The sequence below is a fragment of the Pyrus communis genome, chromosome 14 (assembly GCF_041283825.1).
Source record: "Pyrus communis isolate YQ-2024b chromosome 14, ASM4128382v1, whole genome shotgun sequence".
NCBI classification, from domain to species: Eukaryota; Viridiplantae; Streptophyta; class Magnoliopsida; order Rosales; family Rosaceae; genus Pyrus; species Pyrus communis.
This window is the reverse complement of record NC_142578.1, coordinates 24,728,831-24,800,062: the sequence shown is the minus strand read 5'-3', so window position 1 is coordinate 24,800,062 and position 71,232 is coordinate 24,728,831. Positions and strand designations below refer to the sequence as shown.

Sequence of the window (71,232 nt, the reverse complement as noted above, 5' to 3'; positions counted from 1 at the left end):
TGCAGGATGTGAGTATTGATGGGAGCTCTTTCTTTTCATGTTTCATTACTGAGGAGGACAGTGTAAGTTAGTCTCTCTCAACCTTCGTGTGAACTTTAACTGGATACATTTGGTTGTGTATTTTACTGGATGTGGTTTCTTTTGCTTGCAAGTCCAAGCTTTATAAAATCAACGTTCACACCCGCACAAACGCGCGCACACCAGATTTTTCTTAAATCAACATGAAGTCTGATCAACGGCCAAAAATTAATAAGGGTGCGTGGGAGGTAAAAATTGGTGTGTGAATAACATTTTTCTATAGTTTTGTGTCATTTTAAGCTTAGTAAAATGAAGTTCTGAGTTTGTCACGTATAATTATCAATTGCAATTGCTTGCATGCTATGTTTGGTACGCGAAAATGAATTGAGGGAGATGATTTCCCATATCTTTTCCTAAGGGATGGGAAATGGAATTTTCTTCTTATATTTATTAGCGATGGGAAAGAAACAAGGAAATACCGCTTTCTGGGATATAATAGGTACTTTTAATTATCAATCAGGGTAGTTTCCAATGAGAGATGCAAAATGCCTTGAAATGCATATTTTACATTTTTGGTTGGCCGGAAACTCTCCAATGCAGAGATGTAAAATATCCATCTTGGCTAGAAAATGTAAATAAAACTTAAATTTACATTTTTTAGTGGGGGATCCCGCCAATAAAAGAGAGAAATAAATAGAATCTCTATTTTACATCTTTCTCATTGAAGTAGTACTCTCATTTACATCTTTTGAAAATGTAAATATGGTTTTTGCATCCCTCCATCGGAGATCCTCCAAAAAAATGATTTTCCAAGGTGGATGGAGGGCTGCACTCTAGTTCAGACACCGGAAGTACAAGATATGGATTATTTTTCTAGACTTCCCCTCCAATTTCCCATGGCCATTGGCCAAGGTGGATGGAGGGCATCACTCTAATTGAGAAACTCAGTGATGCATAAAAAGTGAGTATTTTAACTGAAATGTGAAATGCATGTCATTGTGTATTGCTTACATGCAAGACACGTTTCCACCAACTTATTGAACTAAGCTACTCACAGTGTGCCTAGTGCTTTATGATGGAAGCAAAAGTAAGTAATGGTGCCCTAGTCAGTCAGCGGCCTTTATAGTGGAATTTGAATGTATGTCACACGGCGTCCTGATTGTTCATGTCCTAGTGAGACGAAACAGTAACTATAACCCGAAATTGAAATGCCAATAGCACAACTACGTGCTATAAAGAAATCTAAAGTACTAGTCCTTTTTTTTGTAGGACCTTTTATTTCCTTACCTGGTTTCCCATCAACAAGGAGGGACCTATGGTTGTTCTTTCAGAAGCTGATATGGAAATAAAGGGTAGATAGAGACCCTTCAGTGGACAACTTGGCTAATAAGTTTCTGCATGATTTGCAATATTATCTGTCCAACTGGTTCTTCTTATAGAGTGTCCTTATACTTAGTAATTTGAATGTTTTACACTGTACTGAACCCAACAAGCAGAGAATTATTAGAAAAAAGGGCAACTCCAAGCCAACAAGGTTCCTTGCTTTGTGAGTATCGGGAGATAAATGTCTATTGTATGTAGTCTTACCCTTGCTTTGCAAAGAAGCTGTTTCCATGACTCGAATCTGTGACCTTTCGATCACAAAGGAGAAACCTTTCCATTACGCCAAGGCTTGCCCTCTAAGCAGAGAATTACTGAATGCAAAAGTAGTTTTGGCTTTCCTTTACCTAGAGTTATGTTACATACTTTGAGTGTAAGAATGATGCAACGAAGACTCACTCTGTGTCTGTTTGGGTACAAATTTCGGGTGTGAGACATGGGAGGATGTCTTGGGTGTTCCATATGACATATAGTTCCAGTTATCCATTTAGTTAAAAACTGGTACTATAATTTCTATCTCATATCTTGTTGTATAGTTTTGATTTTTTTATATGAAGGTTTAGGTGTTTCTACATAGGGCTCGAGCTTATGCAAATTGCTGAACCATCGAAGGTTTATAAACGAGGTATAGACTAATTTTCAGTGTTCTACAAGTTATATCAGTTTTTCACCAGTATAAAACAATCTAATGCTGAGAAGATTTTTGATACGAGACTCAAATGGTGTGTTATATGCAAAAGTAATCCATACGATTAACTTTTCAATTCATCGACTTTTTGAGTTTTTCTTCATACTCCGGATCTTTTATAAGTTCTAATTCCTCATTTTTTTTCTCCAGTCAAGAGAGTTTGAGTGCTTCTTTTCCGTGCAGGAAGCTAGGTTACTGTATCAAGGGAACATTTATTTGGGTGGCGATTTAAGCCTGTGGAGTTCTTGTTTTCTTTCGGTTTTTCTTTCACATGCCTAATAGGAGAAGAGTGTGAAACGATGGCGATTGGTAAAGAATAGTCCTAAGCAGCAGTAAATCAGCTCTGGAATGCTACCAAAACCACCACGATTGGTATATGAAATACAATAAAGGCAACTTAAGCTATTCTTCTAGGACACACACACACACATAAGCAATTTTATTGGAGCAAGCAAGTGGACTTATTCTATCATTCCATTATGGGAAGTTTCAAGAGGCTTTCTTAATGGGAGGACTAACACCACCACCACCACAATATGTAATAATTTGGAAGTTATTAATTAGCACTTAAAAAATGGACTCCTCGTTTTTTCATTCAGGAGGAGTGTATAATGACTATTTTGGCATGCCAATAACAGTAGATATGCTTTGTATTTCTTTTTTCTACCTTTTTTGTGATTTGGCAGGTGAGGCTGGAAGCTTAAGGGGCCAACTCTTAGAGTCATATATTTATTGCCACATCACGCTTTCGTCATATTACATGCTCGTTGGTATTTGGACCTAATATGTCAAACTGCTTACTCGCTTTTGATATTTGTTGTCACGCAACATTTCTTCCCCTCTTTACCACAAAGTTGTATGAAAATTCTTGGAAATTTGAATCTTTAGTTTAAGCAGGAAATCTCTAGCTAGGTCATGGTTAAATCATCTCTAATTAATTAACCTTTTGTTTTTTCACTTGCATGTTTTGTTTTCCTTTTTCCTTTTTTTTGGGGCTTGGTTGTGACTTCTTGTGTACGTGAGAGATATGCATGAGACTAAGCTTCTGAATGACTTGCAGATTCTATTATTAGAATTAACATACCAATTAGAGAATGGATTCATAACTTGTACGTGAGAAGGGAAAGAAAAGCTGTGTATTTCTAGTCTTTTTCATGGATCTTTGTTTACTTTATATGTATGTTACAGAAAACCGATCAAGCGGAGAGATACTTGTTTTCTTTTCTTCTTTCCCTTTTCGTTTTGGTAGAAGGGATCAGGATACAATGCTACATATATTAAGGATTATACTATTGCTAGTCTACTTCAGGTATGCTTTCGAGAGCAGGCTTCCACCCTTCACAGTTACCATCAACGTTGAAGCTGTTACTGTTACTCTTATCTATGCCTTTTTCTTCACTTTGAAGCCGAGAAACCATTTCATCAAGAACTGCAACTCCTCCCTTTGTCAACATCTCCTGCAATTCTTTCTTGCTTATAACCAACTTAATCCTTACAACTTTAGTTTCTTGTTCAGGTTCAGGCCGTTCGGCTTCAGGCTCCGAAAATCTCACCTTCTTCTGGGAAGCCTTTTTGGGCGGTGGCAAAGGGAGAGGTACGAGATAGTAGAGATGACCACCAAGCAGCTTGGAGTCTGGCTGGAGATGCTGGTAGTTTGGAGCCGTCTCAGATATTGCATGCCCCGAAAACTCCGACAGCACCTGGTAAACTTTCATGTCTGCGCTGTACTCTAGGATCTTCCCATCAGGTCTCATAATCTTTGTAACATTTTCTTGCATAACCAAGCAATTCCCCATGCTTGTGTTTTATCACAACTTGGAAAACAAAACTGTGGTTTGAAAAGTTGGGTGTCATGAGTGAGGGCTGGTGGGAATATAGATGGGGTGTATATAAAGGAGATGGATACAATCCTCCCCTTCATATTGCTCAATATTACAGATATGCCTTGTTTCTCCCTGGACCCCACCTTTTTTAATTTTTATTTGAGCATTAAGCTATGGACTTGTAGAGTTGAAGACTGATGAGTCAATATTATATTATCTATACTACCCTATTCTTAATATGTTTTGATAATTATTTTGGTAGAATCTTGATATTTTGCTTTATATTTTCAATATAGGACATTTAACTTCTTCTGAAGCAAAACATGATCAAATAGATGAATTTTAAAGTGATTCAAATTGGAGGACGTTCGTGAGTAGCTTAGCTTGATTCTATCAAAATATCAGATTTTTCCACCAAGCGGTTATTTTCTGGCTAAGAAATAAAGAAGCAGTGCGCGGTGCTAGAAAGTGACTTTTTGGGCTTAATTGTGATTTTTTGAGCCCAAGATGACGTTTGATGGATTCGTGGCCTTCTGGAGAAGTGTTCAGAATAGTCCAAGCTTTAAATCTAGCTATTTTGGACGAGTTTTGGAGTATATATGGGTCCAAAACATGGTTGTGCAGATTTTGGACTGATTATCATAGTCAATTTAAGATTATGTTTCCTAATTTATTTGGTTTCCTACTTTTATTTGGTTTCTTAGTTTTATTATAAGTCCTTTTCTAGGAAGGATTGGATTTTCTAGGTAGCACCTTCTTCTTCTTTATGCAATATTGGAAAGAGGAATTTGGCAAAAGCTTAGAGATTTTCAGATTTTATTCTACAAGGTGCTTTCATTCTTTTTTTTAGTTTAATAAAACTCTTTTGATTTTAATTATGAATATGCGTAACTAACTTTCTTTTGCTAGGGCGATGCCTTGAGCCTTAGCATGAATTTGTAGTTTTTATTTAATTGCTTATCATATTATGCATGCATACTTTGAATTATTAATCACTGTGTTTAAATTGTCTTTGTGTCTTAATGCTCGCGACCATTAGGATGTTTAGATAAGTAATTAGATGCAATTCGGTTGGAATACCACCGGAGGATTGAGTATTGCTTCTTGTGATTGATAGTTGTAATTTCACCTAGGGCGAATGCCACGTCTTAGGAGTTGCATGGTTTTTCAAAAGCTTTTCACAAAGTGTAATGAGTCATGCATGTTTATATTTGATTTGAATACCACAGACAGATTGCATATTTGATATACGTTCTAACTTGAATACCACGAGTAGAATATGCATTAGCAAAACTTAACCTTCAAAGTTGCATGGGTAATTCATAAGTAATTAGTAAATCTACATAGGATTGTTAAGGGGATGGCGGAATCCTAGTGCTTTTCCAAATTTATTTCTCAAAACCTTTTCTTTTTTATCTGATTTCTTCTTAATTGGTTACTACTTGTTTTTTTTCTAAATTACTTTTATTAAATTCGTTTTTATTACATTTATACTCAAAATCAACATTTTTCAATCTTTGTTTTCAAATAATTAACTAAGATTTTGATTTTGCATAAATTGTTTTAAATAATCTTTGTGGGAACGACCTTGCATGAGCATTTTTACTACACCTATCTTGTTCTCTTGCAAGTATTTTGTGTGATTTTAACCTCTTTGCACTTGTACTAAAAATCTTGTCAATGACCAAGTCCAAGTGGGTAAAGTAATCATAGATGTTGGATACACACTTGATTTGGGCGTGGATGAAACGGTTGGTGAGTAAGAAATGGGGTAAATATATAACATAACAAAACAAAACATCATGGGTGGCTTAGAATAGGATTAGTACTAAGCAAATCTGCAATGATGAAAGCAAAAATATGTTTATTCTCCTATCTCTTTACTGTTGTGTGAGTCGACTCACGGAGTCGTAAGACTACACGTCAAATCATTATATTGAGTCGATTATCAATGAACTTTATCATGCAAGAGAAACTCTCTTGCCATTGTAACCAAGACATAATCACAACAACATCATTCCCTTAATAAATACTTGTCATGTGCACGATGCTTGCCACATACTAACTCCGATTACGAGAGAATTTTTCGTACTGTTTATTTGCTGTTGAGTGAATCGACTCATCAAGTGATAAGACTCAGTCAAACCTGTGTTTAAGTGGGTTATCACCAGACCCTATCACACGGTAAAAGATCAGCTAAGATCCAGCGTAGGGCCACTATAACAAAAGGATCCAAGTGGTTGACTCCTTTTGTTGACTTGTTTTTTGTTTTTGCAGCATTTGATGTTATCTTAAAATGCTTCCAGCAGTTGCATTATAACATGCCTCATTTAGGTCGGTATGGCTGGAAGCCATGAAAGTTACAGAAACCGTTTTCCTGTTTCTTGTGTCTCACTCAGTGTGGATGCCAAATTAAAAGGCATCTTTTTATGTTGTACATAAATGGTGTAAACCAGAATACAGGAAAATGGCCACTTGTCCGTACACTGAATCCAGAAAAGCCAGACTTGAACGTCATTCAAAGGTTCATGTCCAACTCTAGCTTTGTGGTGGTAAATTATATGGTAGGATTATTGTGAGAAATTAGATTTTATACTTGAACTTAACGTATCCATACTGTGATTATGACCAATACTTTCTGATCATATTAAAATGACGAGGGAAATGATATCACGAACTATTTTTCTTTCCCTTGACACGCTTATTTAATTTTGTTCGTTTACATTTTATGTATTCAGCTTGATGGTCAGAAATAAAAAAAAAAGGTTCAAAATAAATTAAAAGTCTGTATTGTTGAAACGAGAATGAATGTGAGTAGAGAAATGAAAATACGCATATGAAGTGACACACAAAATAAGAACGGAATAAATTTTAATTTGTTTTCACTTACACGTTTTTGTTTTCATATAATCAATGATTACACGTTTTTGTTTTCATATAATCTCATTGATTTCTTACTCCTCCCCTCCCCACTTATTCGGTTACTTCCCTCATCCGTCTCAATCCCTCATTTTCTTCATCAATTTTCCCTCTATTTTTAGTATAAAAAATTATTTTTTAAACTAAAAATCGAAATAATGATCGCATATTAACTGTTTATTCAGTTTGATATTTACCACAATAAGACAATTTTAGATGAGACAGACTGCTCAAGAACCTTTTGTGCTGTGCTTATCATTTTTAACCTAAACGTCCATGTCAAGAGAAATACGCGTCAGTTAGGCATTGCTCTGCCGTTCACGGCTCACACTGGTCCATTTGAGGCGCACTGAGGATCCCAGTGAGGTTAAACCAGTTTGCAGCACTTTCTACTTGCCCTGCAACTTGACTGCTTGAGCCTAAACCCGAGAAAGTATTTGGTGTACTCGGAACAACGCTAGTTGATGTTACTGTTTTAATCAGACTTTAACGCGGCTAAGAGTCAGAATATATAAATCCACTTGTTTGCTTATATTATAATACGTCAAATTATATACTATGTGATAAGTGTTCTTAGTGTATGTACAAATTTCTCATAAAAAAATCAAATGGTAAAACAAAAAGAGAGAAAATTGGCTTCACACAATTGTAGAGGAACAGAAAATAGTTGTGGCCAATTCATCAAACTTCATGCTTATGATCACGAACTGTTTTGTGTAGGCATCCTCCACGATTTTGTGGAATCGAGTATCTCTCAAACGAAAAGGGTGGAATTGTGATTTAGAACAAGAATTTGGTCAATTGAAAAAGATATAAAGTTAATCGTTGATGAGCTATGAAAGGGGCTGCGATCCACTTGAGAGCTATAGGGCATGAACCATGGTGATAAAAATTAAAGAGTAAGCATCAGTTGTTTTTTTTCAGTAGTGGTGAATTGATGTTGTCAACACGCATGCTTGATATATGAATTTATGGTAATTCTCTTTTTTTATTAGTGGAGGTAGAAATTATCACCTTTTACTTTAGAAATACCAAGCAAGAAAAGTAAAAATTGACAATGATTTCTCTCTAACTTGATATTTAACTGAGGCAAATACCCCTACCTATTAATTTCTTTTTTTTTTTTAGTTTATCTTTTGTAAACATTTAGGAATACTATTTTTGGCTGAAGAAAGAAAGCATTAAAACGAAAAACCTCGCGAGCATCCAGATCTGTTACAATCAAATAAGAAAGTTGTCATGGCTTGAACAAAGAGTTCTTGATCCCAAATATACATAGTAGGAAGGGAAATACCTGGATTAGTTACTGCATCTACTACAAACTTCGCCTCTCGATTGACATGCCTCTCTATGTTATACACTAAAATGAAGAAGCCAAATATTTAGGAATTTTATTCTGGATAAAAATTGGGAAATATACAGAAAACACATGTAAATGTAGAAGTGTATTCCTTAATGCTTATGCCATTGAGTTATTCTGAAAACATTTTCTGACAATTCAAGAGTTAGTGCTTAATATTGTATTAGATCCAATAAGAATATGTTTTACGTTTAGTAATTATGTCTTACATTTTAATGATTTCACGGCTGACCTTGTCAAGTCATATTTTTTTTTTTTGGTTATAGTCAAGTCTTATATTGATAATGGCATTATGCATAAGAGATTTTTCAATGTGATCGGAACACGGAATGATACATCACATGTCACTATAGAAATTGTGGGATATGTGTGATAAAAAATTAGTAACTTACAAAATTAAACTTCCCAACACTTATATAATAACACGTGGTGTACTACTCGTGTTCCGGTCACAATAAAAAATCTCTCCATTATGCATGCCACTAAAGAAGTTAATAATATTAATTTGATCTTCTTGCATTTAAGATGATGTATTTAGTTTTTTGTTCTCTTTCCATGGTGGTGGTAGAAATAATGACAATGATGATGGTAGTGAAGATGATGTTGAATTAAATCAAAAAATTATGTGAATGGATCGAAATAACATTTTATAAGTTGTGACTCATTATGAAATGACGTTGTTATTGTTCAAATCAAATGGAAGGATGCAACTTTTGCCTTTTAATTGAAGAATGCAACTATTGACACTTAAAAAAGTCACAACCATTCTGAAGAGCCACTTTTGCATCTATATAAAGGCAACATCTCATTTGAGTTATTAGTCAGTTAAATTAATTGAGTCATTCATGCTCAAGTAAGTCTTTGAGAGAGTTCAACACAATCATGGGTCGTCGAAGCCCTATAATTTGGTGTGTTAATGTAGTAAGGAGGTGGTTATTGTATCTTGAGATTGAGAAATAAGCATCAATTAACTATGAACACTGTAGTAGGAAATATATTGTCTTTAGGAGAGAGATACAAGTTCTTGACCCAGAGCATACTTTCAGTATTTTCTAATCCATATTCATGTGCATATTGAATAGTATTTGTTTATGAGTGTGTGGCAGTGTGCAATAAATTTGTGTATTTATTTGCCTAATAATTTATAATTTTTATATGATTAATAGAAATTAGACCATAATTTCCAACAGATGAATATTTGGCTATAAACTCCATTTTAGATGCCTTGATAAATATTTTAGTGGTAGCTTAAGCTTGAAAACAAATTATAAAAATTGACGGTAAATCTTGGAGAAATTTTAAAATTTTTGATGTCACTACTAGGAAAGAGAATCGAACGTAGATCTTTTCTAGTATTGAAATAAGAAGTTTGATTCGATCATTTACGTAAGTTGATGGTTTCTGCTTCAACTTTGAGAGATGATTATAAACTTTTTATACTAAAAAAGGGAGGTCATTGACAATATTCAACAATTAAATTTGTTTATTTTAAACAATGAGAAGATAAAGATTGCTTGGTAGACAAACCAATACAATAGATAGTGAAAGTGCCATTCTTCACGAAATATTTGTAAAAGAAACCGTGGAACTTTTATTATATTCTGAATGGAAAATCTGCCTTCCATAAACAAATAAAAATGGAAAATCTATCTTCAGAACTGACGATATATATATACCCGAGTTTCAATCCCCACAGGGCCACAGTACATTGTAACTTGTACACCTCTGTGTTGAAAAGAAATATGTTTTCTTTGTACATTTCATACAGACTTTCTAGCCATTTTTTTAAATCAAAATTTAGAAACATAGTTGCCCCCTCAAGAAGTGCTCTAGCCCTCTCGACATCCTTGGAGCAATATTCAAACCCTTTCTTAAGACTGTTTGAGTAGTTCTCGAACCTCCTTCGAGGCTGTTTGAGCAGTGCTCGATCCCAATATAGTAAATAATGAGATATAGTTGTTGGCAATGGCTACTTTTCAACATGAAATCTCTGTCGTTTACTTCAAGCCCTATAAGTTTTGAAACTTGAAGATATTCTAGAATGCAAGTAAGAATACAACGCACGCAGCTCTCTCTTTGCTCATGAGCTTTAAGTTTTTTGCGTTACTGACAGATTTAGGATGTATGGTGCCCTTGTGATTATGTCAGCCTGATGAATGAAAGTACTTTCTGCCACCTCTGCAATAGAAAAATACTTACTACTATTTAATTCGATCTACCATGCAAAAGTATGGTTTTTTTATATGTTTTTGCATGCTTCATTCTGTTTCACGAAACTTATAATTTTTCTTTCAAATTTCCATGCTTTTGCTTTCTAATTAACATATACATTTTGACTCTAAGGCCCATGAACGGCAGATTCTTTGTGAACAAGGAATAATTGGCTATATATATGTGTGTGTGTGCGCGCGCGCGCATGCTGCTGCTATATTAATATGAAAGAGGAAAGATCCTCTTCTAATTCCTTCATGTAGGAAAATTATTGTCTTTTTCTGAACCCAAAGTGGAAAGGCAACTGTACTTTACCCATTAGATTTGACACAATAGTATTCCTTTCTCATTCACATCTGGTATATAGTCTAAAAGCACTTCTCCTTTTGGACAAAAGCAGCTTCCTGGGCTGAATTTGCTTCCAACATTCACTCCTTTCTCTTGTTACTTTGTGGCTTCTAGATTGGGTCAAGGAGGGGGACCATGGTCGGGCTTACATGGCACCCCAGAGCATGGCACTTCCCTCCCAACGGTTGGACGGTGCCACCCCAGTAGAGTTACCATCATTTGGCTCGTTATTTTTGACCTGATTAGTTGATAATTAAGTGTCTCATTAGTCACTTGATTATGAAGCTTTTGTGACTATCAGCGAAGATTATTTTTTTTATACACACACACACACACACACACACACACACACACACGGTCTTGGATAATGACAAGTGTCACTCACATTCACATATCCTTGCCAGGTGTAATGACCGTGTAAAAACAATGAAAAGGTTTGAAGGATTTCTGAGAAATGTTAGAGAGAAGAGAGAGGGAAAAACTCAGTTGAATACCATGAGTGAATTAAAAGATATCTTAGAAATGCCTAACAACTTTGCTTTTGTGGTAAACCAACTAATGACAGAATTATTAAACTACCCTTTCTTACAAACCCACCTGTATATTTCTAACAAACTTAATCCATACAACCAACTTATAACAACCAATTGCCACATGTATATTATGGTTATTACTCCCCCCTCAAACATAGCTTGCTATCTTCTAGCTTAGTTTGCTACAATGTTGTTGGAAGTCCCAAACCAAGGTGTCTGCAATGCTTGAGAAACACCGAACTGTGTAGACCTTTGGTAAAGACATTTGCAACTTGATCTTCTGTTGGAATGTAGTGCACACTTACACCTCCCTTTTGCACTTTCTCTCAAACGAAATGGTAATCCGTGTCAAGATGCTTAATCTTGGAGTGAAACACTGGATTGGAACTTAATGTCAAAGCTGACAGATTGTCACAATGAAGTGATGGTGGTTTTGATAAGAATTGATGAATGTCTCTGAACATAGATCGGATCCAAAACACATCAACTGCACAATGAGCTAATGCTTTGTACTCAGCTTCTGTTGAACTTCTCAAGATTGTTGCTTGCATCTTTGACTGCCTTGAAATTGGAGTGGATCCTAAATAAACTACAAAACCAGAAATTGATCTTCTAGTGTTGATGTCTGCGACCCAACCAAAATCTGAATAAGCAGTGACTTGAAATTCTATGCTCTTTGTATACTGTAAATCCATAGTTTATGGTCCCTTGCACATACTTGATTATTCTTTTAACTAATAACATAAATACTAAACTACCCCTTCTTACAAACCCACCTATTTCTAACAAACTTAATCCATACAACCAACTTATAACAACCAATTGCCACATGTACATATTATGGTTATTAAGGTGTCCCGTGTATATGCTGGTTGTGATGTGAGGCAAGGATATAGTCTCTAAAGTTACATTCCCTTATATTCGATGGTTCTACCACTAATTGCATTGAAATTTTGTATGTGTGTGTATATATATAACACTAATTAGATTGCGCAGAATTAACAAGTGGTTATGTCGCTTTTCTCGTGTGATGAGATATAGAGAAAAATGCTCCGCCTGGTGTAGGCAAGGTTTCTATATCCTCCTGATCATGACATTTTCGTAAGTTCTGGTAGGGTTCAATATTTTGAGAGACATGCAGACATTGCAGCTTGGATGGTGATGCTTAATTAAACTAATTAGTTATATCATTTTAACCAATATGATAAATTCAGAGTTATACAAATTGGGCAGAGAAAAGAAGCAGGTAAACTATATATTAGTTGCACATGTGCATACCGGGATCTTTCTAAAGATAATGGTGTAAAAAAAATTGTATATGTTCATCTCATGCAAGCAGTAAATTAAATTGAGACTTTCACAGGTATTAACCCCTTCATTTGAATATTTGTAGACAGTACACTTGAACAACGTTATCCAACGTTCCCATACACACACACATACACGCTAGTTTCGTATCTATATATTTGATTCAAAACCCTCCAAACCCTCCCAATCCTAACGGCTAAACCCTTCTATGAGTACCATTCAAATTTTCATCGATCTTAGCTAGTTTTCTATACTATATATGTATGATCAAACTAGGGTTGATATATCCTCTCAAAAGCACTAACTGTATCAATTATTCAAGTACAAATCATATAATAGAGTATTTTATAAAATTTACGTGGATGAAAAGACAAAACAATCCACTCTTCTTAGAATGGAAAGAGAGAGAGAGAGAGAGAGAGAGAGAGAGAGAGAGAGAGGGAGAGAGAGTAGAGAGAATTGAATAAGACACTAATGCATGGTGGTGGGAAGGCAACCAAAGTCGGCCGCCCCATTACTGGCTGGCCTTGGTCACGACTCACTGCTCTCAGAAGTAGTTGCTATATATGAAGTGAATCCTGAGCCTTGTTCTGTACAAGAGTTTGAATCCAAATAGGGGTTATCTTCTCATCTCCCAGTGGGAAGAGTTGACATTAGATAAAAGATCCTTTAGGCTTTTGAAAGTTTGGGTATAAATTTCCACATATTTTTGTTAGAACATGGAATACCATTCTCTAACATTCCAAAAAGGAAACTTTTTTCTTTTACCTAATTAAAGCTTCATCTGTGGCCAATAAAGTACCTTTTTTCTTGTACCTATTTTTTTTTTTTTTTCATATTAATTAGGATTGGCCAAAAGGAGCGTTCGGTCTAGTCATTTTTCGCGTGCATAGCGCTATCCCTAACAACTTTCTGACATGAAATCACATAGAGTAAACCTTTTCAGACATCAACTCCGCGTATCGGTCACTCGCAGTGGCGGGATCCGCACCAACGATCCATTAACCAAGTGGGGCAGATAATTAAAGCCCATGAATTTTTGGGCTTTGAGAGGGCCTATATAAAGAGGAAGACAAACCAAACAAAAGGGTTGGATCACTACAAGAAAAATGGACTAAGAACACAATTGATTTGTGCCCTTCTCATTTTTATTGAGCACAAATACATATTTGTGCTTTTTAAATTCCCATTGAGTACCAAAATCATGTGCCCTCTAACATAAAAGCACATTAGTTTGTATTGGGTATTTGTGCCTACTAAAATTTGAACAAAAAATTTTGTGTCCAGCTTGCATGTCAAAGATGGAATTTTTTTTTATTAATTTACACACACACAATAAAGGCTTTTTTGCCCTCTATTTTAATATATTTTAATATAAAAAAATATTTTTGTGTCCTTTACATTTACTTTTTCCTATTCCCAACTATTTTTTCCCTATTCACAATTTGTGAAAATATCTAATTGCAACCAACTTGAATTATTAGTGAGGCATTTAGATTGAGATGCCTCATTTTACTATTTCTTTTATTAAACATTTGGGTGTTTTAGACGCCATTGCATTTAAATAAATGGACCACAATTCTTGAAAAACAGTGATTGATATTTCTATGTTTCTGGAAATTAACTGTTTAAGTCATCAATATTTTGGAAGGTCTTGTTTGGTTTTGTACATACATGTTAATAGTTGTTCATGCAATTCTCTCTCTCTCTCTCTCTCTCTCTCTCTCTCTCTCTCTCTCTTTCAATTTTATTCTCACATCTTACCATATAAATCAATGTACAAATGTCAACAAAATTATGAAAATGTACCCATAGTACCTGTAAAACAAATGTACACAATTATTTGTAATACCCTATGTATTTTTAGAGGTATGATTTGGTTATTCATTTTTGTATGATTATGTGGAACTCGTTGGAAAACAAATAAGATGGTGGGTAATTTCGTCTTTTGCGGGACTTTCGAGTTCAAGACACTTGGTGATAAATATTATATTATATTTAAATAATACTTATTGTAATGAACGCATGGTCACAAACGGATGTGAATTCGGAGTTAGAACGAGTAAGTTACGAATTTTTACAGTTAGAGGGCCGAATGGTAATTTTGGGAGGGAGTATTCTAGAAGCCAAAGGCTTCTCTCTTCTTTATTTTTTCTTTCTCGACAGGTAGATGCAGCAAGGATGCTGCGGTGTTCTTCTCCCCCTTAATTCTTCTTCACTCCAAAAATATTAACTTTCTCATATGGTAATGAAATCACGCATGGTTGAAGGCTATGTATTCATAGCGAAGCCTTCTTCAAATTGATACCAAACCACATGCTGGAACCAAGCGTGCTCATATATTGAAGCCTAGAAGTTTCAACGGGTTTTGTGGTTTTTTCGCCGATTCCGGCCAACATCGCCGGAGATGGGTCTCGATCCAAGAGAGAAAAATACTCCTTTCATCATGCACTTCCAGGATATGTAAGTGGATCTCTCGAATTCCAAGTCTCATTTTTGAACAAGTTTGAGATTTAAGTGTTATACTCGAAATTTTGGGGTTCTTGTTAAGGATTCGTGGTGATGAAGTTGATGTAAGAGCGTAGTAGCGAAGTGGTAGATTGGTGAACAACTTTGGAGGAGTTTGGAGGTGAGAACCCAAGAAACCCCATCATATTTTCTTCTTGGTTCTAATAGATGAGTTAATTTATGTTGAGTTCTTGGTGTAAGTTGGATGAATTTGTGTGGATTTTTAAACTTGCAACTAAAGTAGCAAAGAATTGGGTTAAGTTGATGAGTAGGCTTGTGGTGAGCCTCACCTTGGATTTTGGGTGATCTTTGGCTAATTTTATTCATGTTGGACTTGATGGAGGAATTATAAGAAAGTTGTGGAATCTAGTTATGTATATATAATTCTTTGTTGAGTATTAATCCATTATTTTATTAATTTTCTAATGGATTTTTGTGTCCTGTGGGACCCACCCACGTGGGTCTTCACCCTTCCCCGTGCTCTTACTCCTTTATGCACTCCATCACTCTTCCGTCTCCCTCCTTCATGCAATCCTCTTTCTCACTAACTTTCTCTCTCTACTTCTTCAGACCTTTTTTCTGTCATCTCCCTCACCATCTCTGTGCTCATTGTACAGAAAACCGCAGCATCCATCTCCACCTTAGTCGCCACTCCAGCGAACCATCACCCAAACACTACACTGCCACCCTCGCTCTCTCACAATCTTTATGTCTCTCCCTCTCGACTTCTTCCTTGACACAGAAAAGCACAAAAGCAATCACGGCGGCAGAGCTGCCGATCTCCGGCGAGGCAACCACTAGCCTCACCTTTCTCTCCTCACTGTAGACTCCCCATTACCTTTTGCTTTCTAAAAACCGAAACTGACACGACAAATTGACAAGCTCCATCACGGCTTGACTCCCCAACAAGACTTTCCGTCGAATCCAGTATGGATGAGTCTCGAAAACACCTTAGTTAGGTTCTTTAAGTTGTTAGAGACATTTTCGTGCACTGCATGCCTGATTTGGTTAAGGTTAGATGCAGTTTCAACTCAGGGGACAAATTCCCCAGATTTTCGACGAGGGCTATGATTTTTAGGCTATCATCGGCCACCCAATGGCCCTGAAGAAGGTAAATTTCGAATACTTACCATTGTAGCTTTGTTTTAGCCTTTGAATTGTTGAAAATGGTTGTGTTTTGGACCAAAACAGACTCTGAAACCCCTAGTGTGGCTGCAGGTCGCACTGTCGCTGCATGTGGTATTGTTGTGGATGGCGCGTGGAGCAGAGACGCCTCCATTGGAAGGATTATTGCTTGAAAGGATGAATATACGTTTTCAAATGTTTGTTTCATGTTGTAGGGTATTTCGAATTTGTTATTTTTATTTTTTCAAAAATTTAATTGATAGGGCACAATTACAAAAATTGGTGCTAACGTGAATTTGAAATAGCATTTGACACATGTGTTAGAACAGGGCACAAAAAAAACTTCATTTGTGCGCAACTCTTTGAGCACATATGGTCGTATCGTGCCCTCTAATCAAAGGGCATGCTTATAGAGGGCACATATATAGTTTAGTTGCTGCATTGTTATGATTGCTCTATGGACACATATGTTGGTGCCCCTTGACCTCATAGGGCACAAATAACTTTTTGTGCACACTGACCATATTTTTTGTAGTGGATCCAAGAGAGAGAGGGAAAGATTTCTACTACTTTCAGTTGAGATATTGCGTAACACCACCCAACAAATGTATAGCATACATTCTTAATGGACTTGTCAATTTATTCGGGCGAACCATTTAATATTGTGGTTTTCATATTTACAGTACTATAGTACACCCGCCAAGGGTTAACTGCACTGGTCATTTGTTGACCTCCCACATTTGAGCTTTAAGAAAACAAGAAAACAACTTGACTAAAAAACAATACGATAAAACAAGTTCAAGTTGGCTATTATCATGTTCGCGTCATTGTTGTGTCAACCTATTTAACATAATTAACAAACAATTTGTGTTTCGATTCAATCCACCTAACTTGAAAATAACATGGTTTAGCAGGTTCACATAACTCTGGTAATTCGTATATAATCAATATAACTTAAATAACAAGAAAGAACCCATGTAAATTAATGATTAAATGACAGCTTTATCCTGTTTATTTGATGTAGACAATATACTTTTTGGTTAGTTCTTATACTCATGAACGTTAACATGTTTAATAATCGAGTTGTGTTTGGGTTTGAAAAAAGAAAACAATTAGTAATCATGTGTTCCGCTTGACCCTAGTTAGTCGTGTTCGTGTGGACACGTACGAACCCGACACATGAACACAAACAACCACTTTTTGTAGGGTACATGGTAGTGTAAATTAAAAACAATAAATTTATTTAAACACACAAAAATATTAACACGATCTCTAATATACCTTATCATTATGTACGAGACCTACCTATATTTAAATGTGTATTAGTAAGTATGTTAATTTGTGTGACTAACAAGCATTACTAGAAAACTAATCCCACAACAACATAAAAAGCAATATCTTCACAACCAACGCAAGCAAAGGAAGCTCTAAGGCCTCGTTTGGCAGCTCGCACTGTAATGATTATTTTTGTCGGATAGGATAAATAAGCATCGGATAGTACTGACTAAATTAGTCGGTTGTTTGGTGCAATATCAGACTAATGACTGTATTATTTATACTGTGTTTGGTACTGAATCGGATAAGAAAGGGGAAGAATTTTTTTTTTTTTACAAGTTTCACATCTCAAATACCGATCATACTTCTCATTCAAGTTGTAGAACGCATTAATCTCTATCAAAAACATATGCCCAAATTCTCACAAACTCTTTTTCTTGCTCGTGAAGATGACGAGTTTCACATCTCAAACACTAATCATACTTCTCATTCAAGTTGCCCTTCTTCCAATGTTGCTCCATTGCAGGGTTTTCTTCCCAATGGATGCCAATCTCATCACCCAAACATGCAGAGTCTGTCCTCTTTCTCTTCCACTGGGTGGGTTGGGATCGAAATTCCAGAAAATGGTTTGAAGGTTTTGGATAAGAGAATCGCAAGGATTCAAGAAAAAAGGAAATGGCCTTTGAGAGCTTCGAGTCTCAGGTATTCAACCCCAACAACAAATCCTAAATTAGAAAATTCTAATTAAAACACAAAATTACATAATCAATTACATAATTACAGAGAAAACAATAACTAGATTCAAACAATTGAAAGAAAATTGCAAGAAAAATAGAAGGAGGGAGAAGAATACAGGGAGGGGCGGAACCTAGGAAGAAGAAGAAGAAGAATGAGAAGACAAACTTGGGAGTGGTTCATCTGGAGAGGACCGGTGCGGTTGGAGAGGAAGGAGAGAGCGAGAGTGCGTTTTCAGGAGGAAGGAGATAGCGAGGGTGCGTTCTCAGGAAGCCGACTAAATTGTACCATGGTTTTAGAGGGGATAAGAAAACGAGTGCTTACCGTATAAAACAAGTGGGCCCGCATTATTTAATCCGGTGGCTATCTAATATGAACGAACACCAAACACCGTAGTCCGTATTATTAATCCTATCCGGTGTACCAAATACGGCCTAAGTTATTAATTTAATTTCACTTAAAAAGTTATTAATTTAATTTCTCTTTTTTCTTCTAATTGGAAATGGATGGAATTGAAATATGCCTTTTTGCCTATATTGGTGGCTTTGGAGCTGTATTGAATTGTCTCATTGAGTTTGAGATATTCTAATTGAATTTGACATGTACAATGTCAGTTGTGTTTTGCATTGTTTCTAAAGCAGATGAGAGGAGGATTCTGCCAACCAATCACATATTTTGCGGAATTATCCATAATTTCACATACCAACCAATCACATATTTTAAACAACAATGTTTAGTTTCACAAAATTACGAAGGAATTCTTCCTTAAAACATTTCGTAGCTAATTTATTGAACTTCGTGTTTATAATCGAAATATGCATTTCACAAATAAATAAAAAATCATCTTTGCCAAAAAAGAAAAAAAAATTCAATTAAAGCTAAGTTTATTTTGTTTTAATAAATAAATAAACAATTTGTAATACTTTTACTAAGTCTGACCATTTATTTTAGTGTTACATAACTAAACGGTCACATATTTATTAATTTATAAAAAAATATTATTTATGTATGAGATATTATATAAAGGTTTCGATCATAATTACAAAACTCAATTATTATTCTATTTTGGAGCAAATCAGTCGTATCCTTAACTCCTCCATCCCCAGTTCCCAACCAATCATTTGCTTTGGAAATCTAGTAACGGCAAGTACATGTCTGTCTTCAGTGTTCACCAAAAAGTGAAATGATTCACAGTCACATATTTATATTTCATAATTCTCGACTCAATCTCTCCAAATCCAAACCCCCCCAAAGCCATGGCCAAAGCTCTGAACTTAATTAACCATGCAATTTTCCCGCCTTTTTTATCCCCTACAACTACAATACCCAAGAGGAATTTCTGTATTGTTAGAGCTTCAACAGAGTCCTCTGAGACCCCCCAAACTTCAGCTTCTGTTCAAACCAAACCAGAACCTTCATCGCCGCCGGTAACATTTGCTCCTCCGCCCAATTTTAAGCCGCCGGAGCCAAAGCGGTTCGGTGTCAGGCCTGATAAAGTTTGGGACATCTTCGGGGCTTCTCTTGCCTTGTTCTTCCGGTTGGGGACTGGCGTTTTCGTTTCTGGGTAATCAAAATTTTCGTTTAATTAAATGTGTTGTGTTTTTGTTCAGTAACTCAAAGATTGTTGCTTTTTTTGCATTTGGGTTTGTTTACTGTAAATTTGTGCTGTGTAGTGCTAGCAGTATACAGTTTCTGACTTCATTTTCTTTTCCTTTCCTGTTTTGATTGTACAATGGCAGGTATTCTTTCTCTTTCGTTCCGAAAGATGATATTCCTGCGGACCAGTATGCTCTCGAGTACAATGGTACGTGTTAGTTTGAGTTGATATGATTTATGGCATGCCCTTTGTGAAATTAAGTGAATATGATTTAAGAAATTAGTTGTTAAATGGCTGTTATTAGTGTATATTGATTCTAATCAGATAGGGGAAACTTAAAGTAATTACTTTTAAGTTATGGAGAAGTTATTTCCTATGTTGGCCATCGTGATCTTTCCACTATATGAAACTTGTTTTCGTCATCAAGCATTTTGTTGTCGTTGTGAATACGAATTTTTGGTTTGTTTTTTGAACACTTATGTTACAGCATCCTGAGTATAAGAGGTTTCAATATTTTTTCTTTCTGTCCAATTTTCATGTAACAGATTCTAAGGTCAAAGAGACTTCAAAAGTAGGCCCTCGCCCGGTGAAGCCTATTGAGATATATGAGTTTGAAGGGTACAATACGTTTCATGCCATAATTTTGTTTAGATATATGAGTTTGAAGGGTACTATATGTTTCATACCATAATATTGTTTCAATAATTTAGCTCTTTTCGTTAGCATTTTCTAGCACCCCCTAAATTTTTATCCATACATCTGTGAAACTGACATGTATTTTAATTTTTTTCTTTCTGCCCGGACATATGATTACCATGGATTATGTACAGCTGCCCATTCTGCCGTAAGGTAACTTCATCCCTAATACCTTTTTATTTAGTTCTGAAGAATTTCCATAGATTATATGTATATATACATATGAGGCTTCCTTCCTTTTTCTTTGGGAAATTTAGGGAATGCTTTGCTTGTCAAGATCTTGGTTAAATATGTGTCTCTATGGCAGTTAAGGTCCATAGGAATACTGTAACTTAAGTCCATTGCTTCTGTTTGTCAATTGATTATGATGTATTTTGCTGAATATACCTATTGTTCCTTCTTTATTTTGTGGATTGACATTTTATGCATGTATAGGTTAGGGAAATCGTTGCGGTATTGGACCTCGATGTTCTATTTTATCCTTGCCCAAAAGGTGGTCCAAACTTTCGTCGCAAGGTTGTTGAGATGGGTGGAAAACAGCAGTTCCCTTACATGGTTAGATATTTTACTGTTTTTCGAAAATAGAGTTAAACGATTCCATCAACAAAAGCACATTTGAAAAACACTAAGCTTAATCTAAAGTTTCTCTTGGCTAAGTCTTTTAAAACTCAATGAAATATAAATAGCTCTCATAGTTTTTGCTGTCGCCATCATTCTTTAGTTTTGTTTTTATGCCTGTTGTAACATACAGCTTCTTTTCAGCTCGTTATCATATCACAAAGGCTTTGAGTGGCAGCTACAATTCCATGTTTGTGTTTGGTTGCAGGTGGATCCGAACACTGGAGTTTCAATGTATGAATCCGATGACATAATCAAGTACTTGGTTGGGAAGTATGGTGCGTGTGGTCGCATTCATTTTGCTAGTCACTTTTACCCTCATTTTACAGTTTACGCAGACATGATAGGGAATAGATATTAGATAGTTAGATACATAATACAACTACAATATAACGTTTGGATATGTTTTTATACATCAATTTTTTGGTAACTATTTGGCATGGAAGCAGTATAACTAGGCTCTGCAAATTATGCTTCTATATCGATATACATTTTCCCTTTTTTATCTTTGCTTTTTGCAGAAGCTACACTTTCTTGAATAAGAGCATCTACTTAACTATGTTATCCCCTTGATCTCTTATGCAATCATGCCAACGATTTTAAACCAAAATTCTTTTTAAAATTTCTTACCTCTGGTCCTCCAAATGTGTGTGCAGGTGATGGAACCGTTCCTCTTGCACTGTCACTTGGTTTATTAACGGTTAGCATTTGACTCTTCTGTCATCATCAATTTTTTCTTTGTAGAGTATGTTGTTAATCAATTTTTCTGGTGTGGACTTCTTGTTTTTTATTGCAGACTTTGACTGCAGGCTTTGCTTTGATTGGTCGTTCGGGAAAGGTTAGCTTGTTTGAATTCCTTTTAAGTCCGTAAATCCTTTCACAACTTCTTTCTTTTGCTTTGTTGGGAGCAGGGTGTGTGTGTCCTCCTGGTATATGCCTAGTTCATTAACTGCACGATGCATCGAACACTAAAGTTTGTCCACATTGAAGGCCCTTGTTAGATTTTCAAGATTTCGCCATTATATGTAATTTGTTTACAAACTTCATTGATCAATCTCTTGTTTTATAATTCTGTTCAGGGTTCTAGCTATTCTCCATCAAAACTACCACCCAAACCACTTGTAGTCTGGGCATATGAGGTTAGAGAAGCCCCTTGATCTTTTTTTAGATATATGCTTGTGTTGCTACCATGTTTACATATGAATTTTGGGTTCTTTTACTGATACATATATACTGATAAATCACACGCACGCCAAGCTTTAGTTTGAACCTTTTGTCTCTTCCAGGGATCGCCTTTCTGCAAAATTGCGCGTGAAGTACTTGTGGAGTTAGAACTGCCTCACATATATCGCAGGTAAATACGAGTAACAATAACTATGTTTAGGTCTTGCATTATTATTAATTTTCGTAATTCATCGAGTAATACACAATTCTGAGTGAACTTTCAAATCAACCCATCGTCTTTGGAAGAACTTATTTAGCCTTCCTTTCAGTATCATCTGCTTCCGTTTTTGTGTACAAAGATGTAAAGTATATTACTGAGACATATTATGAATACTCCTTTCAGCTGTGCTCGTGGCAGTCCAAAACGACAATTACTGTTTGACAAAACCGGACGTTTTCAGGTACTTCCAATATTCTACAATGATTTCCTGAAGCTGTGATTTTATTGTAAGAGAATGAAAGATTTAATCTCCGTTTGACATGCCGTGAATTAGTAACTTGACGGTCTCAATCTTAACATTGTTTTTTACAGGCTCCTTACCTAGAAGATCCAAATACGGGCGTGGAAATGTTCGAAAGTGCAGAAATTGCAGAATATCTAAGAGCAACGTATGCTCTACAGTAAGTAATGCTTTCCTAAAGAACGCACACTTTTTCATTATATCTTTTTTAATTTTGTGTTGTATATTTTCTCGCATTTTCTGTTACTACGAAAGTATATATGTCTTCGACTTATTCCCATATACCAAAATAATCCAACAGATTATTGGATGTGTACAAGTTTATCGTTTTCTAGTAGAATGAATTGCTTCGGTTTCATGCTCCATCTGTTAGAATGTTTTGTTCAACATGATGCAATAAAGTTACATTTCGATACTTGCAGTATGTATGTATGTATGCTTGAGGCTATGATATAGACTTTAGTTCCCTCCTCCTCGGAGAAAAATGTAAAAGAAGGGATCCTCTGGCTCGTCTTACAGACCGAAAAAAGAGATATTCTCCTGATACATTTGCCTTATTGGCTAGTGAAAATTTCATCGAAGATCGATGTTTTTCACCCGTTGATTCGGTGTACATTGTTCAATCACAGTTAAAGAATGCCCCTCTTTAAGGAAATTTGTGCTTTTTACAACTTTTTTGTGCTGTCAATGAATCAAAGAGAGATTTGCCAGTGTTAGCTGAGAGTTGCACCCTTACAGTTCGCAGATCCGCGGTCGTGGACTAGAAATATTGACCGAACAGAAGATTAATGTTATGAAGACACTGTCGAACCTAGGATCATATCTTCGGAACGTTTTCTGGAGTACATAGTACTAAACGTAGACTATGGAGTAGTCCGTTCTCTTGCTGTAACTCTCGAGAAAATGTTCGAAACCAGATCTCTCGAGCATTGTCACCCTCCTAGAGAAACTGTTTCTGCTATAACTTCTGCCCCTAATCCTTCTAATCGTCTTCTTAATCAAACTCTCGACCTAGCATTAAAGATCAAACTAGTTTTGGAGGTTATCTGAGAAGAATGTTGTACCAAAAGGAAGCGTCGGGTATGCGATATATCTTTCACAATGTGGGGACTGAAGCAAATGGTGCATATCCAAAGTGGAGCCTCAAACTTTTGGTGGAGAATCTGTCCATCTCTGTTTCTGAAGCTGAGAAGAAAAGAGGTTGTCAACAGGTGAGCTCCTACTCTGCCACTTTTTGTGGCAACTGGGGATGTTTTTACATGTTTGTTAGTAGGGAATATACTTAATCGAGTGCAATGGTGTTCTAGGATTTATATAGCCGACCTCACTTAATTGGATAGACCTTGCTGTTGTTTGTCAATAGGGAATATACTTACCAGATGCCATTAAGGGAAGTTTGTGTACCATTTTTTTTTTCCTTCTTTTCAAGTTGATAATATATACATATATAACAGTCCCCTTCCATTAAGGGATTTTTTGTAGGGCTCACTCTACTTCGTATTTCAACGATTCAACTGTCTATTTTTCAGGTCTTTGCTTAAAGATCCTCTCTATCAAAAATACCCAAATTTGAAACCGTTTGACCGTTGGATTAAACGGTTGTCATACTAATATTTCTTTGAAAAACAGTATTCGTTTATATCCTTCACTACAATTAGATGACTTAAAGGTTTTAGATTTTTTTAATTTTTTGCAATGATGGTCTATGAATGATGTACTAAACTATAGATGGTATATGTACACTCATAATGCACTTTTGTTGAGAGATTCTTCAAATAAAATATCTATGCTGCTCATTCCGTAACTTTTTAACGAACCTAAACAATAGATATAGGAGGTTTTTAGGGGAAGTAATCTCCATATTTTTTTATATAAAAAAATTAGGATTAGTTGTGAGATCCATACCACGACGAACTTTAATCTGAACCGTCTATTTTTCAAGTTGCACCTCATAGATCATCCTTACAAAATATTAGTCAAAATCAGAAATATTTGAGGCATTTAATCAAAGAAATTGACGAATACTTTGTTCTAAGAAAACCTTGAAATTTCATCGTGATAATTAAATAGGCAAATGATTTCGAATTGAATTTGATTTTTACAAGAATGATATATGAATTGAGATTTACAAAATAAATTGTTCAAATCGTTAAAGTTCAATGTAAAATGTGTCCTGCAACTAATTCCTATTTTTTTAATAAAATGGAAATCCCTTCCGAATCCAGCATATGATATGCGGTGGATTCTATGATTGGGTCAATTGACCATCCCTTTCGACTTGATTGCAAACAGGACAAGCGATGCAGTACCAATACGACTAACTGGGAATTCATCAAGCTGACGACGACTTATTTCATTCTTTTACGGAATATACGCCTTAATTTTGTAATGAAATTAAGGAATCTGTTAATTACAGATTAGTTAATCATCTGTATTTATCATTAAATTAACATGGTTCCAAAATATTAAATAATCAAAGAAAAACAGTTGATAATATAAACTCGCACTATATTTTAGAACCCAAAAGGGAGAAGAAAAAAAAGCTATTTTTATTGTATAAAAATAGCTGCCTTGGATGTTATAAAATTAAATTCTTTTGTTATTGGTACTCTAAAAATACGAGTTTAATTTTGCTTTAAAAACTTTGAAGGTTCTTTTAGCCAAATTGGTATCTGATATTGTTATTACTCCTTACTTTGGTCCTTAAGATTTAAAATTGATAAAAGTGGTCATTGAGATTTTTCGCCGTCAATCATGTTAGTCATTCTGTAAAAAAAAATCTCCGTTAAATTAAATAAGTCACGAATTTAAGGGAAGGGGATGATTTGAAAAAAATATACACTCAATTTAACGGAGATTTCTAACATAATCAAAATGATTGACGGTGAACAATTTCAGGGACCACTCATATCAATTTTAAATCTCAATTACTAAAGTAAGGAATTATGTTAAGCTCATTTTGAAAATACCAACTAAAGTCTACCGATACTTTTGTTCTTAGTCTTCAAATATATGCGAAGTTCGAATTTTCACTCTCTAATATATTAAATTAAATAAATAAATACCTTATAAAACTGTGTTGCATAGCTGAGTTTTTAATTAGTTTTTGGATCAAGTTTTTCCAAGAACACGAATTTTAATATTAATATTTAACAGGAATGTAATGCATTTGGCTATAGGTTGCCGGGCAAGGTGGACATTTTCAATGAGAGTGATCAACCATCTAGTCAATGTTCCAAGGGATTCACATCATGGATTATCTTTCAAAGTCAAGAACGCCTAATTCAACCGTAAAACAAAGACTTGATGATGCACATATCTAGTCTTCTTTTTTTTTTTTTTAATTTCAAAGTCATCAAAATTATATTACCTTCATGGTCAAACAAAAGGATTAGTGATATGTCTATAAATCTAAAATTTATGATTAACAAGATCCAATATGTCAGAAAAAACTGCATGATCATAACTTGAAAACGATGTGGCGATTTAACTCTTGAATTTTCGTAAATTTCAAACGTGAGTCCCGTAGTTGTTCAAACACCTGAATTTCAAATGGGTGTGTCTATTCATAAGCCATTTTTACTTCTCACACACCCCTCTCAATTTCAACTGTCGAATAAAATGAATTGAAGAAGATCAAAGTACAAAAATTAATAAAGGTTTCTGAGAGGTAAAAATGAGTGTTGAAAAGCACTACCCTTTAAAAAACCGAGCTGGATCTCATAAGATAAAGGCTACATATGTCATACAAATGTCACATAAAGAGCTATTGTCGTGCTACGAAAGCAAAGGTTGTTTATGCAACTTTAAGCGTTTGTCTATATTAGTGTTTGACAAAATGCTCAGACGATGCAAAAGTTTTCACGAGTTTCTTTTCAATATTTCATTTTATGATGTTTTCCTTTCATTTGAAGATGATGAGATGACATCAGGACAATGTTTGATTTTATGGCACTTGTAGGTTCCACTTCCCTATTTTTTTTCCTTCCAAAAGGGGTACCCTTAGATTGATCCTCAATTATATTACATTTATTATTTTGAAATGATGGTATACCAAGTTCGAAAAAGTAAGTAAAGACAACTCCATTTCTACTGTGGTAGGCCAGAACTCCTTTTCCTCAGTCCACTCTTAAACCCCATGTGGTCAATGCATCGCTGCTCATGTTTGCATTTTTCCTAGTGCCCTAATATGTTAAATTACCTATAAAATCAAATTAATTGGCCGTAGCGAAAGTGTATGGTTGGTACGAGTTCTTTTTCTCCCACCAAGTGCTTGATTTAATGTTTAGTGTCGACTAAGGATGTCTCGACATGTTATGTCGATAATCCTTGACAAATACTCTCGATATTACTCATTAGGTTGTTTCGGCATATGATGATATATGTTGATTTGTGTACATAATGATTTAGCTAACAAAAAAAAGTCCACTAAGTGTTAGTAGAAATGGCACGGTGAATAAACTACAAATTATTTTTGTCTGCTCTACGCCATGCTTCTATTTAGAAAACTTGAACCTTTAACCGTGCAACCCCTTAAAGTTTAAATCTTGAATTCGCCACTATGCGTATGTAATCTTTCCTTTGCGCTCATGTTTATATTACGTTCAGATTAGTTTGGGAAGAATATTGCATCGACTTTCTGACGACAGAAAATGCTTAAATTGTACCCAAATTATGGTTCTCCAAAACATTATTATCCAAAATTACAAGCAAATTTACAACTGTTCACTCCAAAAACATATCTATTTACACCTCACATACTCTAGTGAAGTGAGAAAAAAAAAAAAACACAAAATACATTGTAGCAAAATGACTGTTTTACCTCTAACCCCGGTGCGAAGGGAAACCGTTATTCAACGTGCCACGTCATTCCAACCCCAATATAAACAGAAGAAAGCGGGTCCCACTCAGACTACCAATCACGACCGTAACCCACTTGCTGCCTGCTTCCTCGTGACTGTGGGGCCCAGGGGATCCCCGTCGGATCAAGAAACCACGATTCCTTTTTCCTTCCAGTTTTCCAAGACGCCCCGCCAAATTACGCAACGTCGACACCGACTTCGCCGGCCCACGCCCCGGACCTCCGACCCGAAACGAACCGCTTCATGCCGCCCAAACCAGGCGGTTCGCTCTCCACGCTGTGTCTCGGCGTCGAGTCGATAGACAGCGCGTCGAAATCGTACGCCGCCGCCCTGTCGCGCGCTCTCGACGTCGACATCACGCTGCTGTTTCTCGGCGGCGAGTCTTCCACGAACGGCGATTTCGCCGATTTCTCCCGCTGTCCTCCGTGCCTAAAAATCGCCCGAAAACTCGCAAAGAAACCGAGTTTTCGTCTCTCCGCCACCGGTTTAACGGACTTCTCCATGGACGTCTCGGCCGACGATCCGTGCCGATTCCTGAACCGACGCTTTCTATCCCTCTTCGATCTCACCCTCCCCATACACGAGACGTTAGGAGACGACGGCTCGATCATCGGAGCGTCCGATTTCCCGACGGATCCGGTCCGTTTCGGGAACAATCTCGTGTTTCCGGCCTTGGAGTGCCGCCGGTTCTTCGGGTCGGCGTAGTTGTGCTTCTGCGGCTTCGGAAGCCCGATGATCGCCGCCTTCGACTTCAAGTTCTTCGAAAACCGCTGAGAGCTCGAATTCGAGTGCGAATATTGATTCGAATTCAAGTTATTGACGTTGGAGTTGCCTTTGGTGGAGTCTTTGCGCTCGTAGAAGGCGTTACGGTCGAACCAGTCGTACTCTGCGTCTTTCGAGAGCCAGAAGGATTCCGGCGGGAAATCCGGCGCAACTTGCGGTTCATCGGCATCTTCTTCCGGCCGGTCGTGTCCGGCAGTGGCGGCGTCAGCCTGCGTCTCGCAGGCGATTTTCCGATCCATTGAGCCCCCCCCCCCCCGCACACGCCGAAACTAGTGTTTCCAAATCGACTTGTGGAATATCGCAGAAAAAAAAATTTATGAAAACTTAGAGGGAGAAGGAGAGAGAGGAGAGAGAGAGAGGCTGATGAGGAAGTTGTGAGAGGAGGAAGAAGACTTATAAAGGTGTGTTGTTTACACTGTTCTAAACATCTCTAGGAGGTGGTTGGCCATCACCTGATTAATGTCTTCGCGTTTGAAAATTAAGAAAGGATTCTTAGACCTGCTGAGGACCCTAGACCGCTTAAGCACCCGTCTAGTCCGCCCAAACCCGCTTAGACACCCGTCTAGGTTGTGACTCACTTAAACAGAAAATAGATAACTTCATTTTGCATTTTATTTTTTTTTCAATAAATTGTAAAGATTTGTTGAATACTTAAATGAACACACATTATATGTTTGTTCCCTATGTTTTCATTATGTTCCAATACTTCATAATATATATGTCAGTCTATTTTGTAGTTTATGATGAAATTATATATATTTTAAGTATAAACTAACACTTATGTAAATGAAATATAATGGATCTACTTAAATTCGTCTAGTCCTTCTAGACGCCCGTCTAGACTCCGCTTGGCCGCCTAAGCGCTAGGCCCCAGCCCACCGCTCGATTAGCACTTAACGTCTTTTAGAATCTTGGTTGTTTATGGACTTCAAAGTCATCGAAGTCTCCGATGAGAAGTAATATAATTTCCTTTTTATTATTTTTTATTTGTTATATTTTTTTTACATTTCATTTATTTATTTTGTTTGACTCGTGCTGGGTGGTTTCATTTTGTTTGACTCATTTATTTTTTATTTATTTTTTTTTTTTTGTTATATGATAAAGTTTGTTAAATTAAATTGTTAGATTAGTTACTAATGAGATTCGAACCCACATCGTCATACAAGTACTCAACTCTTTTTCACCAATGTGGTAAATGGTCACTTGCGAGAAAATGAGTTTTCGAAACCAGTCATGTTCTTTTAAGATACTTTTAGTTTTTTTTTTTTTTGAGCCAACGATATTATCTACATTAAAGAGAAGGATGTGGACTTAATCTCACAATGAGTTAACAATAATGTTCAAATTCGCTTTTGGCGAGAATCGAACCTAAAACCTTTCACTTACAAAATAAGATAAATACCACTAAACCGTAGTACGAAGTGACAAAATTATATTAATTTTGATTTAAAGGTTTCAAAATGTTTGACAACTTAAAAGAAAGCAAAACCAATTTATTTTTTGTTTTTTTATTAAGTTGTCAAATATTTTTAATCTTTAAGTATAAACTGATATAAATTTTCAACTAATTTGTATTTGATTCTTACAAGTCCGAGAACATGAGAAGAGTGGGGACTCTTTCGAAAGGCTTTTTAGCCAAAATGGTCCATAAGATTTGCATAACATATTACTTTGATCTCTGAGATTTCAAATCAATAGAAATGGTCCATGAGATTGTCTGCCATCCATCATTTTGGTCATTCCGTTAAAAATTCCGTTAAGTGTCCTGGAGCTCTTGGCCTGAAGTTTGGGCAATTTTCAAAGCTTCGTAACTCAATCGTTTCTTAACCAAATTCGACCCATAATATATCAAAATCAACATAGGAAAGTGTAGAATAAGATTACCTATTTGAAAGCATAATGGTTGTCGAAGATGGTCAGAAAATAGCCTCAAAGTTGACTGGTCTAAGGGAAAACTGGAAAACTTGTTGGAAATTGGGTAAATTTTAAATGTTTATAACTTCTTCAATACTCAACGAAATCAAGTGATTCAAAAACAAAAATCATAGTTCTTGATGAGACAAAGAGAATGGTATCTTTTTCAATGGCTAACTCGTCGTGGTTTGGCCGTAAAATGACTCGAAATTGGCTGTCTTAGTCTCAAGTTAGCTACTTTCAAGCCATTTTTTGGCCAAACCATGGTGAGTTAGCCATAAAAAAAGATATCATTCTCTTCGTCTCGTCGAGAAGTATGATTTTTATTTTTGAATCACTTGATTTCGTTGAATATTGAAGAATTTATGAACTTTTAAAGTTTACCCAGTTTCCGGCGAGTTTTCCAGTTTTCCTTCGGACCAGTCAACTTTGAGGTTATTTTTCAGCCATCTTCGGCAACCATTGGGCTTATAAATAGGTATACTCTTATTCTACACTTTCTATCTTCATTTTGATATATTATGGGTCGAATTTGGTTAAAAAAACAATTGAGTTACGAAGCTTTGAAAATTGCCCAAACTTCTGGCCAAGAGCTTCGGGATACTTAACGGAATTTTTAACGGAATGACCAAAATGATGGATGGTGGACAATCACAGGGAACACTTCTATTAATTTGAAATCTCAGGGACCAAAGTGATGTATTATGTAAATCTCAAAGATCATTTTGACTAAAAAGCCCTTTCGAAAAGGTGAAAAAGAATAAACTTTTCGTAATTCGAAAGCAGATGATATAGAACGCTGATTGCTTTACGCACTCGTTGATTATTTTTTTTCTTTCGTTGGTGTCTCTCTAATTAATTTTTTTTTTCTTTTCCTTTTGTTAGTTCTTTTTTACTTGGCTTTTACAACAGCTTGGCTTGCATTTTCACTATAAAACACTAGAAATTTCTGTAAGTCCAAAAATCATATTTGTCAAAAGTAAAATATACACAAAAAAAATAACTGAAAGCGTTTTTCAAATTATCAAATACAAAATAATTTGAATTAGTGACTCCAAAGTGGAAGTCTCGTGTTTTTCTTTGACTCTAATTTGGATAAATACACTTTGTTCGCCATGTCATTCTACTGAAGTATTAGCCACTGTTTTATTGTTGGTATTTATCTCTGTGACATTTTCACGTAAGCTCATCAGATATCTATTAATTGCATGCGTAGTGCTATCCATACATTATTTTTTACTTCTTACACTCTTTTTAATTTTTGATCATCAGATCAAATGAAGTGAAGAACATAAATGATAAAAAGATATCAAGGGTGTGTGTGATGTAAAAATAAGTATGTGAATAGTACTACCATTGTTGTATCTTTTCACTTTTTGTGTTTTTTATTTGTATATGAACAACATATATTAGAAAACGCGTTAACAAATGTGTCTGTTTGTATGTCCAAATAACACCACTTGTTTTTATAATATATTAATTTCTCATAATCTAGCAATAAAATGAGAAATGACAAAAGAAATGCATCATATCGTAGACTTAATGTTCATCTGATAAAGTGACAAAAATTGAGAAGAACCACATTGTGGTTTGTAAATAAAGTTAAGATTAAGACTGATGGAGTATGAAGCGTTGCATCAATTTTAACCTATTATCAACACTTACTACAAAAATTTGGGTGGCCGAGAAAAATAATTGTAAGTTAGGAAGATATTTCTCTAATAAAAAATAAAATAAAATAAATTTCTGAATGTCTCCACCTAATTGACGTCCAAATCCAACAAGGAATACGTCCAAATCCAATTGAAAAGATAATATTATTCCATGACAACTTGCTGCGCTAATACTTTATTTAACCTGCTCCCAATGATCCAGGTCAGGTGTCCCGATATGCATGCCGATCACCGACAGATTGGGACGAAAGTCTTAAACGGTCTTTAAATTGAATAATTTTTTTACAAATATAATTTTTAAATAATGATAAAAAGAATGAACAGTTTGATTATGATGTTCAAAAGGTAATAGTTCGTCAATCGTAAGTGAAGAGACAAGTAAGTTTTCATTAAAAAAAATGCAAGTATTATTTTATTTAAATATTAAAATACAGCCATCACACTGTAACGTAATGTTTTTATTTTATGATTACATGATATTACTATAATTTACGAACGTAAAGTAACTAAGTAGTATACTAAAAAGGGTGCCAATTGGTTACTCATTATTGAAATACCTTTAGAAAATACTACTTCATCGAGCGATATTATTTACACTAAAAGAGAGAGAGAGAGAGAGAGAGTGGCCGCTAAGCCTCACAGTAGGCTAGCAATAATGTGGTTCAAAATTGTCTTTGTCGAAAATCGGACTTATAACCTCTCACTTATAAGTGAAAAGGAATATCATTAAGCTGTCGTACTAAGTAGCAGTTAGTCACTGTGTTTATACTAAAAAAAAAATTAATAACCAATGTAATACAACATTAGGGTTTAGGGTGAGAATCTGACCTAACTAACTGCTGCCAATAATATAGATTTACATGAGAATTTAAAAATCTTTCACCAACGAGAATTGCTAGCAGCAATTAGTCAAAAAAAAGAGGAATAATGTCTCCACACTGTTTTTCACCTCTTGTATTTGTTTTTTTTTTTTTTTTTTCTCTCTTTCCTCGTCTTTTTTCTTCCTCATTCATTAGGACAGATTAAATAGCTTAAATGAGAAGCAAATATCAGAATTCAAAACAAAAATATGCAAAAGGTAAAAACGAACATGAAAAATCATTCCCGGCCCTAGAAATAATATCAATATTTACATCTATCTCATGGGATCATCAGCTAATTAGTCGCTTTAGAAGATTGAGAGGTAGCTGGTTGGTCAATTTTTAGCCTTTTATTATATTTATATATTATGGCCTATATATATTGGAAGGTAAATGGCATGCTTCGATGTCCTTAAATCAGGGGAAACAAAATTATTAGTAGCAATTAACTTGCAGGCATGCAGCAGCAATATGCGTGATTGCATGTGATATGATGGGTTGCTATGTCTCCTACTCGTTAACATGATTTCGCTTGCAATGTCTCATATGATCACACACTGACATATGAGAGTCCATCCATGCATGTCCCAGGCCGGCTCCTTAGTCGAGATTCTCTCCATATTTCTGTGTCTGTAGTCTAAGGAATCGGAAATCCAGACCGTTGAAGAAAGAGAGAAAGAGAGATCTGGTTAAGCCAGTGAAATGAACTAATAAAGAACGTAAAATTGAAAGTGATGGTCCAGTTTTCTGTCAACTCCGGACACAAAGATCCGGATAGGTCTTAGCCCCTTTTCTCTCACTACTGTAGATTCATTTTCTCTATATACATACCCACATACACACATACATACGTAAATACATACATACATACATATACATATATATATATATATATATTGCACATATGAATATATGTTTATATATAAAATTTCGGAGAGAAAACAAGCGTGGTGAAATAAGTCGAACACTAGCCTAACTGTGGAGATTAGTGCTTAATCTCATTAATGTTGATATCTTGATGTACACAAAAGTTGGATCAATAAGTAACCAACAGTTGATGAAGTTGACTTCTGCAGGTTTGTGATGTCTGGTGATGTGCAAATTAGAAGGGAAAATATCGAAGGACACTGGTGTGGTACTGGCTGAAAAATTTCTGATACTGAACTTAGCAAAGAGCGATTAAGATGTTAGTGAGCAGTACTGCCTTAAGGTAGTAAATGATGATTACCAACAAAAGGGAATAGTTGTTTCTATTTTATAAAGGTGAGGTGGGAGGACATTCTTAAACTTGGCCATTGTGAAATTTGGAGGAAAATCTCTCATTGGTTATGAGAAGAGTCAATAGGTGTGGTTGCCACGTGTTGTGGCGCTCACTTGTTTGGGTTTAATCTAAGTGTTTCAGCATGAATGCTTCAATAAGCTCCTTAGACATGGTGCCTTAGCAGGTAACATGCACTTGATAATTTCGGGATTGATCATATGTATGTATATGTGGTACAAACAATTGAAGTCATACTATTCACACCTAAAAGATTACGTGATATATTTCTTTAGTTCATTTGATTACACGAATTTGAGTAGGGTAGTTGTAATAATTCAATTGGTTATGGAAGTTGCTTGTACGTACATACATGCAGGATAGGAGAATGTTTAGTACGTAATTGATAGCATTACTGCTTAACAACTATGAACTCACAACTATGAACTCTTTCCAACCACCCCCTTTCTTATGTAATAGTTATATCCAAGATTATAACGACCTTTGGGATGCTATACCTACCATATACTTGGGTACGTATACTTCATCCAACCATTTTTCAACCAGTATTTCATAATCTTGCATAATTAATATTTAAGCGCACCTGCTAATTGGCTTTAATTTGGTAACATCATCTTTATGTACATTCATTTCTATTAATTATTTATAAACAGTATTCGTATTCAAACCAAAGGCCAAAATGAATTTGCTAAAAAAAGCAGGGCGAAATTTAGCGGCCAGGGTCAAACTACATATAGGAAAGCCCTCAACCTCAAGCACCTCGGTAGGTCCCAACATGTGTATTTCAAGCCAAGATTTAACTCCGCATAACTGGAGAGGAAAAAATCTAGCATTAATACAATAATATTCTTTAAAATATTAAGTTTTGAAGAGCTAAAATATAAGTTAAAGGCTACGTTTAGCCCTTCGTGACTGGAGATGAATAATTTACATTACATGTTATATTCTTTAAAATATTCCTCTCAGTGTTTTGTTTTGTAATTTGCCTTATATCACTCCTTGTCTTATTCTTTGTGAATAGTTTACACTACAAATTATATGGTTCTCTCTAACCCATTATAAATAGTTTACAATAATTACAATTAATTTACAATATTATAAGATGATTCTAGAATAATTAATCCTAGTCTAACAGTATGAGATTCCTTAGTCATGTTTAATTAGTGAGGGAGTTATTAACTTCATTGGAAGAGGAATGAAATTATCCAAATGACAGTGGAACAGAGAATAAGAAGATGAAGGTTTAGAAGGAAATGAAAGCTTGTATTGATATTTTCTAAGTTGAATAAATTACAAAAAATGAGAGAAAGTTTACAAATATAACTAAGTACTGGTTTGATACTGAGGTCTTTTTATAAAAAGTGGGTATAAAAAAAAGGCTGAAAACGTGAACTAGCAAAAATGAGCTTATTCTCACAACACAGCAGAAACAGTTTTTTTTCAAAGTACAGCAATACCAAATCAGTCCTAACTCTATATTCTTCTAACAAACTCTTCTAATAGCTTTCATCAGCTAGACCAATCTTCACTATTCAGTTATAAATCAATCTCCTCCATAGATCTGTCAATAAGAATGACAAAACCTATTTGATACTCGAGTGTTCTAGTTTAATTATTTTTAATTACAAGTGATATTCTAGTTTAATATTAAACTAATAAAGGGAGTATTGTTAAAGTTTCAAAGATGATTTAGTAGCCCACTACTAATCACATTCAAACTATTTATTATGAGATATCAGTCCGACTAGAAGTGAAACCATTTAGTATTAAGAAAAATTTAACTTAATGAGGATTTTTTTTTAATGTGGGACATGCTTTAAGAAGTATATATAAACCTTGGATATGTAAAGTGAACAATGGTTACATAAATAAATCCTAAAATAATATCAAAGTCTGAATTTTATAGCTTCATGGCTTAACGTACGATTAAGGTTTGGCTAGCTGAACTAAACCAAGTCGAGTAATGAAAGGGACATGTGGTTGGTGGGGTAATGCTTCACTGTTGGGAGTCCGAGAAGAGGTCATGGTTTTGTAGATAAACACGACTTGGCTGTTGCAAATTCAATCGTAATTTCTATTTTTGTTGAATGAAGTGACATGTCAGCACAAGTAGATAGTGATTGGAGTGCCATGTCAGCAGGGTTGTTAGACTGATTTGTTAGAAGTCAGTTATATAGTTAGATTAGTAGCTTAGCTGCTAAGTCTTGAGAGAGTATATATAACAATATTAGCTATGCAATTGTATTCATTCAAAATCATCAATACAAAAGATTTTATATCTCTCTCTTATTTTCTCTCAGTTGTTTCTTAGCTTTTCTTTGTTCTTCTAGGTTCTTCTGCATTCTAAGTGTTTATGTAATTGTTGCAATGAAGAATTTTCTGTGAAAGATTGAAAATTGAGGGCCAATAACCATTTATTGTTGTTTGAAGTATGATGTTGAAGGCCAATAGCCATTTCTTGATGTTTGAAGTATGATGTTGAAGGCTGATAGCCGTTTCTTGATTGTATGATTGGTGAAGTATTTCTGTCAAAGCATAAAGGTCGATAGCCGTTGCTTTTTGTTTGAGTATCTATTGAGTTTTTCACACGAACAAGGCCGATAGCTAGTAGTGTATATTCTTGGAATTGTTGTAATTCTTGAAGATTACTTGAGTAGTTGGTTTCTTGAGTAGTCAGAAGTGTGAGTAGAATTCTTGTTGTGAGGTGTTTGTTGGGATAGAGAGGCCGACATCTATTTCCCTTTTATGTCCCACTTCAGAAAGGCTGATAGGCAGAAGTGTTTGAAGGGTTCTTGTAAAGATTCAATTTGTTTGTAGCGAGTAGTTTTTCATTTCTTGCTAGAGTTGATACAATGGCCGATTCAAGTGTCAAGATTGAAGGGTTGTTGGGAATGTTGACTGTAAAACTTCAGGATGATAATTTTGTTAAGTAGAGTTATCAATTCCAGTCATTTTTAAGGGGATATGATTTGTTTGGTTTCTTTCTTGGAGAAGCTCCTTGTCCACCCAAGTTTGTGATTCATACAGAAACTAGTGTAACAAAGGAAATTACTATAGCTTATAAAGAATGGGTAAGGACAGATATGACATTGCTAAGTCTCCTTATTGCCACTTGATCCGATAAGGCAATGAAGCATGTCATTGGGTGCATGACATCTCATGAAGCCTGGACATGTTTACAAGAAAGGTTTGCATTGATCTCCGTTGTTCGAATCAATCAACTGAATAGTGAATTTCATACTATTAAAAAAGGTGGGAAATCAGTGGATCGATTTCTTTTACGAGTTAAAGCTACCAAGGATCAACTTGTGTCTGCTAGAGAAAGGATTACAGACAATGACTTTCTTATAACTGTGTTGTCTAGATTACCACTTGAGTTTGAAATGATAAAGACTGTGATATTGGCTCGGGACTCTCCTATTTCATATAAAGATCTAAGGGGCTCAACTCCTTGGTGCAGAAGCAAGTATTGAGTCAAGAGTGAAATCATTAAGTGCATCCATGTCAGCAATGTATGTTTAAGGACAAGATATGGTTTTAATGGGTTTGCAAGTGCTTATAATGGTTTTGAGGTTGGTGAAAGTTCAAACTCTCAGAGGTATCAAAGAGGATATGAAGGAGAACAGTCTAATGATGCTCAATCTGGTATCTCACCTGAGTGTCAAATATGTTTGAGGAGGGGACACGCTGCAACTAATTGCTATCATAGGGCTAATACTGGTAATCCAGGTTTCATTGTTTGTTAGATTTGTGGAAAGAGATGACACATTGCACTGGAGTGTTATCATCAAAACAATTTTGCCTATCAAGGTAATCCACCACCCTTTTCACTGACTGCAATGACTGCACAAGCCAATATTGGACAGAATGCACCACATAACAATCGACATGGGTTTTCAAATGAAGATAATTGGATCATTGACACATGGGCTACTCATCATATGATTGCTAATCTAGACCAAGGGGCTGCATAGTCCTTCGTTTCTCAAGCATTGTTACAATCTAAAGCTTGGAAACCCCAGCTTAGATTGAGGGGGGATGTTGAATGAAATGCCATGTCAGCATAAGTAGATAGTGATTGGAGTGCCATGTCAGCAAGGTTGTTAGACTGATTTGTTAGAAGTTAGTTATATAGTTAGATTAGTAGCTTAGCCGCTAAGTCTTGAGAGAGTATATATAACAATCTTAGCTGTGCAATTGTATTCATTCAGAATCATCAATACAAAAGATTTCATTTCTCTCTCTTGTTTTTTCTCAATTGTTTCTTAGCTTTTCTCCGTTCTTCTGCATTCTTGCAGAACTGTTATCAGTTTTTACTCAATTATAGATGAATATGTGTTCAATTTGTTTTTATAATTTTAATTATTTAGACATGTATTCATCTATCGTTAAATAAAAGCAGGAGTTACTATTGAAATTGCAAAAGTCACGTAGTGTTTTTTTATAAATGAAGACGAATGGTGGATTAATTATTGCATATTATATATATAGCTCCCCATCCAAATTCCAAAGTAATTAAGCAAAGAAGCCGCCAAAAAGGACCTAATAAGTTATATGCGTGAGCTACGATGAACCTTCATCTTTAGTACGCTTCTCAAAGACAAAGCTTTCTAACACTGATCGACTAGTAATACCTTTCTTTTTTCTGCTTACCATATAATATTCTTCACGCGTTAGAAGTAGAAATTCATGGACCTCAAGTTTTAATTGTCTCATGTGGCACTATAAAACATTAAAATTATATCGTGTATTCAATCCAAGTAATTGTATGATAATTTACTAAATTGATGATTGTAAATATTTGTACCATATTGATAAAAAATACTCTTGAATCCAATGAATTAATAGACATCTAAAGAGACAAAAAATTGTATATTGATACAATTTCAAGACCTTAAAATTAAAATGTTGCTAGCCCAAAATGCTTTTACCCTAATACATAAGAAAGTGTCCAACATCTTTTTGTTTGTTTTGTTTTTCTTTAAGAATCGACATTATTGGGTCGCATTCATTTTGTCAACCCTAGGGAAAGTAACTTAATGCATTGAAAAACCACAACATTTTGACCCTAGAAAGTATCAAACTATGACCCTATGATTTGACTATGCCTAAGATTTGTTTGGTTTTTTTTTTCTTTTTCCTTTTAATGAGAAAATAAAGCATTTTCAAAGTAGATGTTAATTTTCAAACATTAAATTTCAATTTGATGGTTGATTTTGGTAATTTGACATATTATCAAAGTTGACATGGAAATGAAAGCAAAATTGACATGGACAAAGAGATGTCAAAATTAACATTGCCTTCAAATATGATTTTTTTATATTTCCAAGGACATTCCACTAGCCTTATCTTAAATGGTAGCATTTTAAGTATTGTTTTCTTATTTTTAAACCAACGAAACTACAACTTTTATTATTTTTGTTTAAAAAAAAATGAAGCAATAAATTTTGGAATATCAAGTGGAAGGAAAATATTGACAAATATATCAAAATGTCAAGTCAGCCATCTAATTAAAATTTAATGTTTTGAATTTGAAGCCTCTTTTAGAGATGCTGTAAGAGGGAAAGGGATCATCGCCGGATCCTTTTCTTGGAGATTCTAGGGATCTTGCAATCATGTTCGTTCATCGTACATCGTGTGGTCAAAAATCATTTAAAATTCAAATATAAATAGTATCTAACGAAAATTGATTGTACGATGTACGATGAACAAACACGATTACAGGATCCCTAGGAAAAGGATTCTCGCCGAATCCTATTCCCTCTAAGAGCATCTTCAAATGAGATGTCAAAATCCTAGGTGGAATGTCAATGTGCATATTTGACATCAAAAATCTCTTCAACTGAAGTGTTATTTGTTATCTAGATTTGAAAACTTTGTGATTTGGAGTCAAATTTAACATTAATGTCAAATTAATTTTAATAGTGGGTCCCTTATTCCACTAAAATTTTGTTTTAACATTTTTTTTAATAACTACAAGCATTTTAAGCTCTTTTTAAATAATAATAAAACAACATTTGATAATTGGATTGGAAAAGTACAAAATTTGACACAAGATTTCAAAGTACCACATCAATCATCAATTATAATTTAACTCTTATAATTTGACATATCTTTCGATGATGATCTAATGTCTCATTTAAAAAAAATAAAAAATAAAAATCCTAGGCATAGTCAAAACTCAAAAGTAAAGCACTAAACTGCACTTTTAAGGGTAGTGGCCCTAAAAAGGTTTCTAGATGATCACGTTGAAATTTGAAGATATGAATCTCATACCTTTCGAAAAGGACGGGAGAAAGAACTAAGGAAGTTTAACGAAAAGTTCTCGGTACTATTTATTTTAACAAAAAGTTATATGCTTACATTAAAAAATCAATTTTGATACTATTCATTTTACCTTTTATTTTGTCCTTATCGTTAAAACTCAAAGTTTTCAAATCATTTTTATTAGTTTTCCTAAAGAATTAAGGAAATGAACATGCAAGCTAGCTGGAGCCTGGGACCTGCATGCAGTGGGAAAAACGATTGTGACCTCGATTGCTCAAATTCAATCATGCATGTTTCAAATTCCCACCTTGATTATGGTTGATGCACAAATGTGAACAAACTTAGATCTGATAATAAAATCACACAAACGTACAAAAACAAATATACATTGTGGGTCGCTCAAAGGTAGCCTACGTCCACATTGGTCCAGTTTCCGTTTCCACTACATAATTGGGTTCATTGCAGAAATGGTACATGGAGGCTTGCGCCTTTGAGAGGGTAAAATAGCTAGAATTTAGGCTACAATGAGAGGATCTCCCAAAATTGAGGGTAAGGGAATCCTTTTCGAGGACAATGGTTTCATGCTATTTTACATAGTTGATGGGCTAAATAAATAGTGAGAGCCTATTATATGGCACAACAATTATTAAAGTTTTTTATTTTGATTTTTGGGACATCTCCAATACGCACCAAAAAAATTTGGATCAAGTCTTAAAAATTAAAACATTCTAATTGTCTAAAATTTTAAGTCTTTGCATTGGTGAAGAAATCCAAACACCTTAATATTCCGACCTGACTTGTTTAATAGTTTGAGTTCGATAATTTTTACATGGTATTAAGATTTAAGAGTGCAGGGAATCCATCCATTTGTTAGGCAACACCTGAAACTGCATTTGCATTATGCTCAACATCTCTGAATTCTGGTGATTAATGAAGTTTAATTAATGGATAAACTTGGTTCAAAATTTTCACTTCTACACAAATTCCCTTTTTGTTTGGTGAACTGGAAGTGCATTACCAGGGAAAACGGCAAAGGTTAGAAACTTGTTAAATACTTAGCTAAATAAACACACACTACATGCTTGTTTCCTATTTTTTCATTATATTCCAATACTTTAAAATCTATACGTCATTATGTTTTGCAGTTTATATATCTCATTGAAATTACGTATTTTCCAAGTATAAGCAGGCACACTTATTTATATAATACATAATAAATTTACTTAAATCAACATAGTTCGCCTAGGCCCTTGCCTATGACCTGTCTAGCCCGTCACTCAACTAGCCCCTAACGTCTTTTTAAACCTTGATCGTATTGACAAAGAAACTCTTTAATCTAATGGGTTAGTAGACATTTAAAGAGACAAAAAGTTGTAAATTGATACAATTCCAAAACCTCATAGTTATTTGAGAAAATTGAAACCTCATAACGTGTTCCGAAAATTACTTTTATAACCTGAGTGTAAAATGTAGTTAGCCCCATAAATTTATACCGTAATACATAAGAGAGTGGATATTGTCCAACATTTTGTTTTGTTATGAGTTTTTTTAAGCATTGACTGGATTCATTTTGTCAACCATAGAGAAAGTAACTTAATACATAGAAAACCAAAAGTAAAGCACTGGACAGCACTTTTGAGGGCAATGGTTATACAATCGCATCAAGCTTTATTTTAGTTGCCTTACCATAAAAAGGTTTCTAGATGATCAATTGGAATTTGAAGATGTATATTTCATACCTTTTCAAAAAGGAGGGGAGAAAGAATTAAGGAAATGAACAAGAAGCTAGCAGCTGGAGCCTGGGACCAGCATGCAGTGAGAAACTTAAGCTAAGACTCGTGTGACATTTCGTTTCTCCTTTGCCCTCTTTAAACAATTAAAGTTAAAGTGTACTTCATCAACACAAGAAAATATATCATATAGCATCATTCTGCCTTAAACAAAATAATGGACAAACCAAAAGGGAAAACGATTGATTGTGACCTCGATTGCTCAAATTCAATCATGCATGTTTCAAATTCACCACCTTGACTATGGTTGATGCACAAATGTGAACTCCCTTAGAACTTATCGTAAAATTACACAAGCATACAAAAACACAATATACATCGTGGTTCACTCGAAGTTGGGTTATGTCCATATTAGTTTAGTTATCATTTCCACTACATAATCGGGTTCATTACATATGGTACATGGAGGCTGGAGCATTTGACAGGGTAATAGTTAGGGTTTAGGCTACAATGATAGGATCTCCCTAAATTGGGGGTAAGGGCCTCCGCTCACCCTTTGTTTTTGCACCTCCTTAAAGATTTAGAAACGAGTTGTATGATTCCGGCATTGAGGCATTCCTGTATCGGTAGCTTCGAGTCTTCTCTCTTATATAGGATCTCTTCCTTTGTAATTGCACTTTTAAATAATATTCGTTCCGCCGTATTCTTGATTAGTGGTATGTCTAAACATGTCCCTGCATTCTCATATTTTTAATGTTTAAAGTTACGTATTTTATTTAGGTTTGATCTTTTTGGCATAAATTTGCATGCATGTTTTCAGTGGCGAAGCAAGGAATTGTCAGGGGGAGCGAGGGGCGAAATTTAAAAGGTTTAAAGTCCCGAAAATATGTGGACATCCATTCAAGATCTAAGTCCAAGGTTTGCAAGGAAATTATGTGAACTACCCAGAATATTTGTAGGAGAATTTGAATTAACTGAAATATTCGAAGGAGGATTTGAATATGGCCTAACGCTTAGGCGAGGACTTAGGCGGACTAGGTGGATTTGAATAAATTTATTATGTATCGTATAAATAAATGTCTATTTATTAGATAACATATAATATCTAAAAACATTGACTATAAAACATATAATATATAAAAATATTGACAAATTTTCTTTATTACTTTGTTCTATTTGATGATTGGAGATAAAAATTCAAAATGATTACAAGTTCATAATACTTTACAAAATATTCTTAAGTTCGTATGAATTTGTAGTGAATTTGAAGATAAATAATAGTGTCAATAAAGTGGCTACAAAAATATTGAGAAAGTGGACAAATTAATCAAACAATAATTAAAAAACAAAACAAATCCCAAATATAAACCAGCACATTAAATAGCTAGCTATGTGGGCCATACTGATTGGTTACAATAGTTTAAAAAACAAATCAAAGTAGGTAATTTTGAAAGGAAAACTAATGAAAATGACTTGAAAACTTTGAGTTTTAATCAAAATGACAAAAAGGTGTTATAAGTGAATAGTACTTGTGACATCCCATATCGCCCAGGGGAGTGATCCTTATATGTATATTCTCATCCCTACCTAGGACGAGGCCTTTTGGGAGCTCACTGGCTTCGGGTTCCGTAGGAACTCCGAAGTTAAGCGAGAAGGGGCTAGAGTAATCCCATGATGGGTGTCCCGCTGGGAAGTTGCTCGTGAGTTCCCAAAAACAAAACCGTGAGGGAATGGTAAGCCCAAAGCGGACAATATCATGCTACGGTGGTGGAGCGGGCCCGGGAAGTGATCCGCCTCGGGCCGGGATGTGACAATTTGGTATCAAAGCCTAACCCTGGTCGCGTGTGTGTCGACGAGGACGTCGGGCCCCTAAGGGGGGTGGATTGTGACATCCCACATCGTCCAGGGGAGTGATCCTTATATGTATATTCACATCCCTACCTAGGACGAGGCCTTTTAGGAGCTCACTGGGTTCGGGTTCCGTAGGAACTCCGAAGTTAAGTGAGAAGGGGACTAGAGTAATCCCATGATGGGTGTCCCACTGGGAAGTTGCTCGTGAGTTCCCAAAAACAAAACCGTGTGGGAATGGTAAGCCCAAAGCGGACAATATCGTGCTACGGGGGTGGAGCGGGCCCGGGAAGTGATTCGCCCTGGGCCGGGATGTGACAGTACTAGGAGTGACTTTTTAGAGTAAAAGTGTCATTAACGTTAAAAGTGAATAGTACCAGGAATGTTTCATTAAAACTTCCGATTTTGAAATGGCACGTGGGGTGAGATGGGGTGAAATGGGTGAGAGAGAAAGTCTCTCTTCTTCCTCTCTCTTCTTCTTCGTTACTTTTCAGAAGTTGCAAAATGCAAGGCCTGGGTATTTTGAAAAAAAAAAAAAAAAAAAAAAAAAAAGTCTTCATGCACGGAAACCTAGAACACCAGAAAACCATAGGGGCGGAACCATGGTGCTGGGCTTGATTTCCGGCGAGGGTAGGGGTGGCCGCCCCTCCTTGCCCCTACGTAGCTTCACCCATGCATGTTTTACATGTTGTTTGCATATGCATGTTAGGATGGCTTTCGTCACCCTTAGGTGTCAGCTAGCAAGTGCTAATACTGATGTCCAGATGACATTAGGACCGGAACGTGTTATCCTTTTAAGACAATGATTTTATGCTATTTTACATCGTTGATGGGCTAAATAGTGAGACCCATTTATATGGTACAACAATTATTAAAGTTTTAATTTTTAATTTTTAGGACATCTTCAATATGCACAAAAAAAACTTTAGACTCAAGTCTTAAAAATTAAAATACTATAATTGTTTAAGATTGTAAGTCATTGCATTGGTGAAGAAATCAAAAAAAAAAAAAAACTCAACCTCACCACCATAACTTTTTAAACTTAAGCACAAGAATATAAGTCCTGCATTAACTGGAGCTGGACCTTACCTTTTTTTTTCTTAGCTATTTTGTTAGTATAGATAGTATAGAATTCCAGACAGAGAATTTCTAAGCGTTACATTGCAGTACATAATATTCCGAATTTGTTTAATAGTTTGTGTTCGAGAATTTTGACCTGGTGTTAAGAGAGCAGACAATCCATCCATGTGTTAGGCAACACCTGAAACTGCATTGCATGATGCTCAAACTCTATGAATTCTGGTGATTTATGACATTTAATTAATGGATAAAACAGGTTGAAAATTTAAACGAAATCCACACAGATTCTCCCTTTCTCTTTTTTTTTTTTTTTTTTTAGTGAGCTGGATGTGCAATACCGGGACAAGCGCCAAAAGGTTACAAAGAAAGTCCGTACAAAGGAGTAACCAATGAGAAAAACCGACAATTCCTACAAAGAAAAAACTGTAAAGGGAATACCAGGGCCGTCTCTGAGATTTTGGCGGTTCTGTGCGAAATTTGTAAAAGGAGTCATTCTTAAGATAGTTTTAAGTTTCAAAAAAGTATAACAATATATTGATACTAAAAAACATTTAGTTGAATTAAAACAAAGTCACTTAGTACTACGGTCTAGTGATATTCTTCTTCACTTGTAAATGAGAGGCCTTATGTTAAATTCTCTCCAAAGGCGAATTTGAACCACATTATTGTTAGCTCATTATCAAGTTTAGCCCACTTCATCACTCTCTTAGCGTAGATAATATCGTTTGTTAAAAAAAAAAAAAATCGAAACAAACTTTAGCACTCATTGATTGCATATTTACAAATGTCCTTAATGATAAGTAAAAAGAACTACAACATAACATTCACTAAATAATCAAAAGCAGTTTTATCTTAAACAACCAAACATGAAAAAAGAAAACATCAAACCTCTAACTTTAAAGTTTCACTTGAATGTATAACGTTGTTATATAATAAAATTAAGAAACTGCCGCTTTTCACGGTGTTATTATTGACACTCGAAATATCTCATTGTACTCCAAGTTTTTATATTTAGAAAGAAAAAAAAAACTTTTATAAAGAGTGCACAATGCAATTTAAAGTGCTAATAAAAATAATTTTTTAAATATAAAACATTATTACATGATGCTAGATGACAAAAATTTAAAGGCCCCTTTAAATTTAAGGCCCTGTGCGACTGCATATTTCACTCTCCCTCAAGACCCCCTCTGAGGGATACAAGGAGATAGACGCTGCAGCTGCAACGTAGGCTGTCTCCCTCATAGATACCCTAAAAAACCTTAAATAATAAGAAAGCAAAGCAAGCCGTCCTTGTTGACGAGAGATTTTTCAGTGTAACCGGTACAAGGAGTGGTACACTACGTGTTATTATACAAATGGTGGAATATGTGTGCTAAAAAGTTAATAACTTAAAAAATAAAATTTCTCATCACTCCTATTAAAACACGTGGTGTACCACTTGTGTTCCCATCGTAACTAAAAATTATATGCATAAGCAAAGATGGGGTCTGTTCACCAAGATATTTTTGTAAAATCTACTTTACACTCCACTCCAGCTCCTAACTATGAATTCACCTCAGTAGCATTTTATCCAAATCTTTCAATTCCTAGACAATCTTACTAACTCTTTTTTTTTTCTTTTGGTAGGAAATCAATGTAACAACCCTCTAGGGAACAGTTTTGGCTCATCACTCGTGTTAGTGGCTGTTTTTAATACAAACGATATGCAGGAAGGGAAAGCGAACACAACATGTTGATTCGCAAGTTATGCTACTTTGCTAGGGTAATATATGTATGTCTTTTTTGTATTCAAGTTCAAATCACTCTCTTGTTTACTTTTAAAAAATCACTTTCTCGTTAAATTAGTATATTTCTAAAGAAAATATTATATTTCAAAGTAAAAAACTATGAAAATGTTGTGAAACTAATTATAAAAGTGGGTAAGAGAGGGAGGAGACAACAGAGCTAAAGAAGGACTTAGGTGTATGAAGATAAACTTTCAAGGGCAAAATTAAGCGAAGCTCACCCCACTAAATTTGAACTTTTTCTATTTACTCTCTAAACTTTCAATTTGGTTTTGAGGATAAACTTTTTGTTAGTTCCAATATTTCATCACAACTGTTGATTTTTTGTGACAATAGTTTCGTTAATTCCATCACATGTAATGCATATGATTAACTTTTAGGGTGTATATGTGAACATAATGTTAGTACATACTTGAACTTCTTAAGACGAATCGAAGCTTAACATGCCTGCAACAAATTTAAGGATTTTACGTGTACAAAATAAAGAAAAATAACTTTCAATTTGACAAAATATTTGATAAAGCTAACATGCGGTGAGACATTGGCATGAAATTAAAAGTTTAGAAGAAAAAGGTGCAGCAAGCAAAAACTTTGTGGGTCAAATACATAATTACACGAAATATAAGATAAAAATTAGCGAGAACAAAAGATGACAAGGACTTACCTACAAAATTCCTCGATATCATTCGAATTTTCGGACCGTTGTGGTCCGTTGGCCGACAAGGTAACCGTTGAGATTCAAAAACAACATCAAAAGAAAAACTCCCACTTCGCCTTGCCCAATCCTCAATCCAATACCCCACAAACATCTTTTGCTTCAAATCAGAAAACAGAGAGACAGAGAAATCGCAGAGAGAGAGGGAGAGAGAGAGCCCCACTCGTCAATGGGCTGCGCTTCATCGAAACTGTTCAAGAAAGAAGATAACAATGGCGGCGGTGAATACGTCATCAACCACGTCGTCTCTCTCACTTCCAGCACTTACGGCGTTCTGAACCTCGAAAACGGCCAACAACCCATCAAAGACGGCGTTGCGGGGAGCAAGAGGGCCGCGATGAAATCTTCGCCGCCCCGGGAAGATCCGGAGGTTATCAACGCCTGGGAACTCATGGAGGGGCTCGAAGAAGGAATACCCATCTCGAATCCGACGAAGAAGAGCCCGAAATCGGGTGCGCTACTTCGGGGGTTTGCAGATTTCGGTTCGAGGACTCCGTTCAAGTTGTTGAGTCAGATCGGGTCGCCGATGAAATCGAAGCGATTTGGAGGGAAGGAGAATAAGAAAGAGAGAGTGGTGAATGTTAATGTGTTGGGTTATAGCCCGAAACAGGTTCTGAAACCGAACAATGGCGGCGAAAATTCGTGTAAGAAGATGTTGAATTGGAGCCCTGGAGTAAAAGGGTCGCCCGTTGCGGTGAAAAGGCAGAGCTTTGGGAGCGATTTGTCGCGACGGAGGAGTTTAAGTCCCCTGTTTGATCCGGAACTCGTTGCATCTTACGAGAAGGAAATGTCTGAGGAGGAAGAGCACATCAAGAGGATGGTTCCACCGTCACCAAGGCCCCGTAAATTGAGAAATTCTTCCAAGGATTCGGAGTCTATGCTGCAATTATTTGAGAAAAAATGCCCACCGGGCGGCGAGAATGCAGTTGTTGTGTACACCACTACACTGAGAGGAATTAGGAAGACTTTTGAGGATTGCAACAATTTGAGGTCCATCGTGGAGTCACACCTAGTTCATGTTCTCGAGCGTGATATATCGATGGATTCTGGTTTTAAGGAGGAGATAAGGAGGCTAATGGGGACCAAGGAGGTTAAAGTTCCACTTGTATTTGTAAAGGGGAGGCTGATTGGCGGCGCCGACGAGGTGGTGAAGTTGGAGGAGGAAGGTAAGCTTGGGATTCTGTTTGATGGGATTCCGAGGGCGGTCATCGGATGCCAAGGCTGTGCCGGAATGAGATTTGTGATGTGCATGGTTTGCAATGGAAGCTGCAAAGTTTTGGATAAGGTGCAAAAGAAGATGGTGAAATGCGGTGAGTGCAATGAGAACGGTTTGATTCACTGTCCACTTTGTTGCAGCTAATTGTAATTCCACTGACAGATTTTGGTTTTTGGGTTTTCGGGTTTATGAAATCTTTGGTATTCTGCCGGCAGAACGAAGATTTTTGTTTTGAGTAGTGGGATTCTAAAGTGTGTTTTAGGCCCCTTTTGCTGCTGGGTTTGTACTTACAGATTTTTTTTAACTTAAAAGACTGATGTGATTTTTCACACGCTTGTTTTAGAAGTTGATATCCTGCTTTGTAAGTTTACTTCTTCTTTTGTTAATTTATGATAAATTGCATGAATTATGTATAGCTTCCAGTTTTGTAAGTTGAAATCCTCCAGTGTTGGATTTTTCGGGTTGAAATCCTGCGGTCTTGGAGTGATGAATTCAGTCGTCATGGAGTCCAATTCTCCTAAAAAATATATGAATTCGTTAATCCTTATTCCATAACAAGGTTTAGGAGAATTGGACTCTTGACATGATTGAATCCATCCTTCAAGTTATGCTGCCATAGACGAGAACCGAAATCTACTTGGATAGAAATTAACCCTGTAACTTGCCTTTTTTCACACCACTAGAAAAATCCGACACCTCAGGCTCCTCTACTACATCAACATTCGGAGGAGAATCCACGGAAACTTTGAATATCTGTAGGTCCTTTCGTCTACCTTTGAAGGGCGCCGTTAGATAAAATGACAAATGTCCGCTCATAGCTCCAATGCCGATGAACAGGTAGTTAAGAAAGTATGGAGGAACAGGTACATGACTGCAAGGTATAGGCTTCCCAGTAAGTGCTTCGAGTTGGGGCCTAGAATGGTAATGGGAGCACAAAAAATGCACGCAGCTAGGTCGTCCAGGTCAAAATCGTACACTAAGCCGCGATTGAATGCGTGATCAGGATTTCAAGTGCTCAATCCCATGTCATAGGGTGCTGATTCAGTTTTACCAGACCGAACGCGAATGGTATTTCCGTTGTTGTCCTTGGTGTTTGCTGCATAAGAATCGAAAATTGATAACTTGTTAGACAACCGCTAGACAAGTAGACCGCAAAAGTTTGATTTGTTAGGAAATTGGCCAATAACTTTATCAAGGGAACGAACTTAAACTGTTGTCATTAAGGCCGACATTATTTCCGCAGGACTCGAATGCACACGCCATTGAAGCACCTGTTGAGCATTGAGAACTGCTGCAACCCCCGCGACATGGGAAAATGCCATTGAAGTACCTGTTGAGCTTTTAGAACTGCTGCAACCCCCGCGACATGAGAACACGCCATTGAATTACCCGAGTGCACATTGTACGAAAGGTGCATTGACCGCTTGATTTTTACTCGGTGACGATGCTGCTAAAATGTCAACTCCTGGTGCAGTGATGCCATGGCTGCATAAAGAGAGCAAATCCTCAAACCAGACTAAAGAATTTCCAACAAAACTTGACAAAACAGTGTGTCACACTATTACATATGAACCTAAGAAACGTGAAAAATAATTAAATTGCGTACCTTATGATTAAATTCAGATCCATGAACTGCAAGTGGTCATTTACCACAACAGTGGTAGAAATGTGTTGAGCCCTTGCATGACGACGTGGGTTCAAATTTCGTCAGTGGTTAATCTAACAAAATCTATCATTCGACTCAAAAAAAAAAAAAAAAAATTCAGATCCATGAACCGAAGAAGCTAAGTGGTAGATCCATTAGGCAGCGGTACTACGTGATAAAAAAATGATTTTTGACTTTCATGAATTATGATTTTATAGTGTGGAGTGAGAAAAATAAAACAAGCGGCATTCGACGTTATTAATCACTCGTCACTATCAGTCCAATGACGTAAACTAGAAGTGATTAATTATGTAGCTTAACTAAAAATTTTGAAGTACGATTTTCTCCTTTCCAAATCTTCTCGCTTTCCTTCCCCTTCTTTTTCACTTTTCTCTTTGTTTTCTCTCTATAAACAAAAGTTAACATAAGATATCTACATAATTTAATCATGACCGTTCAAATAGAAGTTAAAAATTTAGGAAGAGAATCCTGCTCCCAAATTTTCACTTCCCATCGGTTATATTTCTGCATGAAAAACGGTTGTAGTCAGTTTGTTGTGGAGTAAACGAATTCTGACAGTCAACAGCACCCAGACAAAAATGAACCGCACACGCACGCAAACAGTAACACGGCATCCGGTTCCAGTGATTACACTGCAGTTTCATTCACCTACAAACCCCTCCAAGTTACCTCACGAGCTACAACCATTAGAAAACTGCCACATAATATTTTTTATTTTAAATTTCATCTTTTCACCTGCTTATTCGCTGTATTCTCTGTAAAGTTGTGGAGACGCATGCACTTGATTTGGTTTGACCGATCAGCTCACACGTGTTGTTTTCTATGCAAGTAGTGACGGGAGTGATAATATAACACCTCCGTCTCTCCTCCCTCAAACTCTCTCTCCTCTCTCTCTCCCTCTCTCTCTCTAAACAGCAGTGCAATTGGGTTCGCCATGGCCGGAAGAAAGAGGAAGCTGAAATCGTAAGATTTGTTTTCTCAATTCTCTTTTACTCACTGAAAGCATTTCGTAATTTGCATGTTTCATTTCATTGTTTTTTCACTCTGGATTTGGGAAATGGGTGTGAGGACTTTAGGAATTTGGATCAATTTAGGGGTTATTATTGAAAAGCAATTATTTTTAAGTCAAGGATTAGGTTTAATTGTTGAGAATTGAAGTCAATTGTGAGAATTTTGATGGGGTTTTGGGGGAAGGGTTTTTGTGTGTGGCTAAAGTTTGTGAATTTAGGGTTTTGGAGAAATTTGGGGTTTATAGTAGAAAGTCAATAAGCTCTTTGGATAGGAATTGGTTTGAATTTGTTTAAAATTGGATTCAAGCGTCAAAATTGAAAATTTCGACCGGGTTGTTAAATGGGTTAAAAGTTATAACCCTAGCCATTGCTAGATCATAGCGTCTTTTAGGAATGTAGTACTATCAAGAAATAAAGGGTAGGCTTTAGTTGTGGAAAAATTTTAAATTGGATGAATTCGGAGCAATCTCATGGTTTTTGGTTTCATGTTGTGCTCATTTTAAATTTTTGATAACTTTGGGCATCCAAGGTAAGGGTTTTTAATGGTTCTTGTGTGATCGTAGTTTCCTTTCTATATGAGCTCATTATGTCTTAGGTTCATTAATTGCTTGTTTGCCTATCTTGCTTAAGCAAAAGTACCAGTACGATCTTGTACGTTACCCAAAAAGAATAGGGTAAAGAATATGATAGTTGATTAGTTACAACCAGGTTTATCTCTTGTTCGGTTGTGGTTATTGTGTGTTTAATTGTTGGATTTGCACGATCCGTACATACCTGGAAAAAAAAGTGATGGTTATTTACAACCAGGTTGTTTCTCTTTGTTGGGTGTGGTGATTGTGTGTTTAATTGTCGAATTCACATGATCCATACGTTATCCGAAAACAATGTGATCGTTGATTAGTTACGACCAGGTTTTTGTCTTGTATGATGTGGGGATTGTGTTTATTTGTCGGATTCGTATGTTACCAGTAAATGAATATGGTAGTTGATTAGTTACAACCAGGTTTTTCTCTTGTCGTTTGTGGGGATTTGTTTTATTTGTTGGATTCGTATGTTACCTGGAAATGAATATGATAGTTTTGACAAGAAACGATAGCGGTGGAAATGAATATGATAGTTGATTAGTTACAATCACATTTTTCTCTTGTTGGTTGTGGGGGCCTGTACAACTATTGATTTCTTTTGTGTTTCTTGGTAGTAGTTTTAACCATAATCATATGTTATTGAAACGGTCCGATTTTTAGTAAATCCGAAATGACTTATACTCTTTTGTTTTGGGGTGGGTGTGAATGTGGTGTGTGGCTGTTTTGACGAGTTAGGGGGAAGGGTTCCGTTTCGCATTTGGTTTGGCGGTTATATGCCAAAGAATTTGGATTAATAATAGAATGTTGATTTATTGCTAGCTGTGTCTTACTTTTATGGAAGTAATTATTTTTCCTTTAGCATTTCCTTATAGCGTCTTAGCTCATATCTGTGTTTCGTATAACTTATATGAATTTATGATGTATAGGTTAGCTGAAACAATTACAAATAGTAATAGAAAAGCAAGCAAGACAAAAAAGGAGAAACTGGACCTGCAAACTTGGTCTGACCTTCCTGCTGAACTTTTGGAACTCATTGTGTCTACTTTAACTCTGCGGGATAACATTCGTGTATCTGTTGTATGCAAGAGATGGCACTCAGCTGCCATATCTGTGCGGGTGGTCAACCAATCACCACTGCTTATGTACTTTCCCAGATTTGGTGACCTATATGAATTCTATGATCCATCGCAGCGCAAAATCTACTCCTTGGAGTTACCTGAGCTGACTGGGTCTAGGATTTGCTACACTAAAGACGGTTGGCTACTGTTATACAGACCCAGATCTCACCGCGTGTTCTTCTTTAATCCCTTCACTCGCAAGATAATAAAGGTACCAAGATTCGAGTTGACTTATCAGATAGTTGCATTCTCTTGTGCCCCAACTTCTGCCAGTTGCATACTCTTTACGGTGAAACACATCAGCCCTACAGTTGTTGCTATTAGCACTTGTCGTCCTGGGGAAAGAGAGTGGACTACTGTTAATTTCCAAAACCGGTTGCCCTTTGTGAGTAGCATTTGGAACAAGCTTGTTTTCTGCAACGGACTCTTTTATTGTCTGAGCCTCACCGGTTGGCTAGGAGTATTCAACCCTGAAGAACGCACTTGGAGTGTTCTTGCCGTTCCTCCACCCAAGTGCCCGGAGAACTTTTTTGCCAAAAATTGGTGGAAAGGTAAGTTTATGGCTGAGCATGAGGGAAACATATTAGTTATATATACATGTTCAAGTGAAAACCCGATTATATTTAAGCTGGATCAGACAAACATGGTTTGGGAAGAAATGATGACCCTCGACGGTCTGACACTGTTTGCGAGTTTCTTGTCATCTCATTCAAGAATTGACCTCCCTGGAATAATGAGAAACAGTGTCTACTTCTCAAAAGTTCGTTTCTACGGAAGATGTTGCATATCCTACTCTCTCGACTCTTGTAGATACCATCCTCGCAAGGAGTGTCATGACTGGGGAGAGCAAGATCCTTTTAAGAAGATTTGGATTGAAGCGCCTCAAGACTTCTCAACCTTAAATTGGTGAAAGTTGTAGCGAGTAATTCGCGTCTGCGCGATCAATTGGATGTTGTGCTATAGATAGTTTATGTGTAACAAGTTGCTCAAGGGGTCAATTATACTCCTTTAAGAACTCATTCAAATCTGAACTGTTTCTTTCTTTCTGTGCAAGTTACATAAACATTTTCAGACAATATGTACAAATGCTTCATTTTCTAGGTTCTTAAACTTTAGCTTACCTCTTATGTTTGAAGACACCAAAGTCGAGTAGGGAAACTGAGTTGCACAAGGCTGAGTTCAGCAGGTGTGGCGCTCTTTTACTACCCTGAAGTTTTGTTCGATGTGGTTTTCTTAAGGTAAGCATCTAATCCAACCGGAAATTCGACAAGATGAAGAGCTAGAATCTTAAAGCAAAAAGCAATCAAACAGAGGATGTCTTTGAAACCGCAGTTCTTTTACGCGAAAGTGCAACGAAATTCAACAGCACAAATTTCATAGTTTAACTAAACATAGTTTAAGCATACTACACGGACATCGGTTCTAAGCAAGTCTTTCTTTAACATGAATCAACTACATTTGATTTTGTTTTACAACTTATAACGAATTGCACAACCCAAATGTGTACATTCCTTCACACGCCGAAAGTTCTGATTGTCAATCCGATATGCTGTCTTCTTTTCCCATTCTGGAAACAAGAGGCAGATCTCACTAATTTAATACGGGTTGTAGCGATGGCGGCCACGGCTGTTCTCACCGCTTCGCCTTCCACCACTTGAGCTGCCACCGCCACCGCTTCTTCCACCTCGGGACTGCGGTGGAGGCGTCTGTGGTTGTACTCCGGGCTGTTGCCTAGAAAAAGAAATGCAGAAGTTCAACTTCGGATGCAAAATATGAACTTGAAACAAACAGATTACATTTCATATGCAAGAGACACTGGATTGAAATGCAAGATCAACAGGCAAACAATACAAGACTGATTTGTACAAGCCCGCAAATCAACTATGAGACAGTACATGCGGCGAACAAGTACCAAAAGAAACGATACTTACAGGACATATCCAATCCTTCCATCAGGCAAAAGCATAGGCATCATTGCCATGCCAGCAGGAGTTGGTCCCCTACCATATATCAGTGGCTGCAAGAAATTGAGACCTATATCAGCAAACATATCCAGAGAAAGTTTGCTATAGACCAAGTATTGACATGGGAAGTATCGTAGTTAAATGAGCAATTTTTAACTTTTTGAAGTTTGTCTCATGGGAGAGAGAGACGTGTAGTTTCTGTTGTCAAAATTGTTACATAAACAAAGATACTTTAAACTTGTGACTAACTTTATTACAAGACAAATGCAATATCCCTGTATGTTCAATATGTCATCAAGTTAACAGACAGACAGCCCTATTTGTTTATTTTAGGCCATGAGAACACTATAATTTAAATCTTACTTGTCCAAATCCCGGACCACTGTATCCAGCACCTAAGCCACCACCGTATGGACTACCCCCTACCATGCCATACCCCAGACGTGGTGGGTAGGTTGGAAGTAAGGCCGACTTCTGATGATTTGATGATCCAGAAGACTTCTGATCTGATTGTGGCTTTGCAAGAGAACACTCCAAAACTTGACCTATGAAACAAAAGATTATGAATTAAGATTCTCTCCCGAAAATTTTGGTCTAACTATTGAGAATAGTAAAAGAGCATAAGAAAGCTACCATCAATTTCATATTTTTCAGTGTTCTTCAATGCCTTCATGGCACATGCCCTTTCCGCAAAGTGCACAAAACCAAATCTGCTCTTTTCCTGTCCCGCTTTGGCAGGCGGGAGAACCACTTTTGTTATCTTTCCATGATGTTCAAACAGATCCTTCAGCTGATCCTGAGTAATGTCTTTTGGTAAATTTTTGACATACACAGCCTTAACCTGTATCAATCAAAACAAAGATGTCATGACTTGAGCAACATCCACAAGTGCATGTAATAATACAAAGGGAAAGGAACTCTACACGTGTAATGTTGCACATAGAAGTAAGAGGTCTAGTGCGGTGGAGATCATGGAACGGAGTATTCAGATAAAAAAGGCAAAAGGAAACCGAAAGGCGAGCATTATCAATTCAAAATTGTTTTCAATTTCAAACTGTAAAGGAGAACATGTAAGAGTAATCTGAAGCCAATTAATCCCCATATACATCTAACTAAATATACTTTATTCTTTTTCAAATAAAATTTAAAGGGGTCAACCCTAGGCATCCATGTATAAAGACCGAGCGAGCATAGATACATCCAAGAAGCAACCTCCCACAACCAGGAAAGATAATTAGGAACCGTGATAAAATGTTGTGGGAAGAAATATAAGAGAGCCAAAAACAGAACTATACAATAGCAGACTTGTGTGTGAAAAAAGGCAGCAACAGCTAACCTGAGAAGCAGCAGAGGATTCTGCATTTTTAGGATCAGCCCAGCTCACAGTTGGAGCATTTGTGTCAAGCTTAAACTTTGGGGTGGACATCTTTTGTCTTGAGTATTCTGCACAGGCATGATTATAATACTCAATAAACGCGAATCCACGATTTCGGCTGGAATTCTGTGGGTCCTGTATAAAGAAGATTCAACGGAAAACTGAATTAGATCAAGAAACAAGGAAAATCATCAAGAAGACAGTTAGGATCTGGAAATGATAGGAAACCTTCAACAATTCCACAGAAATGACTCCTGGTCCAATATCTGTTACAGCCTTCTTCATATCTTCCTCTCCCCAACTTCTTGGAACATTTCCAATGAACAACCTATGCTTTGCTTGAGATGTTGAACATTTAATCCTTTTTCCCTAGAAAAGGAAGCCAGCAGAAAAGTTAGTGTTGCAAGAAACGTAAACCTTAGTTCCACTTTCCATTATAGATAAGGAAACCAAGTACTTATCTCAAAAGGAAATGTGCGAAAGAAAGTGGATGCAGAAATTAGTAGCGCCACAAACCTGAGTTGATAATTTACAAAAGCAATGCTTGGGGAAAATAAGTGACCAAAAGTGAGTTCAGATTACCTTTAACTCCGAATTATTCAGTTCCTCAATGGCCTTAGAAGCCAATTCCTTGTTTCTGAAGGTTACAAAAGCATAACCTTTGGCCTCACCTGAATCTTTTCCCTTCATTATTCTAACCTGTGAACATATATAGATTTCTATGAGCCTAACTGTAAAAGATGCTGCAGAGCTTTACAATCAACATGTCTTACCTCAGTCACTTCCCCAATAGATTCACAAAATCCCCTCAAATCCTCTTCGGATGCATCATGAGGAATGCCACCAAGATACACCTCTGACCCATGTGGAGGACGTGCAAGAAGCTCAGCATGCTTCTTTTTCTCCTCCTCATCCTCTGCACCAGCAACTGTCATCTCTTCATCACCATCTGAGCTTTTCTGTCCATCAGATTTTGTAGCAGGTTGCTTATTTTCTTCCTCTTCCTCACCCTCCTCCTCTGGATCTTCTTCTTCCTCTTCCTCCTCTTCTTCCACCTCAACTTCCTCCTCCTCCTCCACTTCTTCATACTCAACCTCCTCTTCTATTGTTTCCTCAGGATCATTGTCTCCATCCAGGTCCACCCGCTCATCAGATTCTACATGCCTTTCAGATGCATCCCCAGAAATATTTGTCCTTGTTTTCGGCATCTTATATATCTAGAATGCCAAGCTTGCAAGGCAACTGTGAAGAAAGCACAGTAGCCAGAAGCATTCACAGAAGAAAGAATACAGATATGGAAAGGTGGAAACAACATGAGAGGCCAAACGAAGTTGCAGAGAAAGAATTTCGAAAGAATCTGTGCCATGAGGTATGGGTTCAAGGACTTGCAAAGTCAATGATTTTCAATTAAGGGGTCATTATATAGTAACAATAGTAATAGAGACAGGCAACAGAAGAATTCTGCATGATTTATCAAGGGGATGATGATGCTCAGCAGGCGAAATAAACAATGAAGCAGTGAATTTCTCGAATATTTAGATATCGACATTCGACAGTAAATGGATGGTGTAATTGTTTAAATATCTATCTGGAGAGTTTCATGCCCAAAGAGACAAAAAAATAAAAAGGAAAAAATATGAATAAGAAATCAAACAACATATAGCAGAAATCATAGATATGATAACATATTGAACATCACAGCTGAAACAGTATGGGGCTGACATGTTACAAAGAATTGAAAATTTTCGAGCATTCGCTTTGATTAAAACCCGCATTTAGATATTAATAAAGCAAGATTACACTGAACTGAAGCTTGAGAAAAGGATGAAACCAAATCCCATCCCTTTTTTGATTCTATACAAGCGACCTTAGGCGACTGGGGAATTCAACTCGGGACCTCAGGCTCAAGGGCGAAGGCTATTAACCGACTGAGCTACAGAGCCCCTTGCTCAATCCCATCCAATTAAAAACCAACTAAATGCCTCAAATTCTACAACTTTTAAACAATAACAACCACCCCAAAAGTGACCCCAATTTCCCCAAACCTAGCCAACCAACCAAACATTTGATTCGTTTCGATTCCAACCCTTTCTCGGAAATTTTTTTACTTTCGGATTCCCCCTTTACATTTCTACACAAAATAACACTACCCAAGTGAACAAAAACCATTAATTTTCATTTCAGAGATCCATATTATGAAACTAGAACAGAAAATTGAATATTTCAACGAAAATAATCCCCAAAAATATATAAAAATTGGAGAAAAAATCCAATGAAAAACAATGTAAAATTGGAGAGAGAGCAAGTACCTGACTGTGGGACCAATTTGTTCAATCTCGGAAACCCTAATTCGGTGCTCTGAGCTTTTTTTACTTTAGCTCGAACCCAACGAACGAAAACGATAAGGGAATAGCTTTTGAGATTTGTGTGTCGGCTTGCGAACTTCCGACGTAGATATTCAAAAGTTATTGGACTATGTGATCTTTTGATATTGGGTCGCACTTTTGGGTTTCGGCCCGTAAATTTTGTGACATGGCCAACTTATGGGCTTCCAGCCCATTATTTCACACCGGAGCCTTCTCACTTCTTCCTTGTAAAAACGAATAATTACATTTATATGACTACATGATATCTGATTGAAATGATTATATGTTTTTTAAGGAATGAAATTTAAATGAAGATAAAGAAATTGAACGATGCCAATTGTAAAATTTATGCAGTCAAAATATGTATACGCAAGAGGTGGGATAACACACTGTTCCATAGGAACGCAAATATTGTCCATTTATTATTTGTTTTGCAGTTTGGATTGGAACAAATTAATAACACCGTACTACATTCACAACAGCACAAGGATGTAGTTTAAGAACTCGTTTGGAAGTGTTTTTAAAATAGTTGAAAACACTTCTTGTGGAAGTATTTTTGATACTAATCCTTGATAAGAATGCAATTGAATCTTGAAAAAAACACTTGAAATGCTTCCTGCATGAAACACATAACTATTGCTTCTTACAGAAAGCAATTCAAGTTTTCTAATACCCAAAAACATTTTCACTAAAAACGCTTTCAATCATTTTAAAAACACTTTCAAACGAGCCCTATCATGGTGTTAGATTTCCGGGCATATAATCCCCTCAACACGAATGGATCAGCCTAAATCATTTTCCATCAGAAATGATCACGGATTCACAAATGAAATGAATATCACGGAAACTACCAAGTCCTCGATCAATTAGACAACCCAGCTCCCGTTTTTCTGGCACAGATCAGGCAAATTTGCCGCTCAAGGCATCGAAAAATATGAAGTCGAAGTAAAAAATGAAGGGTAAAAGCATTGGATCTGCAAAACATAAAATAAAAAACTCAAACACAGCAATCTCGCGGATAATGAGTCGCATGAACTTTGAAGGTTTAGCAAAATAGATTGCAGGTACATTCAAAAAGGTTTGAATATTTGAGACTTCTGCAAATGTCGAATAACCAAGATCTTAATCACTTCACTGCCATAAAATTCAAAAAACTGCCAAAGATAGTACTAAAACTACGTGATCAACTACATTAAAAGGAAGCCCTTTCCCGCTTACAACGCAATCTTGTTGTAACTCAGATGAACAACTGTTTATATTCTCCATTTGCAAGCTGACAGAGCTGATTGTAAGAAGATGTGTCTGCCAGTAGGATAAGAAAAAATTAAATTATATCAGAACCAGCAAAAGAACATGGACTACTACCCAAACGATTAAGCACTATATAGACCAATAAGATGAACACTGATATGAAAACCGAAAAAGGGCTACATTTCGGGTTTCTTATTGATATAACCAATTCTGAAGAATCTGAACGTAGTTCTCATTGTTTCCAAAAGATTAAACACCAGTTTGACAACACACAGCATTTGGGACGCTCAAGTAATGCAAGCATTCTATAGAAGTGTCAAGCAAAATAACTAGTTTGAAGATTTAACATAACCCGTGATTAAATTGGGAACTCACTTTTTATGGTTGACACATAAGTTTAATTGCTTAAATACTTAGGCAGGAACTATATATTTCGGGTTCCTAAAAGTGTCAATAAAATGAACTGTTTTCTGGCGATTTTAGGCTGAAACCCCTTCCTACAGATTCAACTTCACCCAATCCCAAATCCAAGCACAATAAACTTCCGACAGTAACAATTACAAAAGAGGTGCCAATACAAAATAGTGTGAACCATACGTAGAAATTGAAGAACATAGGGAAAAAGGCATACCAATTGTCTCTCCAAAGTTGTTCCATATCTCAGCATGGATGGACTTTTCACTGTCAGCAATGCCTATGACCTCAACAAATTTTGTAAGAGGAACCGGCGGGGTGCCCTTCACAACTAGCTCCTTTCCATCAGTAGATTTTCCAATGACAGTTCCACCCTCAGTTCGCACCACCTGAATCAGTGCCCGAACCCGCCTTCCAACATACAGTCGCAACAACTCAGCATTGACAAAAACTACAGGATTTGATGTATCCATATCCTGCAAATCAAATCAAAGGCCTCAGAAGACATGATGCAAAATCATCTCCAATTTTACAAAAAGCAAAAACCCTATCCTTGCAATTAGATGGTGCAGACTGCAGAGAAAACCCCTAAGCTGCTATAAAGTAGTTAAAGGGCTCGTTTGAGGTGGGTTCGGTTCCGTTCGGTTCAGTTTTTGGCTGAAACCGGAAACCAAACCGAAGTTACTGTTCAGTTCGGTTTTTCTTCTTTTTTTTTTCGGTTTGGTTCAATTTTTTTCAGTCTCAGTTTTTTTCGGTTCCATTTCAGTTCGGTTCGGTTTTTTCCATGAAAAATTATTATTTTTTTCATTCAGAACATGAATCTTTTATCCAACACAATAAAAATAAAATAAAAAATACTTGAATTGAATCGGATGGAAAGAAACAAACACACATTTTCCAGTGATAGACTTTCTTTGCATCTCCACATATAATCTGCAACCCATACTTTCTTTGGTCTCTGTCCAATTTATGTTCCTTCCGATTATCATTCTTCCAACATAGATTCACACATACATAATCACATAAACGAATCAAACCCACTAAAATGTATACAAATACATTCAGCCGCGATGGCTAACATGCTTGAAATCTATAAATTACATGATGCTATGAATCCAACACACAATTGACGCAAAATCAAAAAAGCGGATTCAACTTAATTGCTCTCTGAAGCACTCCAACCGATTTTGATCTTTGAGAAAAATACCCATGTGTGAATGAATGAAAACTCTTATCACATCTTCACGAATAGCACAAAATCTAAATATTGAAACTCATACACTAGCAGCAAATTAATAACCCAAAATCCCTAAATCTAGAAAACCCTAAGTTACTCTTCCTAAATCCCGAAAATTGAATACCTTTTGATTGAAGATGTGGCTTCGACAAGAACCGTTAGGTGGTGTCGGAGTTTAGAGAAGCTGATGGTCGTGGTCGGAGTCGACTTCACATGAGCTGAAGGAGGAAGCTCAGCTATCGAGATTCGATCTGAGTTGTGGTCGCGACGGCTGTAATGGGGGCGACGATGGTGGTGAATCGATGATAGTCTCGTCTGGATTTGGCTATGTCGTCGAGGAAGGATAGGAAATTGGGGGAATAGATGAGTTAAGTGGGATATATTAGGTTAGGTAAATACGGGAGGCAAATCCCTAGATGGTAAGGTGCGGCACATTTGGGCTTAAAATTATAGTTGTTAAACAGTTAAAGGCTTTTTTTAATATTTTGGGCTTAAAAGTTTGGCAACACATTGGGCTTTAGCATATTTGGGTTTAGAAAACAATACCCAAAACAGATAATTAAATAAATAAAATAAAATAAATATTAATTTAATTAATTCGGTTCGGTTAGGTTCGATTTTTTCAATTCGATTCAATTTTTTCATTTGGTTCGGTTTTTTCAGTCTCGGTTCGGTGTTCGGTTCGGTTTTTTGAACCCACCCCTATTTGAGAGCACTTCTTCTCGACGCTTCTGCTAGAAGTGCTTTTATTATAAACATATAAAAACGAATTATTAAAAAATTAAGCACTTAGAAGTGCTTCCTCAAGAGCAGGTGATTCTTCAAAAACCACTAAAGAGTCGGAAGGCGATTTTCCATCCAAAACGAAGTTAGAAGTGCTTTTGGATTCATAAAACATTTTTAGCCCTTCCATACCAAAATCCCAAACAAGCCCAAAATCTTGTTGGAAAAATGCATGTTGTACATACATTTCAAAAGAAAATTCATTCTAATTTGCTTTTCTGGCATTCTTCTTACTTCATCACTCTCATGTGGATGTTAAACTGAAATCATTTGAATATTTTCTTTTATGGGTAAAATTTGCTTTCAATTTCGAAAAACAAAAAATCCTAAGTAAACCCTAATATAAACAGAGTCAACATGAAATTATTTTAAACGAATTACTTAGATCAAGAACATCAACACCATGCTCAATTGAATTTCATAAAAAAATAAAATAAAGAAAATAAAAAAAGCAAACTCAACACAGCAAATCAGCACTTGAAACAACAATCAGAATCAAAATTGACAACAAAACAAAATTTACACTGAAAATTAATAGAAAATCGAACAAAATAAAAGCACATTTAAGCATTACGTTTGGTTACTGAGAAACCAAATTGAAAGATAAATTAACTTTCCCTTTTTGGCAGTTTCTCTGTAAAAGCAAAACAGTGCACTTTGCATTTGAGAGAGAGCTAGGGATTCGAGATCTTACTTGACAGCAGGAATGAATTGCTGGAGAGTGGCGTTAAAAGAAAGAAGTAGGTTTGGAAGGTTAAGTGACAGAAAGGGCGGGATTCCAAGCGCGGCAATAGTGAAATGGCGAAAGGATTTTGGAGTGTCTTGAGGGTTTTATTGGAGTGAGTCCGAGAAATTTTTCAATCGGTCAGGAACATGACTCAGTACATTTTTTATGGTTTCATGACCATTTTTTATGGTTTCATGACCATGCGTCCACCCTTTAGGCCAACTCCAACTTATGGCCTAAAACCTATAATTTCCCTTCTAATACCCCCAATCCATTCCAACCCAAGTTTTAATTTGGGCCTAAAACCTAAAAAAAAAAAAAAACCCCTGAAACCAACTAGGATTTAGCCCAGAAAATGGTGTGGACCCCACTAGAGTGAGTGAAACTCGGTGCTTGAGTGACAGAAACCCCCAAGAGACGCTTGCATGCGGGCGACAGACCAAGGCAGAGACCGGCATCCTCCTCTTCTTCCACCTCAACTTCCTCCTCCTCGTCTACTCCTTCATACTCAACCTCATCTTCTATTGTTTCCTCAAGATCATTGTCTCCATCCAGGTCCACCCGCTCATCAGATTCTACATGCCTTTCAGATGCATCCCCATAAATATTTCCTTGTTTTCGGCAACTTATATATCTGCAATGACAAGCTTGCAAGGCAACTGTGAAGAAAGCACAGTAGCCAGAAGCATTCGCAGAAGAAAGAATACAAATATGGAAAGGTGGAAACAACATAAGAGGCCAAACGAAGTTGCAGAGAAAGAATTTTGAATTAAGGGGTCATAACATAGTAAAACTAGTAATAGAGACAGGCAATAGAAGAATTCTGCATGATTTATCAAGGGGATGATGATGATGATGCTCAGCAGGCGAAATAAAACAATGAAGTAGTGAATTTCTCGAATATTTAGATATCGACATTCAACAGTAAATGGATGGTGTAATTGTTTAAATATCTATCTGGAGAATTTCATGCCCAAAGAGAAAAATAAAATAAAAAGGAAAGAATATGAATAAGAAATCAAACAAAATACAACAGAAATCATATATATGATAACATATTGAACATCACAACTGAAACAATATGAGGCTGACATTTTACAAAACATTGAAAATTTTCGATTCTAGCATTCCATTCGATTAAAATCTGCACTATTTACAAAGCAAGATTATACTGAACTGAAGCTTGAGAAAAGGATAAAACCAAATCCCAACCCTTTTTTTATTCCATACAAGCGATATTAGGAGACTGGGGCATTGAACTAGGGACCTCAGGCTCAAGGGCGAATGCTATTAACCGACTGAGCTACAGAGCCCCTTGCTCAATCCCATCCAATTAAAAACCAACTAAATGCCTTAAATTCTAGAACTTTTAAACAGTACCAACCACCCCAAAAGTGACCCCAATTTCCCCAAACCTAGCCAACCAACCAAACATTTGATTCGTTTCAATTCCAACCCTTTCTCAGAAAAATTTTTACTTTCGGATTCCCCCTTTACATTTCTACACAAAACAACACTACCCAAGGGAACAAAAACCATTAATTTGCATTTTCAGGGATCTAAATTAGAAAACTATAACATAAAATTGAATATTTCAACAAAAATAATCCCCAAAAATATATAAAAATTGGAGAAAAAATCTAATGAAAAACAATGTAAATTTGATAGAGAGGAAGTACCTGAGCTGGTGCTTCGAACAGTTAATTCAACTGTGGAACCAATTTGTTCAATCTCGGAAACCCTAATTCGGTGCTTTAAGCTTTCTTACTTAGCTTGAACCCAATGAACGGAAACAAATAGGGAATGGCTTTTGAGGTTTGAGCGTTGTCTAGCGAACTTCCGACATAAATATTCAAAAGTTATTGGATCTCTGATATTGGGCCGTAGTTTATCGATTTTGAAAAACAAACAGTAAACCCTAATATAAATAGAATCAACATGAAATAATTTTAAAAGAATTATAGAGATCAAGAACACCAACACCTTGCCCAATCGAATTTCATAAAAAAAGAGCAAAAGCAAACTCAACGCAGCAAATCAGCACTTGAAACAACAATCGCAATGGAAATTGACAACAAAACAAAATATGCATTGAAAATTAATAGAAAATCGAACAAAAATAAAAGCACATTTAATCGCTGCATTTGGTTACTAAGAAACCAAATTGAAAGAGAAACTAACTTTCCCTTCCGGCAGTTTCTCCGTGAGAGCCAAACAATGCGCTTTGCATTCGATAGATAACTAAAGATTCGAGATCTTACTTGACAGCAGGAATAGATCAGCCAGAGAATTGTGTCGAAAGAGAAAAGTAGGTTTGGAAGGTTTAGCGATAGAAAGGGCAGGATTCCAAGCACAACAAAAGTGAAATGACGAAAGGGTTTTGGAATATGTGAGGGTTTTATTGGAGTGAACCCGAGAAACTTTTCAATAAGTTGGAAACACGGTCCAAGACATTTTTTACTATCTCTTGACCATGTGTCCACCCTTAAGGGAAATTAGGTGGAAACTGGGACCGACACATATTATAGCCTCACCCCACTTTGAGTCTTTGACTGTAGAAAAAAGCAAAAAAATTTTACTAATTAAAAAGCTAATAACACAACTTTCCCTTTTTAAAATTTTAAAAGATAATTATCTTCTCTCATTGTAATTTACCTTTTTACCTTTTATTCGTTTGGTTAATTGTATTGGACGTATAGAACTCTCATATATCATAATCATGACTCATTTTGTCACCTTATTCATTACTTAAGATTCTTTTTCTTCTCAGCTTCGCAACGTTCTTCTGACTAAACTTCTGACGTTTCATGTGTTTTGCAAGTTTGAAATGAGGCGTTTAGTGTTGAATAATCCTTGAGGTAAGCACATATATCCCTATCAAATTAGTCATAATTACTTGATTTCATGAATCTTGTTTACCAATTTATTTTTAGTAATATTAGAAGATTTGGAATTTCATTTAGGAGTGTTCAAATTTTGAATCAATTCACGCAAACCCACAAATCAAATGCAATTCAATGTCATCTATTTTTTATCCGTTTCTATAGGTTTAAATCCCTACATTTGAAAACTGACATGATTAGATCAGATGATCGATTTCTTGTGAAGATCTAATCAATTGTGGAACCAATTTGTTCAATCTCGAAAACCCTAACTTATTTGCTCACAAGACATGATGCAAAATCATCTCCAATTTTACAAAAAGAAAAAACCATATCCTTGCAATTAGATGGTGTAGTGAAAACCCCTAAACTGCAATAAAGTAGTTAAAGGGCTCGTTTGAGGGCACTTCTCCTCGACGCTTATGTTAGAAGTGCTTTTATTATAAATATATAAAAAAAGAATTATTGAAAAACTAAGAACTTGGAAGTGCTTCCTCAAGAGCAAGTGATTCTTCAAAAACCACTAAAGAGTCGGAAGGCGGTTTTCCACCCAAAACGATTTTAGAAGTGCTTTTGGCATCATAAAACACTTTTAGCCATTCCGTAACAAAATCTCAAATAAGCCCAAAATCTTGTTGCAAAAATGCATGTTGTACATACATTTCTTATAGCATTTGAAAAGAAAATTTTATTTTAGTTTGCCTTTCTGGCATTCTTCTTACCTCGTCACTCTCATGTGGATGTTAAATTGAAATCATTTGAATATTTTCTTCTTTGGGTAAAATTCGCTTTCGATTTCAAAAATCAAAAAAATCATAAGTAAACCCTAATATGAACAGAATCAACATGAAATTATTTTAAAAGAATTACTTAGATCAAACATCAACACCCTGCTCAATAAAAAATAAATAAATAAATAAAAAAGAAGAAGAAAAAAAAAAGAGTTAACTCAACGCAGCAGATTAGCACTTAATTGAAACAACAATTGGAATCAAAATTGACAACAAAACAAAATTTACACTGAAAATTATTAGAAAATTGAACAAAAATAAAAGCACATTTAATCGTTGCTTTTGGTTACTAAGAAACCAAATTGAAAGAGAAATTAAATTTCCCTTCCAGCAGTTTCTCCGTGAGAGCCAAACGGTGCGCTTTGCATTCAAGAGACAGTTAGGGATTTGAGATCTTACTTGACGGCGGGAACGGATTGGCTGAAGAATCACGTCGAAAGAGAGAAGTAGGTTAGGAAGGTTGAGCGACATAAAGGGTGAGATTCAAAGCGCGACAAAAGTGAAATGACGAAAGGGTTTTGGAGTGTGTGAGGGTTTTATCGGAGTGAACCCGAGAAACTTTTCACTAAGTCAGAAATATGGTCCAGGACATTTTTTACTGTCTCTTGACCATGCGTCCACCCTTAAGAGAAATTAGGTGGAAACTGGGACTGACACATTATGTAGTCTCACCCCACTTTAAGTCTTTAACTGTAGAAAAAAAAAAAGAATAGCTAACAAAAGAATTTTACTAATTAAAAAGCTAATAACACAACTTTCCCTTTTTAAAATTTTAAAAGATAATTATTGTCTTTCATTGTCATCTACGTTTTTACCGTTTATTTATTTGGTTAATTGTCTTGGACGTATCAAACTCTTATATATCATAATCATGACTCATTTTGTCACCTTATTCATTACTTAAGATTCTTTTTCTTCTCAGCTTCGCAACGTTCTTCTGACTAAACTTTTGATGTTTCATGTGTTTTGCAAGTTTGAAATGAGGCGTTCGGTGTTGAATAATCCATGAGATAAGCACATATATCCCTATCAAGTTAGTCCTATTTACTTGATTTCATGAATCTTGTTTACCAATTTATTTTTAGTAATATCAGAAGATTTGAAATTTCATTTAGGAGTGTTCAAAATTTGAATCAATTCCCGCAAACCCACAAATCAAATGCAATTCAATGTTATCTATTTTTTATCGGTTTCTACAGGCTTAAATCCCTACATTTGAAAACCAATATGATTAGATCAGATGATCGATTTCTTGTGAATCAACTGTGGAACCAATTTGTTTAATCTCCGAAACCCTAATTTATTTGCTCAAAAGACATGATGCAAAATCATCTCCAATCTTACAAAAAGCAAAAACCTTATCCTTGCATTTAGATGGTCCAGAAAAAACCCCTAAACTGCTATAAAGTAGTTAAAAGGCTCGTTTAAGAGCACTTCTCCTCGACACTTCTATTAGAAATGCTTTTATTATAAACATATAAAAAAAGAATTATTGAAAAACTAAGCACTTGGAAATGCTTCCTCAAGAGCAGGTGATTCTTCAGAAACCACTAAACAGTCGGAATGAGGTTTTCCACCCAAAACGAAGTTAGAAGTGCTTTTGGCATCATAAAACACTTTTAGCCCTTCCATAACAAAATCCCAAACAAGCCCAAAATCTTGCTGCAAAAATGCATGTTGTACATACATTTCTTATAACATTTCAAAAGAATATTCATTTTAATTTGCTTTTCCGGCACTCTTCTTACCTCGTCACTCTCATGTGGATATTAAATTGAAATCATTTGACTATTATCTTTGTTAGGTAAAATTCACTTTCGATTTCGAAAACCAAAAATCGTAAGTAAACCCTAATATAAACAGAATCAACATGAAATTATTTTAAAAGAATTACTTAGATCAAGAACATCAACACCCTGCTCAATCGAATTTCATAAAAAAAAAATATAAAAAAAAAAAGAAGAAGAAAAAAAAGAGCTAACTCAACGCATCAAATCAGCACTTGAAACAACAATCGAAATCGAAATTGACAACAAAACAAAATTTACACTGAAAATTAATAGAAAATCTAACAAAAATAAAAGAACATTTAATCGCTGCGTTTGGTTACTAAGAAACCAAATTGAAAGTGAAATTAACTTTCCCTTCAGGCAGTTTCTCCGTGAGAGCCAAACGGTGCACTTTGCATTCGAGAGACAGCTAGGGATTCGAGATCTTACTTTGACGGCGTGAATGGATCGGCCAGAGAATTGCGTCGAAAGAGATAAGTAGGTTTGGAAGGTTGAGCGATAGAAATGGCGGGATTCCAAGCACGGCAAAAGTGAAATGACGAATGGGTTTAGGAGTGTGTGAGGGTTTTATTGTAGTGAACCTGAGAAACTTTTCAATAAGTCAGAAACACGGTGCAGGACATTTTTTACGGTCTTTTGACCATGTGTCCACCCTTAAGAGAAATTAGGTGGAAACTGGGACTGACACATATTGTAGTCTCACCCCACTTTGAGTCTTTGACTGTAGAAAAAAGCAAAAGAATAACTGGCAAAAGAATTTTACTAATTAAAAAGCTAATAACACAACTTTCCCTTTTAAAACTTTTAAAAGATAATTATCTTCTCTCATTGTCATTTACCTTTTTACCATTTATTTGTTTGGTTAATTGTCTTGGCCGTATCAAACTCTTATATATCATAATCCTGACTCATTTTGTCACATTATTCATTACTTAAGATTCTTTTTCTTCTCAGCTTCGCAACGTTCTTCTGACTAAACTATTGATGTTTTATGTGTTTTGCAAGTTTGAAATGAGGCATTCGGTGTTGAATAATCCTTGAGGTAAGCACATATATCCCTATCAAATTAGTCCTAATTACTTGATTTCATGAATCTTGTTTATCAATTTATTTTTAGTAATATCAGAAGATTTGAAATTTCATTTAGGAGTTTTCAAAATTTGAATCAATTCATGCAAACTCACAAAACAAATGCGATTCAATGTTATTTATTTTGTATCGGTTTCTATAGTCTTAAATCCCTACATTTGAAAACTGACATGATTAGATCAAAGGACCAGTGAAGATCCAAACAACTGTGGAACCAATTTGTTCAATCTCGGAAACCCTAACTTGTTTGCTCAGAAGACATGATGCAAAATCATCTCCAATTTTACAAAAAGCAAAAACCATATCCTTGCAATTAGACGGTGTAGAGAAAATCCCTAAACTGCTATAAAGTAGTTAAATGGCTCGTTTAAGAGCACTTCTCCTCAACGCTTCTGTTAGAAGTGCTTATATTATAAACATATAAAAAAATTAAAAAACAGAATTATTGAAAAACTAAGCAGTTGGAAGTGCTTCCTCAGGAGCAGGTGATTCTTCAAAAACCACTAAAGAGTCGGAAGATGGTTTTCCACCCAAAACGAAGTTAGAAGTTCTTTTGACATCATAAAACACTTTTAGCCCTTCCATAACAAAATCCCAAACAAGCCCAAAATCTTGTGGCAAAAATGCATGTTGTACGTACATTTCTTATAACAATTCAAAAGAACATTCATTTTAATTTGCTTTTCTGGCATTCTTCTTACCTCATCACTCTCACGTGGATGTTAAATTGAAATCATTTGAATATTTTCTTTTTTGGGTAAAATTCACTTTCGATTTCGAAAAACAACAAATCGTAAGTAAACCCTAATATAAACAAAGTCAATATGAAATTATTTTAAAAGAATTACTTAGATCAATAACATCAACAGTCTGCTGAATCGAATTTCATAAAAAAAAATTAAAAAATAAAGAAGAAGAAAAAAACAAGAGCTAACTCAACGTAGCAAATCAGCATTTGAAACAACAATCGCAATCGAAATTGACAACAAAACAAAATTTACACTGAAAATTAATAGAAAATCGAACAAAAATAAAAGCACATTTAATCGCTGCGTTTGGTTACTGACAAACCAAATTGAAAGAGAAATTAACTTTCCCTTCCAGCAGTTTCTTCGTGAGAGCTAACGGTGCGCTTTGCATTCGAGATAGAGTTAGGGATTCGAGATCTTACTTGACGGCGGGAATGGATCGGCCGAAGAATCGCGTCAAAAGAGAAAAGTAGGTTTGGAAGGTTGAGCGACAGAAAGGTTGGGATTCCAAGCGAGGCAAAAGTGAAATGACGTGTGTGAGGGTTTTATTAGAGTGAACTTGAGAAACTTTTCAATAAGTCAGAAACACGGTCCAGGA

General features: G+C 35.9%; 7 protein-coding genes across 10 annotated transcripts; 3 read left to right on the top strand and 4 right to left on the bottom strand.

Annotated features, from left to right (window-relative positions):
* Positions 1-3,193: 3,193 nt before the first annotated feature.
* On the bottom strand, positions 3,194-3,934 carry LOC137712088 (uncharacterized). The gene has a single exon (XM_068451233.2). It carries the CDS (start codon positions 3,880-3,882, stop codon positions 3,382-3,384), a length of 501 nt encoding a protein of 166 aa, XP_068307334.2. The 5' UTR covers positions 3,883-3,934; the 3' UTR covers positions 3,194-3,381.
* Positions 3,935-19,329: 15,395 nt separating this feature from the next.
* LOC137712684 (uncharacterized) lies at positions 19,330-23,242 on the top strand. Its single transcript, XM_068451815.2, has 12 exons — positions 19,330-19,795; positions 19,971-20,035; positions 20,374-20,446; positions 20,659-20,677; positions 20,960-21,079; positions 21,351-21,420; positions 21,799-21,842; positions 21,939-21,980; positions 22,222-22,281; positions 22,429-22,496; positions 22,710-22,767; positions 22,899-23,242. The coding sequence occupies exons 1-12, from the start codon at positions 19,488-19,490 to the stop codon at positions 22,989-22,991; spliced, it is 1,020 nt and encodes a 339-aa protein (XP_068307916.2). The 5' UTR covers positions 19,330-19,487; the 3' UTR covers positions 22,992-23,242.
* Positions 23,243-27,488: 4,246 nt separating this feature from the next.
* On the bottom strand, positions 27,489-28,836 carry LOC137713344 (uncharacterized). Its single transcript, XM_068452634.2, has one exon. The coding sequence runs from the start codon at positions 28,709-28,711 to the stop codon at positions 27,866-27,868; it is 846 nt and encodes a 281-aa protein (XP_068308735.2). The 5' UTR covers positions 28,712-28,836; the 3' UTR covers positions 27,489-27,865.
* An 18,837-nt stretch (positions 28,837-47,673) lies between these two features.
* LOC137711871 (uncharacterized protein At3g28850-like) lies at positions 47,674-49,167 on the top strand. The gene has a single exon (XM_068451027.2). The coding sequence runs from the start codon at positions 47,792-47,794 to the stop codon at positions 48,980-48,982; it is 1,191 nt and encodes a 396-aa protein (XP_068307128.2). The 5' UTR covers positions 47,674-47,791; the 3' UTR covers positions 48,983-49,167.
* Positions 49,168-51,318: 2,151 nt separating this feature from the next.
* On the top strand, positions 51,319-54,336 carry LOC137712611 (F-box/kelch-repeat protein At1g57790). The gene is made up of 2 exons (XM_068451717.2): positions 51,319-51,467; positions 53,025-54,336. Exons 1-2 carry the CDS (start codon positions 51,439-51,441, stop codon positions 54,124-54,126), a joined length of 1,131 nt encoding a protein of 376 aa, XP_068307818.1. The 5' UTR covers positions 51,319-51,438; the 3' UTR covers positions 54,127-54,336.
* Positions 54,337-54,531: 195 nt separating this feature from the next.
* Positions 54,532-59,005, bottom strand: LOC137712610 (heterogeneous nuclear ribonucleoprotein Q). Of its 3 annotated transcripts, none has more exons than XM_088683822.1 (9): positions 58,865-59,005; positions 57,329-58,143; positions 57,138-57,254; positions 56,784-56,924; positions 56,517-56,690; positions 55,814-56,021; positions 55,544-55,725; positions 55,148-55,233; positions 54,532-54,947 (listed from the first exon to the last, which is right to left on the bottom strand). In XM_088683822.1, exons 2-9 carry the CDS (start codon positions 57,761-57,763, stop codon positions 54,812-54,814), a joined length of 1,479 nt encoding a protein of 492 aa, XP_088539948.1. In that variant the 5' UTR covers positions 57,764-58,143; positions 58,865-59,005; the 3' UTR covers positions 54,532-54,811. The 3 variants fall into 3 exon arrangements, with proteins under 3 accessions (XP_088539948.1, XP_068307817.1, XP_088539949.1); XM_068451716.2 differs by having other exon boundaries at positions 57,329-57,797; positions 58,865-59,004; XM_088683823.1 differs by having other exon boundaries at positions 57,329-57,912; positions 58,865-58,980.
* A 928-nt stretch (positions 59,006-59,933) lies between these two features.
* Positions 59,934-62,216, bottom strand: LOC137712935 (Nucleic acid-binding, OB-fold-like protein). Of its 2 annotated transcripts, none has more exons than XM_068452142.2 (3): positions 61,948-62,216; positions 60,804-61,062; positions 59,934-60,223 (listed from the first exon to the last, which is right to left on the bottom strand). In XM_068452142.2, the coding sequence occupies exons 2-3, from the start codon at positions 61,057-61,059 to the stop codon at positions 60,159-60,161; spliced, it is 321 nt and encodes a 106-aa protein (XP_068308243.2). In that variant the 5' UTR covers positions 61,060-61,062; positions 61,948-62,216; the 3' UTR covers positions 59,934-60,158. The 2 variants fall into 2 exon arrangements, with proteins under 2 accessions (XP_068308243.2, XP_088539950.1); XM_088683824.1 differs by lacking the exon at positions 61,948-62,216 and adding an exon at positions 61,479-61,604.
* Positions 62,217-71,232: the final 9,016 nt, after the last annotated feature.

Coding starts and splice junctions, on each gene's coding strand:
- LOC137712088 (XM_068451233.2), bottom strand. CDS start 3,882: ATGGGGAATTGCTTGGTTATGCAAGAAAATGTTACAAAGATTATGAGA.
- LOC137712684 (XM_068451815.2), top strand. CDS start 19,488: ATGGCCAAAGCTCTGAACTTAATTAACCATGCAATTTTCCCGCCTTTT. Junction 21,080..21,350: donor AACAGCAGTTCCCTTACATG/GTTAGATATTTT, acceptor GTTTGGTTGCAG/GTGGATCCGAACACTGGAGT. Junction 22,282..22,428: donor TTGTAGTCTGGGCATATGAG/GTTAGAGAAGCC, acceptor TGTCTCTTCCAG/GGATCGCCTTTCTGCAAAAT.
- LOC137713344 (XM_068452634.2), bottom strand. CDS start 28,711: ATGGATCGGAAAATCGCCTGCGAGACGCAGGCTGACGCCGCCACTGCC.
- LOC137711871 (XM_068451027.2), top strand. CDS start 47,792: ATGGGCTGCGCTTCATCGAAACTGTTCAAGAAAGAAGATAACAATGGC.
- LOC137712611 (XM_068451717.2), top strand. CDS start 51,439: ATGGCCGGAAGAAAGAGGAAGCTGAAATC. Junction 51,468..53,024: donor AGAAAGAGGAAGCTGAAATC/GTAAGATTTGTT, acceptor TATGATGTATAG/GTTAGCTGAAACAATTACAA.
- LOC137712610 (XM_088683822.1), bottom strand. CDS start 57,763: ATGCCGAAAACAAGGACAAATATTTCTGGGGATGCATCTGAAAGGCAT. Junction 56,925..57,137: donor TGAATAATTCGGAGTTAAAG/GTAATCTGAACT, acceptor TTCCTTTTCTAG/GGAAAAAGGATTAAATGTTC. Junction 54,948..55,147: donor GGAAGGATTGGATATGTCCT/GTAAGTATCGTT, acceptor TTCTTTTTCTAG/GCAACAGCCCGGAGTACAAC.
- LOC137712935 (XM_088683824.1), bottom strand. CDS start 61,514: ATGTGGAGATGCAAAGAAAGTCTATCACTGGAAAAT. Junction 61,063..61,478: donor AAAGTCTATCACTGGAAAAT/GTGTGTTTGTTT, acceptor TTTGATTTGCAG/GATATGGATACATCAAATCC. Junction 60,224..60,803: donor CAACTTTGGAGAGACAATTG/GTATGCCTTTTT, acceptor TCCTACTGGCAG/ACACATCTTCTTACAATCAG.